General features: G+C 43.3%; 2 protein-coding genes across 3 annotated transcripts; one reads left to right on the top strand and one right to left on the bottom strand.

Annotated features, from left to right (window-relative positions):
• Positions 1-12,822: 12,822 nt before the first annotated feature.
• LOC118789950 (inactive carboxypeptidase-like protein X2) lies at positions 12,823-48,224 on the top strand. Its single transcript, XM_036546700.1, has 14 exons — positions 12,823-13,297; positions 17,190-17,291; positions 22,281-22,390; positions 28,103-28,242; positions 31,356-31,440; positions 32,189-32,339; positions 34,106-34,194; positions 36,444-36,567; positions 37,050-37,246; positions 37,987-38,166; positions 38,748-39,045; positions 40,269-40,408; positions 44,521-44,620; positions 47,764-48,224. Exons 1-14 carry the CDS (start codon positions 12,904-12,906, stop codon positions 48,021-48,023), a joined length of 2,370 nt encoding a protein of 789 aa, XP_036402593.1. The 5' UTR covers positions 12,823-12,903; the 3' UTR covers positions 48,024-48,224.
• Positions 48,225-53,489: 5,265 nt separating this feature from the next.
• Positions 53,490-63,095, bottom strand: LOC118790160 (G-protein coupled receptor 26-like). Of its 2 annotated transcripts, XM_036547012.1 has the most exons (4): positions 62,371-63,095; positions 60,358-60,471; positions 56,317-56,498; positions 53,490-53,497 (listed from the first exon to the last, which is right to left on the bottom strand). In XM_036547012.1, the coding sequence occupies exons 1-4, from the start codon at positions 63,039-63,041 to the stop codon at positions 53,490-53,492; spliced, it is 975 nt and encodes a 324-aa protein (XP_036402905.1). In that variant the 5' UTR covers positions 63,042-63,095. The 2 variants fall into 2 exon arrangements, with proteins under 2 accessions (XP_036402905.1, XP_036402904.1); XM_036547011.1 differs by lacking the exon at positions 53,490-53,497 and having other exon boundaries at positions 56,014-56,498.
• Between the last annotated feature and the right edge of the window lie 7,297 nt (positions 63,096-70,392).

Below are 70,392 nucleotides of genomic sequence, written 5' to 3'. Positions count from 1 at the left end.
ACTCAGAAGAAGTACACCTCCTGGCAGAGAATGTCAGTCTTCCGCCTGTTACGCAAGGCCTGCTGCTCCTGTAATTTACGGAACCCGGGCCTCGAACCTCGAGCCAGTGCTTTACGAGGTTATTATAACAACTCTCTTAATAAAACTGTTCACGTCTTATGTAAAGCCAAGGATTATGAAAGTATTCCAAAGACAACTGCAGCCATTCTGAAGCATACAGCTCTGTGGCCTCACATTACTCTGAAATCTGATGAAAGCCAAGTGCTAACTTGCTTCCCTTGATGAATATTGCAAAGCAAACAAGGTTGCTTTGTGTGATTAAATCAGCAGGCACAAAAAAGGTGATGTTATTCCTTGGAGTCTGATTGGTTCTCAGTACTGGGGACATGGGATGCTGGCTTGATGAGCCAGTCATATGCTGCTGTCTTTTGGAAGCGTGTTCAGTGGTAAATGTTTTGTTATAAACTATGCCACCTTTTTGCCAGGGCCACAGCTTTGACCCCTGCTAGTTTCACTGAGTGAAACAGTCGTCTCTTTGGCCCAGTGTCACATTTGTGCGGTGCTCAGGGTGGAACAGACAGGGGCATTACAGGCCTTGTGAAACAAATAACATTCTGACACTCACTCAGTTATGTCCCAATTACATCTCAGTATGAAACATTCATCCCCAGCAGCTGAACACATGTCCTTTTCCCCAGTGGACTCTGGTGACATTCCTGCGAGTTCTTTTCTGTGAGACAGACTTGCTCTGCACCACTCTGAAGGTCCAGGGCTTTGATGCAGTGAATCAGTTCTCTGTCACCAGAGTCAGTTGGAAGCCTGACATGATGGCTTTGCGGTGGAGAGCTCCCCTAATCCTGGAATAGATTATCATCCCTGTGTTCAGCGGAGGACTGAGCTGACCCTGCAGTGCCAATGCATGTAAGCGTGATTTTTTTAGCAATAATTCACCATCGTAAATTAGCTGAGAGTCAGCGGCCCATCAGACAGAACCCAAATCTGGGGAACGGGGTGCTGTCTCACTCCTGTTAGGGGTGTGTCTGAGATTACACAGCCTCACACCACGGAGATGAGGGATAGGCTGCAGCTCCAGTGGGCGGGGCTTAAACCCTGTGTGCTTTGCATCTCCTTTGTGGGATGGCTGGTGGGTCCGTGGCTCTGTGGAGTGAAGCAGTATGGTGGGCAGCAGGGTCTCCCCCCGGTCAGTGCAGCTGAGCTGCAAGCCGGCAGGGAGGGCTCCGGCCGCAGGAAACACGCCTGCTCCCTCTCCTGGTTAACCAGGCCTCAAAGACCTGTCAAATCCAACCAATCAGGATACAGCCAACATGTCACATCAGTGGAATGCACTGTAACTTCCTTTACATCTTCCTCACAGACTTTTTTTTAGCATTACAATAATCATGTTACTTTATTTATTCACGAATGGCAATTCAATAATTATAAATATTCAAATATATAAATATTATTAGCTGTTTAAATTCTATGAAATGTGACATTTCCTTGCCGCAGTGATTGTATGGCACTCCATCTTCCATATATATAAAATATTAAAATTATATAATTTACCAGAATATGATTGTACTAGTGTCCATATTGGATTGGAAGTGCAGATGATAAGGATGATCATGATATTTTGACACATTATTTTGAAATATAATTGTGATATATAGTATATTATCACAATTATTATAAGATATCATAAATATAATTGTGATTCTGTCATTGAAACCAGTAAAGACATTAAAAAGTAAGATTGATTAAATTAATTAATTAATTAATGCACAGCTCCATAATATAGTGGGTACACCCTGACTGGCTCGGACATTATCACACCTGTATTACACCTTGACCTGGCCTTTAGCATGGACTGGGTGCTCTTTATTAAAGACGCAATGAAAATTCAATACTCAGAAATCACAGTCATGCTCATCACATCCATAGTACTCACTGCTGAATTGTTATGAATATGAAAATGAAGGTGTTTGTATGCACACACTGCCATGCTTGGAGCCAGATTTTGTGTCTTTAATGTAAAGTGCAGACAGGAAATCAGCAGATAATTACAAACGCAGGCCTTTTCTGCAGCCTCTGCCCCAGATATGTCACTTATTCCTGCAGAATTGTTTCTACATTTTCTCTCGCATAAATCTATGCTGATTGTAGTACACCTCTCATCTTTTCTGACACTGACTATACATCTGCAACAAATAGACTTTTATAGTCACGCTGTTTTACATTTCAGTTTCTCACCTCACTCTCCTACAGTTCTTGTTCCTCTTAATCCCCTTTTTTATGTGTTACTCTTAACCCATATTTTATATATGGTTATACATACAGTTCAAGTACTTTTATTTATTTATTTTTATAGCGTGAGAATGCACCTCTGGTATCTTCTCTCAGTTTCAAGCTCTCTCTCTAGGGCTTTCTTCCTCAACACTCGTGTAAGTGAGACAGGCAATGGTAATCACACTGCTTTCAGATATGCCCACCCTTGTCCAGGGCCAGTGATGTGGTGCACTGGAAATTTCCTGAATCCCACTGGAGACTTGAACTCATGACACCAGAAGCAAGAGCAGCCCTCCAACCAGCTCCTCACACTGTTGAGGGAATAACAAAAATTTCCTAAAAATATGGAAGTCGAGCCATTTTCTCTGCCCATCTTTAGCATCTTCCTGACTGCAGCTGCAGCTACCCCTGTCTGTTAGACTTGCTCATCCTCAGGTGTGGTGCTCCTCCTTTTCAGGTTCTTCTCAGAGGGATGAGGCCTAACTCACAGGCCCACTGCAGGCCTAGCTCACTGCCTCACTGTAGGCCTAACTCACTGCCCCACTGCAGGCCTAACTCACAGCCTCAGGCCTAACTCACAGCCTCATTACAGGCCCAATTTACACCTGCTTACACTTTTAAAGCTCCCACTAACAAGGTAAAATTACACTTGCGAGCTTGTTTTAAATTTGTTGGCACGTTATTTGCCACACTTCATTATTTGACCATTATGACCACCTATGAGTCATGCTGAGTTCTGGGCATAGAGCTAGCCAATCACAGTTCGCATTTACCCAGCGGTATTTCCCCGGGGGGGGGGGGGGGGGGGGGGGGGGCTTGACAGCCATGTCGTTTCAACAAGGTCTTCCCTTGTACAGATGTATTTCTGCTGTCTGTGCGTGCTGCTGTTTTTGTCATTTCTTTTGTGCCTGTAGCCTTGCATGCATGTTAAGCTCTCATGTTAAGAATAGAATAGAATAGACTTTATTGTCATTGCACGGTGGGGGTGGTCTGCAACAGCAGCGCACTGAGGAACATTTATGTACACACAGTACAAATAAGGCACGCAACATAGGAGAAAAAAAAAATACAAAATATACAATAAAATACAATAAATACAGTAAAATACAAATTTACAAATTTAAAAAAAGAAGACACATTGTAAATGAAAAGAAATATAAAGAAAAACTTGTGCGTTAATATGGCCTTTTTTTAAAAACTACTTAAAGAAAAAAAAAAAAAAGGCCATATTAAGGCATCATATGTTAGGTACTATGTCTGAACACAGAACACTGAACACTATCCTACTGAATGGCAGCACTTGGATTTCTGGATTCTGAGGTACTGCATGGCCATGCACTGAGCTCTTCCAGCTCCTTCTACAGGTCCCCACAAGTCCTTTTATCAAGCTGTACTTGCCTTGTAGTCTGCTGCCCAAAGACATTGTCATAAGACTTTGCACATCCGAGTGCTCCAGAATCAATAAAAGCCAATTTCCAGCTGACCTACATTAAGATTGCATTTTTGATATTGAGCATTTTTGTCATAACAGTTGGATTAGTCAGGACAAAAAAAGTTCCAAAGGTGCAAGCAGCTCTCAGCTTTCAGCATTTAAATGGCATATGGCAATTCTGTAAAAGGCTTGACATTTATATCTTGAGGAATGTCAGAAATCATTTTGATGACTGTCATTTCCTCCTTTCTGGGTAACATCACTGAAGAACAGCAGTAACCAATTAAATCTTTACATCTTTATCTCAGACGGCCTGGTGGAAAGTATGGGATACCTCAGATCAGTGGTCATAGACTCTACCTCACCTCAGTCATGGCTACACTGACTCCCTTATATTCATATTATCATGAGTTTTGTTTTTCTGCATACCTGTAAGTGGTACCATTACCATGGTTTTGCTGGAGAAGTTGTTGCAAGGTGTTCTTAGGTCCCAGGTGGAAAACCAGGATGTTGACATGGACTAGTTCAAGTAGCATAGGAAAATGGTGAACAAGCAGGTGACTTTCTTTTTTTTTTTTTTAGTTTTGTTGTCAATTCGATACCTTTGCATTCTGTGAGACATGTTTTTCCCTGAGCTCCATCTCCAAGAAGACACCCTTCGGTTTTTCATGCACCCCTGCAGGTAGGGATCGTCATACTGCTCAAAGTTGTGCACCTGTGGGGAGGTACAGGACAGGGGGGGAGTCCGTGGCACGGCAGGCATGCAGGGGGAAACGCAGCACATTTCACTGGGTAGCAGCAGTGCTCCTCTCTTGGGCCTCCATCAGCGCCAGATTTGAGCACTGAATTCAGAGCAACAGTCACATCATTTCTTTTTGAATGAAGGGAAGTGGCCGCCCGCACATAGAGAGGACAGCTCCGCCCTGAGGGGAGGGGCTGTAACATTAGGCCATCGATCCAATCTGAGCAACGGGCTGACATGCAGCAGCTGTGTGTCTCTTCAGCGAGCGGACAGCTCCCGTGGTCTCCTCTCCTGGCTGCTTGGACATAGACTAGCAGCCTGTCTAGATTCCTCTGAAACTGCCTGCTGTTAAATCACAGCGCCGTAAGCACTGATCATTTCTCATGCGGGCAGGCTCCCTCTGAATTTCACATTCAGAGGGAGCCTGCTCACACTGCGGCTACGTTAAACACCCGGGGCCACGGCTGCACTGGCGGCTGTAACACAGCCAGCGCCTGCAGAGCACGGGCGGGGAGGGAGAGCGGTCCGTCCTCACGGCAAACCCGAGCGGTTTCTCCCGGTAATCCTGAGAAAATCCCTGCCAGCAGACGCTCTGATTGCACCACACCGGGCCCGTGATCACCGCAGTAACTCCACCGGAGGGCCGACATTCCTTTATGTAATGCAAGTGCAAACAAGGAGGCTCAAGTGGCCTTTCGATGTCATTTCTGCTCAATCCCCCAGCCGGCCGAGCCATTTAATCAACACTGAAGAGCACTAACTTACACCAAACTCTCATCTCCAGGCAGTTCATAAAGTCGATTCGGTCTGTCTTTGGTGTTCATCATCTCTATGCTCTCTGCAATTGTAATTTAAGAGTGATGGAAAACAATTTAAGCCCGAGGCCTACATACAGCCTGATGACTGCAAAAGCAGCCCATAATGAATCATAATCAGTATTTTCGGCAAAGTCTGCCACAGATACGAGGCTTAAATTAGCCTGGCAGGGCACACTCAGAGGGGTGTGAGCAGATTAGATCAAATCGCATTAAATATGTGTCACCGTACCAGGTGAGAGATCGATCATCTGGCTGTGATTGCAGTCTGAAACACAGTCAAGCACTCGTCTTAGTCTTAATACTTAACTCTGGTTTTGTGGTCAACCGAAACACAGCTGAGGATAATGCTGCAAATTTAGAAACCATAAATAAGAATTACATAAATACACCAAACTTTCTTCTTCCTGGCTTTATCCTGTCTTATTCCCTCACCCTATAGTCTGTTTTTAAACAAACACTTGAAACAGCTTTTTGTTGTGATGCCTGGCAACTCGGGATAGAAGATCATTACAGTGTATTATTACAGCAACATTAGCGCTACAATATTGCGTGATTTGCATCAGAGTTGAGATCCACTTCAGGTTATGCTACTTTCTGCCATATCATTTTAAGCCATGTTTCAAAAGCTATTTACCAAAAAACACGATAATAATAAATAGCTATACAACTAACTGTATAGAATATACTGAATACTTAAAAGATTCACATGTTCATACCACCTGACATGTGAATGTTGATATTATAACTGAATATGAACTGAGAGTTTACAGCCGTGATGGTGGCTGCTGACTGGGCGTGGCTCCTCTGCCAGGGCGTGACCGGCGCGCCTGGGGCGGAGCCCCCGAAAACACCGCCGCACGGGTGGAGCTGCCCCCTCTGTGGCACCGATGTTCCCTGCCCGCATGCAAAGCTCAGGCAGGCATATACACGCAGCGACGCTCTTCCAGCGCGGTGCAGGAATGCCATCCAGCCTCCAGCTCCACGCCGCAGCCAATCCGTTACACACAGAGAGAAACAGATGCAGAAAAATGCGGCTCTGTTCCCCCACCTGCCCCGCGTGAGGCTGCTACCCCCACCTGCCCCGCGCGAGGCTGCTACCCCCACCTGCCCCGCGCGAGGCTGCTACCCCCACCTGCCCCGCGCGAGGCTGCTACCCCCACCTGCCCCGCGTGAGGCTGCTAATCAGCGCTTACTGCTGCTCTCTGCTCCAGGGTGAAGACAACAGAAGTTATTTATTTGCTTACATTGTATTGGGGAAGATGTCCTTATATTAACTGATAACACAGAACACCTATATCACGGTCTATCACTTGTTCTGGGCAAACAATTCCTAATTATGAGTACACAAAATGTCTCCAAAATCCACATTGTTTTCCTTCTTTTGAATCTGTAAGTTTCCTTGATCTCCTAAATGGTTTTTCTGAGTCTGTTTCAGTAATTCCTGTTGCTGTAATCTAATCAAATAGTGTATCATATATTTGCATTTAAATGTCATGCTGTTAAATATTCTCATAAGAATTATTCAGCTGTTTTCAGCCTTCATGCTCTGGGGTGTTTGAAATTGCAGACAACTCGAATAATTTGACGTTTGCCTTGCTCATGCATCACCGGCTTTGTACAATTTAATTTGCTACATTACTGTGCGGTATAAGGGAGAGGAAAATAAGCAGCACACAGCAATTAATGCACACACTCGTAGGCAATTCATTACAGACAGAGAGAAAACATTAAATATTTTCCAAAGGACATAAAAACATTGATTAAAGTCACTGCAGTGTTCTGGAGGTGCTAATTACTGTGCCAGTGTGAGAGGAGCAATCAGCCGGGCCCAACACCTCACAGCCAGTGCACAAACAGCAGGATGCAGAACCCCCATAATCTCCAAGCCACAGCTGCAGAGCCAAACCCAGAGAACAGAGCTTTCCTTACATTCACATCACAGGCCATCAAACATGCACACCTCCTCTTAACTTTACTAAACATCACTTTGATCCTCCTCAGAGCTGATGATTACTGATATGCCTTTCTAAAGGAGGGGGAGGAATAAGAAGAAGAAGAAAAAGAAGTAGAAGAAGAAGATTCCCATTAATTCACCGGAACCACCTGAATGAGGAAATGACATCTTGAAGAAGGATTCTTTCCTGATATCATCATATTTGAATCAGCACACCTTTCAGTGTTTCATAAAATGAATCTTACCTTCCTACCATTTTCTGTTTCTTGTTCAAAGCGCTACCAGCCACTAAGAAGTTGATGGAAAGCCTGTTCGTTTTCATGAAGAAGGCTTACTCATGATTGGCTGTCAGTTCGCTTACTCATGATTGGCTGTCAGCTGAGTGGCTGCTTTATGGTTCATTAACTTTTGATCTTGGAAAGCATTACACTTTGCAGTGTTGTATGTAATTGATGATAAGAAATGTCACCAAAGATGACAACAAGTGATGTAAAGCTACTGACGTGAGACAAAATGTCTCCCGGTGTAACATAAAACACCTTAGTGTCAGGTTAGAATTATAGGACAGCATGGAGCATAACTCTCTGAAACTGTAACAGGTGAATCGCTGTGTCATTCCCTGTAAAGAATTTAACATTAATGTGACTTGCTGTTGTATTATCATGTGACACAGATATCGAATACAGATATCACATGAAAGCTGCAGTTTATTTAAATTCGCAACTTGTATTTTTTATGATAATTTCACCACACACACTCATTGGCCCTTGTATTTCCTTTGGTCAGAATGAAATATTCAAATATCAACATAATTAGCACCTAAAACGAAGCATGTGTTGTAATATCCCCCACAACCCTGCACTGAAGCGCACACCATTTCTCTGTTCCCATCTCATAATTGACCCCTGTCCGTCTCTTTGACTGGCAGAAGAGGCTCCAGAAAGTGACGATGTTCCTCAAAACCTGAGTCACGGCCCTACTCCTACAGTAATAGGATCCAATCAACAGAGGGCGCCAGAGGGTAAAGAGTCCAGGAGAGTAGTCTGAGCCCGCGAGCAGCTGTGTGGCGGGTGTTTCCCTCATGAGCCACACAGCTGTCACGCTCGCAGTGGGAAGGGTGTCAGTGGGAGCCTTCATTCTCTGACCTTGTCTCTTCCCTCGGTGACACCCAATTACTACAGTGCTAAAGTAATTATACAGGGAGGTAGGAGCATCTTTCATTTCCATAAAGGGCTGCTGTCAGGAGATTGAGTCATAATGGCAGCCCAGACTCCTTTTAATGTCCCGGAGATATGTTTTAGGGTAATCTTTTAAATGCTACTGTACGCAACCTCCCTTTGATGATAGGATTACAGTCAGAGGAGAACAGAGAGAGGAGTTAACAGCTCTCTCGTATGAAAGGACACCCGCCATGAAAAGATGTGATTTGCTATAATAATGGTACATTAAAGTGTGCAGCGGTCTTTTTAACTAAGTGCAACTGCCAAACATCCAAAGATTTCTCATTATTTAGGATTTGCGTGTATATTCCAGAGTGGGAAACGCACATTAGCCCTGAATGACAGAGATCCCTGAAGGCTGAGTTCGTGTCTGCGCTGTGATGGGGTGCTGCTGAGTGGCAGCTATCCTTCGTCCAAACCCCCGCACCCACACCCCCCCTCCTGGCTCCTCCTGCTGACACAGCTCTGCTGTCCTCAGATGACCTCACGCCAGCCTGGCCTACGTGTGCAGGGCAGGGCTCTCCCACGGTCACGGCGCATGCCCCGAGCAAATCCCCACCAAAGACTCAGTCAGGCAGCGACCTCTAATTCCTACAACAACGACCAACCCTCTTCCAGCGTTCTGCTCTGCTGGCTGGCCCAATACTACCGTTTCACTCTGACCGGATAATGAGTCAGGAGCCGGTAAAATTGGTGCATGATGGTTGTGTGGTTGACTTTTTCTGTTCTTTTTTCTCTCCTCTACCTCCTCTCACCTCCTTCCCTTCCCCTGCCACAGATATCAGTGTTTGTCATCCGTCTCCCAGCATGAAGCTGAAAGAGATGTTCTTCTCTTACAAGTCCCTCTTTGTCATGGTGCAATAACCATTACAGAAAAAAATACAATATAAAGCATAAATAATATCACATTTAAAATGTTTATTGCATTTATATTTCAATTTCACATTAAAATTAATTTTCAGTTTGAATCACATTTGGAATTTATTGAATGATTTTGATCATGCTGTACATCAACCATGCTGAGAGACAAGCTTTATGTTTGTACGTAGGATTATGTATAAGTGCATGCAGGCTTAAAACAGCATCCTCTCAGCTGAGTCCTGGCACTTTAACAATAAGCTCTTCTTCACAGTACTGCATTGTTATACGGGCAGTGGTACAATCATCAGCTTTCCAGACATTTCCTCTTCTCTAGGACGCGTCCCAGCTGATTACGCTGGGGGGCCGATGGAAACATCTGCTATCCATGTCTGCCATATTTATCAACTTGTAGACTTTCTGTAAAGTCTTTTTCAACCCAGAATCATAACTATCTTGAACTCACATACAAATTTCTGCTTTGGTTCTATTTATTCTAATACAATTTATTCTGTTTTAGAAGGCTTTGTCTATCACCATGCATTTATGTATTCTTATATTTGTATGTGAAATGATTAATTTCTGCATTTACTGCTGTCCAATGCCACTAGATATTTCATTGGATTTTACTGTCTATTCATCACAGTACTGAATGGTGAGAGGATGATTTGTGGAGGCTGCAAGAATGATGGATATTAATGCTCTATGCCACTAGGCTGCACTTGTCTTGGTGAAGCCAAAGACAATTTTCCAATAAAATATTCTTCTGTATTCTGTAGATAAAGCACTGGTTCAACATCTTAGATTCCCCTCAGATATTTCTGTTTAAAACAGGCCTGCTGGCTACATAGTTTTAAAAATGTGAAAAGTTCTTAACAGAAAACCCCAGTGTTCACTCAAGCAGCAGTACACTCTGACACTCATACTCATGTGGGGTAGGATACACTCTGACACTCATACTCATGTGGGGTAGGATACACTCTGACACTCATACTCATGTGGGGTAGGAAAGCAGTACACTCTGACACTCATACTCATGTGGGGTAGGATACACTCTGACACTCATACTCATGTGGGGTAGGATACACTCTGACACTCATACTCATGTGGGGTAGGATACACTCTGACACTCATACTCATGTGGGGTAGGATACACTCTGACACTCATACTCATGTGGGGTAGGAAAGCAGTACACTCTGACACTCATACTCATGTGGGGTAGGAAAGCAGTACACTCTGACACTCATACTCATGTGGGGTAGGAAAGCAGTACACTCTAACACTCATACTCATGTGGGGTAGGAATCCCGAAGGAAATTCCTTTGATATGTGTGCTTGCACCAAAACATAAGATAATGAGACATTTTGCTTAATCATTCAAGCAAAATAAGAAATGCATAACTGTCAAACATTGTTATCCAAAATTAAAACAAAAGAATTCAAATAACCTCAAGGCTCCAACTTACTGCTAATGAATGAACAGAAAGAAATTGACGTTAATATACAAAATAATGTCCAAGAAATGCTATGAAATTGCGCTGGCCGTTCAGTAGATGTACTGAATTGTAGTGTGTTAGTAATGGGCTTCCTGCCACAGCATCAATGGTGGAACACATGGTGATGTTCCCACCACACTGGCTTGGCTGACTGACTGAGATTCACTGGCCAGTGAGTTTCTGACCGCAGCGTTACTGTTTGGCCAGATTGAAGCCAGATGCATCTGTATGAAAAATTAATGTTGGGCGACACTGGCATCAGACTCTTCCTCTGCGGAAAACAACAACACATTGTTTGGGGGCCACAACTACTTTGGTGGATCTCATTGCAATTTTTCCAATCCGCTTGAATACTCATATGAAACTGTTATGTTCCTTATAAAAATAAAGCAAAAAAATTGTATTTTATTTGCGCAAAATCTATTTCAAAACTTGAAATACTTATAGAGCTATGTGCTTGACGAGGGGTAGGCCTGTTCGGTGCTCATTAATCTTTCGCTGATAACATGACCATGGCAACCAGCCTCCTTCTGTACTGTAGAGCTTGACATAACTAATATAACTACAGTATTCATCCTTCAGCTGATTCATCATACAGTAACACAAATCCATGAAGCAGTACCTTCATCTGCATCATGGCTTTGTCTGTTTGAAAAGTAATTCGAAACTGTGGACCTGCTTGATTTCAATGTGATGCTTTTTATTTAAAAAAAACAAAAAAAAAAAACATAATGCATAGATTTGACAGAGATTCTCTAATCAAATCCTCCAACAACATGAGTGGTGGTACTGCATATTCAACAGAAGATAAACTTACAGATGTATACATACAGTTGCGCGTGAATTTGGACAGGCTCATATGTGTGTATGCGTGTGTGTGTATGCGTGTGTGTGTATGTGTGTGTGTGTGTGTGTGTGTGTGTGTGTGTGTGCGCGCACGCACGTGTGTGTAGGGACTGGCTCCTGACAGATCTCACTGAAGGCGAAGCTCCTCTCTCTGTTCAAACTTGTCCCATAGTTAGAGAGCAGAGAGAGGAGGGGAGACTCAGCCTTACTCACGCAGGCGTCTGTGTGCAAATGAACTCTGCTGTCCAAACAAGCCTCAGAGCAAATGAGAGGAGGAGGCCAGGAGAGGAGGGAGAAGAGGGATCTGCTAAAAAGCAAAACAAATGCTTTCCCCTTTCTTCTCAAAATCAGGCAAGTACCAGATACGGCTGTGTGTGTATTTCACTGTACTCTGGTTTGTATAGAGCGCAATGTACGTTTACATACATGTTTTAAACATTGGGTTTTTTTTTTGTCCTGATTAATCTATGAATGAAAAAGGCAGTAACGCATATTAACATTACGGCAGCAGGCAGCCAGCACCATCTGCACGTCTTCCCAGATCCACAGCAAGAGCAGCTGTCTCAGTGTGAATGTGTGAAGCCATGGCATTAATGAGTTTATTCCAAGTTATCATGGTACACAGAGACTCCTCTCCACTCTCAGAGACGTGAGCCACAGAACTCCATGCTGGGTGGTAATTGGGTTTGGGCTGTTCAGTGTCTCTGGTTCCTCTTTCAGGCACTGATGCATAGACGGAGGGGGAGGACATGAAAGAATATCTGTAACGTCTCTGGAAAGCAGAACAGTGATGTGTGTATGTGCTCGTAAGAGATTTACATTTGATTTCTGTGTCTTTAAAGCAACTATGTTCAGCGTCTGCATTTTCCAACAAAAAAAGAAGACAAAAAAAAACTGTCTGTGCTTGCCGCAACATTGTTTTTAGCGCTCAAATCACCTGCCAACATCTCCAAGGCAAAAAAATCTGTCTCTCTCCCCCTCTCTCTGTCCCCCATCTCACCCTCTGTCTCCCTCCCTCTATTTGTCTCTCTCTCCCTTTCCCTGCCCCTCTTTCTCTCTTTCACTCTTTGCTTGTCCTGGTCCTCCTCTCTCTCCCTCCCTCCCCCTCTCTCCCTCCCTCCCTCCCTCTCCCTCTCTCTCTCCTCATGGACCCGCTGGCTCTACAGCTTTCATCAGGAGCTGGGAGCTTTTGGAGAAGTTTGTGAAGTGTGGTGTCGGAGCGGGAGAGTGAGAGGAGGGGATCGGACAGGATGTACAACAAGGCAAGGCGGCTCTGCGTGATGGGGGGTCCGTGGCCAGCCTGCAGCAGCTCCCCGCGCGTCTGGACTGCCGCCACAACGTCCCCCCCGCCCAGGAGAGGGCGTGGCTGTGCCGTCCTCGCCCTCTCCCTGCTGGGACTCCTGGGGTCAGTTCTGGAGGTGGTCCACGGGCAGGGCGCCGAGGACGAGGATTACTATATGCAGGAGCTGCTCAACAGGGAACACTACTACAGCGTCCCGGGCCACGAGGGCCACCTGCTCCCTTCTGAGGCTCCCAGACAAAGAGGCAGCGCCCTCCCCAGACCCAAAACCAACAGGAACGAGTCCCAGGGTGAAAGGGAGAAAGGGAGGAACTCTGAGAAAACTACGCCTGATCCTAAACCAGGTAGCTTCTCCTGATAAGCAGATGCTTCTACAGTGTTTGAATCTCTTCTGTTGTAGTCATTGTATTGCATGAGTGCAGAAAACTGTTTTCAAGAAATGTTTTGTTTTACAACTTTGGGAGCCGCCATCCAAAACAGTATATTAAAGCATTAGAGTGCTGTAAACATTGTGTTAACGTCCCACTAAAAAGCTCCAATATTGTCAATGGCAGGGCTTGTGGTACACATAAATGCTAATGAAAGTGATGACAACAACAGCCCGAAATATCTGCCCACATGACTGTTTTTCTCATTTGAAATTTAATTTTCTGTCACTTCTGTGGATAACTGGCCACAAGAGGGAAGCAGCATGGTCTTGCCAATTTCTGTCCTTTCCAAAAAAGTGCCTTTTTTGGGATATCATAATTAAGTACATGAGACCACAGAAGATACAAGTGGTTGCTCTTTTGGGGAAGTACATTTATAAAGCTTTCTAACGCAAGGTTTAAATGCCAAGGTGAATGCGAATGAAAGGGTTTAAACAAAAGCATGCTGCCGCCTTCAGTGAATGCTGATGTGCTGTCGGAAATGTATGGAGCCTAAACCTCACCACAGGTGTACAAGTTAATTAGAGGGAAACTGCCAGTCATTGCCTCTACTTCCAGAAAAAAGAAAACATTTCCTAACTTGGAGTACCAAATAAAAGTAAAAAAAAATAGAAATGGTTTTTTATATGTCTGTAGCAACAGAGTTGCTCAGAACACAATAACTTAAGAAATGTAATTAAAGATCTGAGCGCATGTGTTTTAAACTTCAGATAGTCTTTTTTTGAAAGGATGCTATATCTCTCTGCTGGAGGGATCCAGAATGTGGTTTTGTGTGGTGGTGGTCTGCAGTGAGCACACCACCGCTGGGGCCTATAGTTTAGTTTAGAGACAGGAAAAGGGTGTCTCAGAAAACAGGTGGCCCCTGAGGCTGGAACCACATGCACCACGGTGGGTGGGGGGATCAGGAACATATTTTCTGACGTACCTCAGGCTGATCCAGAGGGAAACTGTGAGGTCTTGGAACAGGTACTCACTGTACTTAAAATCAATCACACAGATCACACAGTAGCCGGCACTTGTGTCATGGGCTGGAGTTTTGTGCAGGGAGTAAGTGGGACTTATGAAGAGAGACTGAAAAGCAATAATTCCATGCTCGAGTCGAGGATCTGCCTCAAAGAGGGTAATTGGGAGCAGCTGTTTCCACAAAGACTGGCTTGTCCAAGTATCTTTAAACACGTGCCTTAGGCCTTAGGTTGGGATATATGATGCCAGACCAACTCCACTGCAGGTGGGTCTCGTACACAAATACGAACCAAAGCTTCATTTCATATCTCAGCTGTGCGGCTGAGCGCTTTTGTCTCTGAGAGTTAAGACGCTCCTGGTCCCACAATCGATTGGAATACGTTCCGTCTGACCTGAAATGCACTTGCAGCTTTCAAACGGACCACAAAGTTTATGACGGTGATAATCAGCATTTGCTGAACAGCATCAGTAAGAAACTGTCCATAAGGCCAGTGCAGTGATCAAATCCTCAGCGCAATGATTAACCTTCCCTTTTCCTAATTATATCCCAGTGGGGTAAGTGACTTTGGATGTCACAGTAATTATGATCTTATTAAATGAATATCTGTGCAATTGGGTGGCATCCAATGATCAGAGGCATAGAGTGCATAAGCTTGGAATAGTAGAGGCAAAAATCTGGCCTTAAAACTGATCATAAATCTCAGCCCATTCCTATTTGGTTATCAGGGCCCCTGGTTATCTGAGTGACCTGTATCTGGTGGCAGGCAATCCTGTTCTTCTCAGCTGTGTCTCATGTAGTGTTTTTATTCCCAGCATGTTAGAGTATTTAAACCGCAAGACAGAGTTCAACTTAGTAAAATCAATTAAATCATTACAAAAACAAAACTTTCACTGTTAAACAGCGAATCCCCCAGTAGTTGCATTTTGAACAACATTTCAGGGCAAAGAAAGCAAATCCATGTCAACAAACTCAGCGGAGAAAAGCATGGAAATTTCCCGAGAATTTAAGACGTGCTGCATCTGCAAAGATTACCCGATCGTTACATCCTCAGCACCCTCTTCCTGCTGCAGTTGAGAAGAATAAATCTATCTACACTCTCAAGTAATCAGTGAATATGCGAAAATGCCACCCGCCTCTGTGAGAGAAAGAACAGGAATGCTCGACACAGTTAAGGGAAATTGGATTATCCACTGAGTGACATGGATTAATCTTTAATGACATGACTGTTAATCAAGCAGAAGCAACAGCAAACGTGTTAAGGGGAAGACTGAGGTAAAGATGTGATTTCTGCCTCCTCTGGCTCTAACGTCCTCTCCAGCAGGCCGGCGCTGGTTATACAGGCGGCTGCTCTCACCTGGTACCTGATGAGCTCAGTATGAGAGGTGTGCAAGTGGCCAGGGGAAGGATATGGGTATCTCCATTACATTACATTGCATTATTGTTATTTAGCAGATGCTCTTACCCAGGGTGACTTACACAGGTTGCAATTTTCACATTATCCACTTATACAACTGGATATTTACTGAGGCAATCCTGAGTTAAATAGCTTGCTCGAGGGTACAGCAGCAGTGTCCCAGTGGGGAATCGAACCAGCAACCTTTTGGTTACGAGCCCTGCTCCTTACCATTACGCTAGACTGCCGCCTCCTATATAAGCACCCGAGTCTGTGAAAGAGCCTGAGAGGACAGGTGTAAATGCCAGCATACCTGCCACAGGGCTCTGAGTGACATACACCTGCAGGTGTAGAACCTGGCCTCCGTGCGGTGCCCTCCCAGTGTAAGCTTCACATAACAGGGCTCCTCTGCGTGAGGAGCTGCCCACACAAGCTCATACGTTACTCTTAATTTACTGGAAATGGTACCTGCAGTATAAAATGCCTCTAAAGCAGGTCACATACACATCAATGCTTGTTTTCATCTTTTGGGGAAGTGTTTTTTAACTCTGTAGTCTGACCTGCACTCAGGAGTGAGGCCTGTATCAGAGCCCCATTATGGCCGAGTCACTGCCAGAGATAACGGCAACAGAGTGCTTTTAAATGGATCCCAAACGCTTTAGAGAGGCAGGCGATTCGTTGAAATTAGCGGAAATTTCCAAGAGTGCACTCCCGCTTCGCTCCAGAGTTTTATGATGTAGAAGTTTTTAATGCTGATGGCAGATTACGAAGACCAATGGCATTTATGTGCTGATGTCATGCCCCGGTCCTTCCTGGACCTTCCTGGCACAGTCTCTGCATGCGGAAAAGAGGAGAAACTGAACACTAAAAAACTCCAAATCCAATCCAATCCAACACAAATCTCTTTCGTGTTTCTACCGCACGGCTTCCTCAGGGTGCAGTGAGGCATCTGACACAGCTTTACCTCAGGAAGAGACATTTAATCTGCACACCTGTACTGAGGCTGATCACCTGCAGCATGCAGCAGCAGCTGGTTCTGCCGAGGGGAAGGAAAATAGGATGAAGCATATGAGCAATAGAGCTGGACTGATACGTTAGGACTATAAATACTGTATGTGAGTATAAAGTATATAACTATATATACTCAGGGGCAGAAGTCCTACCTGTGCACAGTATGTGAAATCCTCTGCATTTGTGTGTGTGTGTGTGTGTGTGTGTGTGTGTGTGTGTGTGTGTGTGTGTGTGTGTGTGTGCGTGTGTGTGTGTGTGCGTGCGTGTGTGTGTGTGTGTGTGTGTGTGTGTGTGTGTGTGCGCGAATAACTCACAGTGAATATTTCCAGTAATAGTCCTGGAGGAGCACTGTCTGGTGTTACTGGCCTCTATCAATGTTAAACCCTTTTATGGAATAACTATTTGATAAGCTAACCCTTTTACTTCAAACTTTTTTTCAGCAAAAAATGGAAACAAGAAAGCGGAGAAGATCAAAAAGGCTGGTGTGAAGGCTCCGAATAGCAGCAGTGAGGCAGAGAGTCATTACGAGCCGGCCAGAGAGGGTAAGAGAGATGTGAACCTCTGTGTGACTGCATCTCATACACCTTCCACCCTGAACTGCCTCCCAGAATGCACCTGTACCTTCCCATCAGCATGTGCAGGCAGCGTCACTGGCAAACGGCCCTGACCGCTGCAGGAAAGAGCAGAATCTCAGGCCAAAGGTTCAGGCCAAAAAAGGCACCAGCTAAGAGGTGTGACATGATGTCATAACACTTATCGCAGGCAAACTTTGGCTGAGGACACGTGGTAATCATTTGTTGTTTGAAAGTACCAATAAGAATCAACGCACCAGTAGTGATAATAAAATTTCATTTGCAGAGATTAAACCAATTTTGTAACCAATTTCAGAAAGGTTTGGCACTTTCTTTTAAACTACACCAGGTTGCCGTTAGTAGCGGTACTGTAGACTGGCCCGCCAATGCACCACCCTGTGTGGTGGCTTGGTCACACATGACCATTCTGCGGGTCAGACATTCAGTGTGTTTGTGTGTTTGTGCTGAAGCTGGCAGCATGCCAGCGCTGGCAACATGGGGACAGCTCCAGCAAGGGGGCTGCAGGCAGCATCAGCCCCCCGTCCCAGTTAGAGGCACGTAGGAGGGCATTTCACACGCTTAAGTCCTGCATTGGGAGGGTCTGGAGTGCAAATGGAGACCGGTGAGAACACCACGCCGTGCTCCCACCACGGCTTTCCGAATCACTCTCCGTGATCAAGGAGAACACATGAAAGGGAGGAATTAGTATGAGTTTCGTGTAGGAGCCGGGCGCATCGCTCTCTGGCCAGCTTTGGAGGCAAATAAATCTGAGCTGTGCGGTGGAGCGGAGCTCGACAGCCGTGTCTTACACAGTGGAAAACGAGAAACACAGAGCCCTTGTCTGGCTGAGAGTGTGAGCAGTGTACAGGAGTGAGTGGGGTTCCAAACCACTGCTCTGAGATCAGCGCTGTCTCAGACGGCAGGCCGACAGACATGTGTAACACAAAGCAAAAGTTACAGGTCACTGATTTCTGTAAACATCTCCTTTCTGAAGTCAGCTGTCTGGAGGTGGATATTGGACACATTTATTTCTGGAACAGTGAATCGGAGTGGAGTCAGACTAACCGAGTCAGTGGTGAGGAAAACCGCGCTGACTCATGATATCACCTTTTGTTTTTTAGATCAAACACACAAACACAATTAACATTTTAATCACTGCAGTGTTACTCTGGATGAGAGAAGGGATTGGCTGTCTTGGACTGTAAGTCTTGTAAGGTATCCAAAGGCTTGTCTCCACAGCATTTTAAAACTCTCTGACACTGCCTGTACATGCTGCATGTGGTATGCTTTGAACTGTGCTGATTATTCTGTGATTTTCATAATTATGGCATTTATAATATGCCGACATGTTTGCCAGTTTGATTTTCAGATTAACCCTGGCCTGTACTATTCTGCCTTGCTCGTTAGAGGGCTGGTCAATGGAGATCTTTTACTTTCAAGTCTCAGAGAATGATGTTGAGAGAATTATGTTGTCGCAAACTCATGACCACACTTTTGGTCCATCATGTGTCTGCAAATCCAGTCTAAACCAGTTCTTCTTGTCTGTTCAGCACTATATTTATTACATAGAAGACTCCCAGTTTAACAGGAATCCTTGCTGATAGCTTGCCTGTTGTTCCCTGGCTATTTTGTGGTTGTTGTTTATTGGCTATTGTGTCATGGGTGAGGGTCTTGGCACCTTCACGATGGCTGCTGTCAGAGACACTCTCACTTTCTTCATCTGATGGAAATATCCTGGGATCCTGAGTGATCCTCTGACAGAGACCCTGGAGTATATATTGCGAAGAGCACGCACCAGTCCTCAGCCAATGACTGCTCTTATGAAAGGTATAGCAAGTGCCGGTAGCAAATTGGTTATTGTGCTTTATTGGCTGTTGTCAGTTATTTCCATCGTGAGATCCTCCATTGGATTATTATATTTATTGTTTATTGTATTTGTATTACAACAGAGCTGTACCCTGGGAACACAATAACTCATCATCTACCACATGAAAGATGTGTTAACAAGCACTAAATACACACAGATTGCAAGAGTATTACGGGAACATGATTACAGAGTAATGTATGAAACAGGTCTCGTGTTCCTCTCTGAGGAATGTGGAAAGGGTTGTGTGAGATACATGGCTTTCTGCAGAGTATAACAGCTGCGTATGTAATTGGAAATACAATAAAAGAGGCTGTATGAGGTACTGCAGCCTCCTGGAAGTGTTTATCGCACAGCCACATCTTGTCATTAGCCTGGTTACGTTCACGACCTCTTAGGTCTGTTGAGAACCGGCCTGTTTTACTTTTCCCATGTAATTAAAAATGTCACAATGTGGCAAAGACACCAGTACGGTCCCCTGCTGCTGAGAGGCTGAATATTACTGAAGTATTCAATTAGATTTAATTAATTGGCTTTGTTGTTTTAAACAGTTTATGAGGGCTTTGCTTCATCCACACATATTCTGCTTGCTTTAATTAGAGAAAAGCACAATGTGAATTTATCATTCAAACTGCTGTTTTTTTTAAATCTTTGTTCTAAATTATGATTAATGTACTGTGAATTCCCAGCTTACAGTGCTGTAAACAAGCTTAACACTACATAAAAAATACAGAATTAAATGAAAAATGCTGAACACATTCATTTGTTAAGGTTGTCACATTATACTAGAATGTCATGGTAATGTCCCATATAACAAGAACAATGACAGCAGATACAACACCTGTCATCAGCTGGCATAAGTGTTTCTAGAGGTTTTATGGGATACTTCTGAAGGTGCTGCCTGTGATAGATTTAACATGGCTAATTCATTGAAGGGGATTGCCTTTTGGTGTTTGAGGATTTTTGCTTTATGACAGCTCGCAGAAAAGCCAATTTGCTTTTTATCTTTTTGTCTTACTCTTTTGAGTGACAAAACCTGGATTGAAAAGGCCTAATTATTCAGTCAAATAGGAATAATGAACACCTATTTGTAAATTCACAATTTATATTTGAAATCATTGTGATCAGGATTTGAAGATATTGATCTGATAATATGCAAACAAACTAAGTGAAAGAAATTTTTTTTCCTATATTAGCATTCATTTCTTAGTGTTGGTGAAATGGCTCTGAATTTCATCATAATGAATTTCATCTGTCCTTTCATCTCAGTAATCTGAAATGCCTTTTGCACAGTGATAAGAGAGAATGACATCGATCCGGCCGGATGAATGGCATATTTATCTGGGTGGAATCGCGCTTCCAGAAGACTGGCCTGACGGTAGTTTGAAGGTGTCAGAATTGTGAGACAGAGAGAAATGATTCATAGATCAGAGTGTTGTTTACGTCTGTCAGCAGAGGTATCTGAAAGTAACCTACCCCACCTCCAGAGTGACAGCATCCACAGCTATGCAAACTGCACACTCCCAACCATGGACTTCACAGACAGCATATGCGTAGCCCCATCTTACAAAGAAGAGGGAATTACGATGTTGTGCTGTGTCTTATCATTATGACTTACTGGTGCAGCTACTGTATAGTATTGTAATCCTAGCACACAAATAGGGAGTGTTTGCAGAGATCCACACCAGCCGACTGCTTTTGGAATGGTTGCTTGCCAATTCCTATCCATTTTAAGAGCCTTGCAGGCTAACCCACTGATCTGCCCTCAGACCACTGTCAAAATGCCCAATGACCATAATCACTTGTTGTTTGAAAGTAACAGTAAGTGAGCATTAGTAGTAATAACACCATTTTGTTCATTTGCAGAGTTTAAAGCTGACAGAGGCAGAAGAGGATAGCCCTCATTCCTCATTCACCAGTGCTTCCCCTCTGCCTCCTATAAATGCCAAACTTAATAAAGAGTTCCTGCTAATGTTGGTGCATGACTTCACGTTGTTATGTAACATGCCGGCCTAATCAAGTGCATCCCCTGGTACTTTGACAAAACTGTCCGCATCTGGTGCACCAACGGTACCACTGCTGTATCCTCAGACAGCAGAGAGGACAGAGTAGGGACACCACTCTGAGCAGTGGACATGTTTTTCTTCATAGAGTGTCAGGCCACTTAAATCGATCGACCCTTAAACTGATACTTCATCTGAAACTGATGGCATTTTGTTTGCCATGTTTGCTGTGTCTCTTTTTGTTTTGTGGCTCTATTCTACCAAATTGCTGGCCTCAGGAAACAGACTTTTATGCTGTTTGCCTTTGTCCAATGAAAAAGGAAGAACTGGCTGTACAAAAATCTGCTAAACGTTCGTCATACCACATCCTACAGTATAGAAACACAAATACCACTTCATCCGCTGTATGTAGTCCTGTACACTTTGTCAAATGTGCCAGAGCTGTCTTACTTTTATATAGCTCTGACACATGACACATGTTTATGTATATCAGGGGTATGAACATAATTCGCCACGCTCTCTGCACAGCTCCACATCCATGCTTCATAACTCAGGTGAACATGGGGTTGTCACGGTAACCCAATAAGAAATCCCATCATGTCCAACCTGACAGTGAGCCAGTCAGTGTGGTGAGCTCCGCTGGCTTAGAGAGGAGGTGATCTGTTATTGCTGAGCTGATGCATGGCTCCTCCCTCACCCTGCTGTCCATCTGGACACAGTCAGAGAGCTCAGCTCACAGACCCTGTGATGGCAGGCTGAGCCCACAGTGACACAGACAGAAATCAGGAGCTGTTGGACTTTTCAGAAACATCAGTGCAGTAGCAGGCTGTCTCCATCCTCTGGCGGTCTATCCAGGCTAAACTCTCACTTTACGGTCTCAGACACACGTAGGTCAGGAGCTTTCTCGTCTCGCCTGTTTCCTTTCACACTTCAGCACCCACACAAGCACTCCAACACTCTTATTTTACTGGCTGACTTACAGTCAGGATGTGCTGAAAGCAGAAGCTTGGTGAGACCAGAGAGGCAGGCCTGTAGCTGCTGCTCTTTATCAGCACAGCTGCAGTGACACTGTGCTTCACTCTGCCCTGTCAGAATGCCCTCCAATGGGACTGGAAACCCTGAAAATCGATGACTTTCAGCTCCATGCCTCCACGATTAAACGCTATGGCCTGGGAGCACACAGAGGACGGCTCAACATCCAGGTGTGTACCAAACCTGCGCTGTATCACCAAACCTGCACTGTAACACCAAACCTGCACTGTAACACCAAACCTGCGCTGTAACACCAAACCTGCGCTGTATCACCAAACCTGCGCTGTATCACCAAACCTGCACTGTAACACCAAACCTGCGCTGTATCACCAAACCTGCGCTGTATCACCAAACCTGCACTGTAACACCAAACCTGCGCTGTAACACCAAACCTGCGCTGTATCACCAAACCTGCACTGTAACACCAAACCTGCGCTGTAACACCAAACCTGCGCTGTAACACCAAACCTGCGCTGTATCACCAAACCTGAGCTGTAACACCAAACCTGCACTGTAACACCAAACCTGCTCTGTATCACCAAACCTGCGCTGTATCACCAAACCTACGCTGTATCACCAAACCTGCGCTGTATCACCAAACCTGAACTGTAACACCAAACCTGCGCTGTAACACCAAACCTACGCTGTATCACCAAACCTGCGCTAAACCTGCTCTGTATCACCAAACCTGCGCTGTATCACCAAACCTGCACTGTAACACCAAACCTGCGCTGTAACACCAAACCTGCGCTGTAACACCAAACCTGCGCTGTAACACCAAACCTGCGCTGTATCACCAAACCTGAGCTGTAACACCAAACCTGCACTGTAACACCAAACCTGCTCTGTATCACCAAACCTGCGCTGTATCACCAAACCTACGCTGTATCACCAAACCTGCGCTGTATCACCAAACCTGAACTGTAACACCAAACCTGCGCTGTAACACCAAACCTACGCTGTATCACCAAACCTGCGCTAAACCTGCTCTGTATCACCAAACCTGCGCTGTATCACCAAACCTACACTGTATCACCAAACCTGCGCTGTATCACCAAACCTGAACTGTAACACCAAACCTGCGCTGTATCACCAAACCTACGCTGTATCACCAAACCTGCGCTGTATCACCAAACCTGCGTTGTATCACCAAACCTATGCTGTAACACTAAACCTACGCTGTAACACCAAACCTGCTCTGTATCACCAAATCTGCTCTGTATCACCAAACCTACGCTGTATCACACACCAGCACCTGCTGCATGCATCCACGCCTACTAAATTACAGCTGCCCTCTCCCTTATGCAAATGCAACCTGCCGATAATTATAACCCGCGCTGAAATGAACATGTGTAAATCAGGGCGGGCTTTAGTGGTGCCTCCGCCTGAATCATCCAACACAAACGGATTTAGTGTGAAATATTGGTGTCACCACAGTAGAACACGATGAGTGTTTGCTAATCTCTGATGATTTAACTTGTCATGTTTTTTGATGACGGGATTAAAATACCATATCCTATGTTTTTTTCAAAAAGGGGAGAATGGCTTTACAGATTTATGAATTTTCATCAGTTTGGAATTGATAAAACACATGTCCCAGGGAAGCAGACCTTTTCACTTTCAAAGAGTACAGAAGAGACCTGCAAAAATCATCTTTTGAGACTAATAACTTTCAAGGCTGTATTGCCATAGAGACCGACAGGACTGCATAATTGTGTTCTAAAGGTCTTACCCAAAGGGTGTACTTTAATGTTGAAAGTTATATTTTAATGTTAAGTGGAAACGCATGTTTATTTTGTAAACTGTCTGTGCATACATACAAGTATGTCTTAATCTAAATGTTTCTTGATATTTTAAACTTAGCTCAGATGTATGCACTTAGGATTTGCATTTGAGGTCAATTGCATTCAAGTTTTTTGACCAGGGGGTTGTGTGCCATGTAGAAGTTGAGTATCCTTTTGTTTCAGGGCTCAAGCCTTCTGAAACCTCTCTGCTCACAATCATTTATGCTGCCATCTTGTTGGGGGGCTGGAATGTTCAGTAGATACAATGCTTACAGCAATAAGTGCAAGAGCAAATGTTTCTCCATGAAAAAACAATACTACCAGAGTTTTTATAACATACTACCGCTGCTCACGATCCAGGGAAAACAACCACTATTTCAGATACCAAAATGATGTAATTTCTACATGGTAACACTGGGAGTGTAGCCAGGACAGCAGCAAAAGCAGACAGATATCTCACTGTAGCTTGCTGGGGTGCTGAGGAACAAAAGCGCTATGCAAGTAATGTAAACTTACAACTTAAATTTACGTCATAAAATACACATTAAATTGAATGACTACTATATCAGATGCTGTATGAATTTAAATCGGTGCCAAGACAATAATTATTCTTTAGTAATGGAGGGCTAACATGGTAGTTATAACTCCCCATGAGCACTTACTAGTATCTATTAGTATTAGATAAACAAAAAGTGTCATTTGGTTATCCATGAAGTTCCTAATTCATCTTAATTCTGATATAGCTTTGCACATGCATAAGGAGTGAGTACAGAGCTGGCATTTTCAAAACGGAGTGCACATATGAGCTCCTTTTGGCCATCAGACATATCCACTATTTCTTAAGCTTTCATCTGGCACCCTGAATACAAAACAATTATACCCCCCCCCCCCCCCCCCCCTCCAAAAAAAAAAAACTTCTGCATGCGCACATTGTATTGTTCACTTCAAGAGAGAAAATATGCAGACTGAAAATGTTTTCTGTCTGTTTTTTATTATGTTCCAGCAGTCTGAACCATGTAATGAATTTGACAACTGTTTTATTTATAAACCTTTTATTTTCCTTTTAATGACAAATACAGTCTTAAAAGAGAAATAAACCTGTATTTTTCATGCAGTCTATGCAATAGCATATGACACAGGTAAGAAATAGAACAGAATGTGTTTCAGTGAGATTATTATAATTATGATTAAGTATTATAAAGCTACTCAAAGCTGGCTACATTTAAAGTAACCAAATACCGCAGATTTGCACAGGGAAAGTGTATGCTCAGTGAACAACACAAATACTGTTTGCTTGAAAATTTTTGAGAAAAGCAAAATCATTTTCAACCAACCAATAAATCTTAGAAGTAACAATCAAGTGTAGTCAATAGAAGTAACAAAACTCTAACCCGTAATCCTAACCCTTCCCTAATCCCATCCCCTACCCCCTTATCCCAAACCCTAATATTTACCCTAACCCTAATCCCAACCCCTAACCCCTAACCCGTAGCCTAACCCTAATCCCAACCCCTAACCAAGGATGTAGTGAAAACCAAACTCAGAATGTCTCCATTTTTATCTTAAAATACAGCTATACAGCCATGTGACTGAGGAATGGTAGTGAAATATGATCTGAATATATATTTGTACTTTATGTCTGAGGCAGATGTATAAAACGAAAAAGAACACAAATGTTATGAAATTACAGTTTGGGAGGGCACCCTTACATAATAAAATGGATTACTATCTGCTGTGGGAAGTATTTCCTGTGAGAGGCCACTGAGTGATGTTATGAAAGTGCATTTTTGTCTCAGGGCATGGGACTGTACTATTCTGCAAAACTAATGACTTCCACACAGTGTCGTGCCCAGAGAGGTGCGTTTGCCTCTCTCCTTTAGCGCTTTACACCTGAGGTACGTTAGCGAAACACAGAGCCTTGGCTAAAGCTGCTAACGTGATACTTCTTAATGGGACTCCTGCCTTAGGCAATGTGGTCACCAGCATAAATGAAAACCGTCCAGACGACTCGACTTCCAGCAGAGCTTTTCCTTTCTGCAGCTCATATGTTATGTTACAAAGCATTTGTTGCACGGCATAAATAAGGATGGAAGTAATTAAGATTCTTAATTAAATTGAATGTGATGTATGCCATGTGCCTATGTCTTTAGCAGCGCCATTCCAACATTTGTTGATTTAACTGTGATACAATTAGAAATGATCAAACTGTCATTTTAACTGAGAAATATAAACACATTTCAGCTGTGTGCAAATTGCAATCATAAATCAACAAAAATGATTCATAGGCAGATATGGGATTATTGCCATCTGTATTACAGGTTACTTACAGCTTGTTTCTCTCTTATTTGTAAAAGTGGAAACGTGTTTCTGCTCTTGTCCCTTAACAGTCTGGAAGAGTAATTTAATTAATTACTCAATTAATTACTTTCATATGAGTAAAAGAAAATAAAGAATAATTTTACGGTGAGACTGTTGCTCAAAGTCAGATGAACTTTTGTTATGCATGATAACTTCATGTTCACATGAACTGGTCATATCAGTGCTTACCTGATTTGCTGAAAATAAACAAAAGAAAAACATGTCCATATTTTTCCCTTGGCCATGCCATCACACTTTGTAAACAAAAAATGTTTTATGGATATTTATTTGACCAGGAGTGACATGAATTAGTAATGAAATTAAATCTGCTTCCTGTGACAGAAGAAAATGAATTGCATTTCCCTCGAGAACAACTACAACAAAGCAGGATAGTGCTGTCACAGCTGTTTATCAAGAGTAATTTTAGCAAAATAGCAGAGCTATTTATGAAGGCTTTAGCTTTAGTTATTTTCTTTGGATGTTCCAGTTTTGTATTTTTGTACTGATATTACAGCACAGACTTGTCAGTCAGTGGCAGCTGGTGGACTGTAAACCTGAGGAACCCAGAGGGATTCTGGAAAATCCTTAGCCTTGGTGACTTTTTTTTTGGGGGGGGGGGGGGGGGGGGGGGGTTGGGGCTCCTAATTTTACAGTTAATTAGGCAACAAATGAAACATAATAGAAGCTCATTTCTTACAGTTCAAATGGAATTTGATGTATGTGTGTAAATATTTTCCCATACATCCTAAAATGAGACCAGGGTGACAGTGCAAGGAAAAACCCCCTTCCGTCAGGGCTGAAAGAGGCAGCTTTCGTAAGTTCCTTATGCCCTGCTGTGGATATGGAGGGACTGTCTGTCTGAGGATCCTGTGCCTTGTGTCTCTACAGAACCGAACGCCAGCCATCTCAGTGCGAACTGCCTGCTGCCAATGAAAACAAATAAGGCAAATAATGCATGTATCGAAGTACTGACTAAGCATCACGACCACCTGAAACATCTAAAAACCAATGAAGGGTTCTTGAGATATTCCTGTAACATCTATTTACTAACCCTTGTAATCGCCCTTATTGCCAGAATCTTTTTCCTAGCCATACCCTCTCATTTGTCTTCACTGTTTTCTGATGCACTGCTGTTTGGAGATGAACGTCTTCATCTACCTTAGGGTTTCTCAGTGGGTGCGGTAGGGTGGCCCTCAGGGGATTCTGAGGTAAAAGGGGTCAGCTAGAGTCAGCTAGACATCATCAAGTCAAAGCCGATGCCGCCCACATCATGCTAAAAAGCTTACAGAGCTGCTGCTGTCTAACCCTAACAGTTGGATTAAGTGCCAAACCCTTGCAATCAGAGTAAAAGCAGACCTCTATAACAGCAGACCTCTATAATGTCACATGCTATCTTCCTGCTCCTGATTTAAATTTGAGTGCTGATGAACGTTTTTTTTTTTCGTTCAACAATTATAGCGCTGCCAGGCTTTGCAGCAATGTGGAGCCAGCAGTTACATTAGCTCAACTAATGTACTTTTTGAACATAAAAAAAAATCAAACCCTAGACAACACACACTAATTTGTCAATCTTCCAATTAAACTTGGATAAAATAATAAACACCACTCTCCAGATACCATAGACACACAGACATATAACCGAGGACACAAAAAAATTATTTCAGAATGTAATTCTCGAGGTGTGTGGCCTGTTGCAGTCTCATTGCCTCAGCCAATCATGCTTCTCTTCTCCTCGGGGAGGCGGGGCTGTATGAGGATGACTTCTATGATGGTGGGTGGTGTGCCGGGAGGAACGACCCCCTGCAGTGGTTTGAGGTGGATGCCAGGAGGTTAACCAAGTTCACCGGGGTCATCACACAAGGCAGGAACTCCCTCTGGTCGTGAGTACCACCTGGTCTTCAGCTCGACCACCATTAACCTACAAGACTGAGAGGCATCACTAACCTTATACATCGTGTTCCCGGCCTTGACTAACCAAGGCCGGGAACTAACTTGACTTGTATGTATGACTAACTTGACTTGTACTCCCCTATTCAAGACATGTATTTTACTAGAAACTTTTCAATTTAATAATGATGGAGATCAAAGACTGGGACACAGACCAGATTAATTTGATTTATGGCTGTGAAGTAGCACAGTTATATCCAGAAGAATCTGTGTGGTAGCTTGGAATTAAATGGTCTGCAGGCTATGAGACTGGTTCTATGACCCTGATTCTTTTCTCTTACTTAAAATCACACAGTGATTGGCATGTCAAGCTTAACAGTTATAATTAGCTTGCCATTTATTTTCATATCAGATTCAAATGTTTTTACACAGAAGAGGATGCTGGGTACTTTTGTGATCTCAGAGTTTCACTGTAAGGGTAAGAACAGGTATTAGTCACAGAGGAATCTAAATCAGTGAGTCTGAAAACTTAAAGATATACTTTTCTTTGCTGAGTTGATGTTGTAAATACATCAGCAGCTTATCTTTGCTTAACGCATTTAGTGAAATGAAGCTGTACTGTATGCTGATTAGAAAGACAGCGTGACATATTCCTTTTCAAACCTATAGTTATATGGTGTAGCGTGGCAAGTGAGAAAAGAGCTTATATCTGAAAATTAGCTACCATAAAAGTGTACAATTATGTAATGATTAATGGAAATGTCTGTGCAGATATCTTTCCAATGCCGTGGGGCAGCTGTGAACACAGGTGTATTTATTTTACCCTCTGTCTTATTCTTCAAACGCCTGTGAAGGACAAACATACAGAGCCTGAGGGACATGTGGTGCAGAATCATTTTTCACTTGCTGCCCCTCCCATTTCACCTGCTGCCCCTCCCATTTCACCTGCTGCCCCTCCCATTTCACCTGCTGCCCATCCCATTTCACCTGCTGCCCCTCCCATTTCACCTGCTGCCCCTCTCGTTTTACCTGCTGCCCCTACAGTCAGATTATCTCTCAGCTCCAGTACCTACAATCCCAGTTCCAACACAGACACCTTCTCACATTCAGACAGGCCAGGCGCCAGGAGAAAATACAGACGGGTGCAATTGCAATCCATGGGGTGGGGGGGTAGCACAAAGATCCATCTGGGGGGGCAAGCACCCCCATAGCTCTGGATCTGCGTCCCGCACATACATCTCAGCAAAGACGCACAACCTCAGAAACATGCTCTGGATCCAGGTCCAAGCATGCTGCCCTGAAGTACCCCCCAAAGCCCTCCATTGGCTGCCTGGCTCTGAAACAGACATCATTAGTCACAGTCAGCCTGGATTAGTCACAAGCTTCGTGCCCGATTTCAAGCCACCCTCCAAAGTTAAGAAGTCCCCATCAGCTTGGCGCAGTCTCTGTGGAGTTATCTGCTGTGTGTGCCTCACAATAACGGCCTGATTTATAGCATAATGCTAATGGCACCGAACAGCTGTTACACCATGCCTTTCACAGCAGTTTGAGTCAAAAGCCTCTCACATCCCAATGTCTTAAAATAACATTCATTTAATAAACTTTATGCCAAGGAATGACAGTATTTATATCAACATATATATCTATTTTTTTTCTAGCAGAAATCCTGTGGTTCTGTTTTGTGCATGGTGTTCTTTTTCCCACTTCTTTTTTTGTGAATATTTTTTACTGATACTGAACCAACCTCCAGCACACACACACACACACACACACACACACACACACACACAAACACACATTAGCGACTAGGTCTACCTCTCAATCTCAGTCTCAGTGAGGTTTTAGAAGTTGTGTCTATCTGTTCATTCCAGTGGGATCATTAGGAATGCAGTGTTAGGGCTTGACATTGGGAAACATCCCAAAATGCCTCCTTTATCAAAAGCGGGTCTGACCCATATGGAGACTTCAGTCCTGCTTGACTCAAACCACTGCAGTCAGAGCAAATAAGGAACAGTGTGACACGTGACATCTTTTTGATACGCTCCTTTTCTCTCTATTTCTCTAGTTCCCTATCACTCTCTGATTCATTTCTCCTGCCAAAACCTTTTGAAAATGGAGACACAGCCTCAGGCTGTGAGGAAAACAAAACAAAACAGAACTGAGGAGCAGAATTCACTGTGAACACTGCTGCCTTATTCCTCCAAAATAATGTATCACAGTAAAATGTGTGGTGGTCTGGATACGCTTATTTCCCCTCACTCCGGCTAGATCTGTGTGAGCACTCATTGGGCTGCAGTGTCTCTCCTCATCCTTGTATCCTAAAATGATATATTCCTGCTTCTCCCACGAACGCCGGGTTGGCCGTGCTGTTGCTGTGATGCGTATCTGTAAATTTAAATCTGCCTGCTGCAGTTTGGGCAGAAGAAAGCAAACAACAGGGGAAGACACGAGACAACGAGGTAGCGGTTGGGATGTAGGTGGTTAGATAACTGTGTAATAAGTGAGAGGATAAAAAAGTGCTTTCCTTTTATTTTTCTCAAGCAATTTGGGAGCATTCAAAATGAAATATTCTGCTTAACTTATGCCAAGTACCAATAAGCTGGATGCTTATCTTACACAGCCTACCATGAAGGAATACAGTACATAACTTTGAGTCTCAATAGAGAGTGCTTGTACATTCTAAGTGCAAAACTGGCATGTCACAGACACGCATACTATTGCTCCCAAAGCCCGTTTACCCCCTCCTGCCAGCCCTGTGGAATTGCTCTTTAATGTGTTTTGTATGATTTTTCTAAAGTAAAACCATGTGGATGCCTGAGTTCCACAGTGGAGCCTGGCCCTGGGAAGCCTGAATCGTGCTGGTCTGTGTTGTACAGCAGCACTGCAAACAGTCCAACTCCTCTTTAGGCTAGGATTCCCAACGAGAACCAGTGTTATGGTGCTATGTTTGTAGAATTCCTTATTAATACAGATGCCCACAGATTAATATGCTGGGGTATTTCCTTATGGGTTGAATGTGTTTCATACTAAGAGTTTAATTGCAGAAGGGTGTGTCGAATTTTTGTGCACAGTATGGCTGATGTTGTCCTTGTTGCTGTAATTTCAGAAGCGACTGGGTGACATCGTACCGTGTACTCGTCAGCAATGACAGCCACACGTGGGTCACCATTAAGAACGGAACCGATGACTTGGTGAGCATCCAGTGCTGCTGATCCTGTCTGTAACCCGAGGCCACACAGACGGGGACTCAGAGTTTCATCTCAGTCTTTAATCAGTAGTTTGTCTTCAAGTCTGAATAACTAAAGAGTTTCCCTTTCAATGTTCATACATTGCCATGATTTCATCTGTCACTGAAATTAATGGAAAATGTCAACTAAGAATTAAAAATAATGTAAAACTTCAATTTCATTTTTTTTTGTTTTTACTACACCTTTACTACTTCATACAGTATGGTACATACTACAGTACAGTATGGCTGTAAATTCCTTGTTTTTTTCCAGAGAAACTCTATTTTTACCGATTCTGGCTTCACGGGACATTATCAGTAATACAGAGAAGCACAGTAATTTATAAACATTGTGGCAGGGTAATGGCCAGACTATTGATTATTCACAGGCTGGAGGGAACAGCACAGCTAGGCTTCAGGTCAGGGCAGCCATCAAAGCTGGGGTCATTACAGAGGTGTCTGAGGAGCACTCTTACTTATTTAGCATTGTACTGTATTTTTTCATTCAGATCACTAAATTCTCACACCATGAGATGTTGACCCAGGTGTCGTAACACCAGGGTCTGCATTGATCAAAATGACACTAAACTTCAGCCTCAGTCCTTCCTCTTTTACATTGTTATTTCAGGTATACGGACATTAAACAGCTGAATTGTGAGAGAGAGCTGAGTCACAGTGTACAGCGGTGTGCCGTCTCCTCTGTAAACCTGCAGGTGTTTCCTGGGAACAGTGAGAAGGAGATCCCGGTGCTGAACCGCCTGCCGGTGCCTGTGGTGGCCCGCTACATCAGGGTGAACCCGCTGTCCTGGTACGTCAGCGGCAGCATCTGCATGCGGGTGGAGATCCTGGGCTGCCCGATGCCAGGTGAGCACAGCCCAGGTGCCTGCAGCTGCACCCACCTCACCTCTCACGGTGACCAGCAGCCACCCTCGATCCAGGGGCCTGATTGGTTGAATGGACATGCATTGTCATAAAAACCGAGGAAGCGTGTTTGGTTGGATGTATCAGTCAACCTCGCGAGAGGCCATGTTTCCATCTGCACACTTCCACACTTGGAAGTGGTCACCATCATAAGCGGTTTCCCTAAAGACATGCTACTTAAGCATACAGATATGCAAATATGCATCGCCATACCCAAATATATACTCTGATACCAAAGCAGTAGAGTATGTATGGATGCTTTCTGTTACTACACACCAACAACATACCCGGTGAGCTCATCAGGGAGCATTCGGCTTTGTTGAAATCATTTTGAAGGTGAAACAGCTAAACAGTGCAGCGAAGAGGGTGGAAGAATATAAATTGCATCCTAGCCACAGGCGTTTTCCAATACTTTTAGTCTGTCAGTTTCAGTCTCATTCTTGCAAGTCACAGCAGTAGACAGAGCCTTGATCCAGGGTATCATACAGTAGATCTATTTTGTATTAAAATAAATGATTTATTAGAAAGGTAGAGATCATCTGCTTCGTTCCTCACAGCATGGAACATTAGAATTGGCCCGGTTTCCATCCACTGTGTTTTCCAGAGAAGCGTACAGAGGTGAGCTGGGCGATAAGCATCTCGATCCATTCTGACAGGCCTGTGTTTGATGGTGCTGTCACAGGCAGGATTACGTAAGCAGTCACATTCTTTGAGAGATATGTAATCAGCCCGTAGTTAAGAAAGAGTTTGCTCACTTTTTGCTATGCATAAAACAATGTTGCCATCGAATGTAGCTCCTCCGCCACAAAAAAAAATTAATAAAATATTTGTCTCAAGACATCACAGACAAAAGCCTCCTTAAATGAAAATAGTTTTGTAGAGCCCATTACTGTAACCACTATGCAAACCATCCATCCATCGGAAGAGCTACTATCTTTCTTTGCTGAATATAAACACAATGCATGTACTGTATATACAGACAGACAAACAGACACACACACACACTCACAGACAAAGTTGTTCTAGAGTGGAATTATTCCTTGTCTTAGGCTTGTCTTATGTGTCTTTAGCAAAATCTTAGTTATACTCTTAAGAGCCTCAGTCACCTTGAATCAAAGCAGAACAGGTAAAAGAAACATAAAAGCACGTTTTGACTTTAATGAGGACATTTTGTGCTAAGAGCAATTTTTGTGCTCTCCTCTGGCTCTCCTTTTCTGCTCTGTAGAAATAACAATAACATGAACCATACTGCTACTACTACTACTGCTATTAATACTACTAACACCCCTACTACTACTGCGACCACTGATGCTAACACTACTACTACTACTACTGCTACTACTACTGCTACTACTACTACTACTACTACTACTACTACTACTACTACTAATAACAATAATAATAATAATAATATGACTAATATTGCTACTACTACTAATACTTGTAATACTAGTAATACTAGTACTAATACTCATACTAATACTAATACTAATAAGCTTTGTGTCGAAAAAAGCAGGACACAAAACTGCAAATGTGTCCAAAAGCCAAATGTATTCATTTGTTGATCAGTTCATTTATTAGGTTACTAATCACTTAAAGTATTTCCAAAAGTGCATTCTAAAAGCAGCTTACAAAAATAAAAATGAAAACACAACACATTCGTTTTGTTCTCTGAATTCACTGAATGCTTTTCACCTCTTTCTTGGCAGACCCCAATAATTATTACCACAGAAGGAATGAGATCACAACCACAGACAATCTGGACTTCAAACATCACACCTACAAAGAAATGAGGCAGGTGAGAGGAGTGGGTTGTGTGTTTGCTCGGATACCCACAGATCAAAGTCCAGACGCAGAAAACCCTTGACCGCGTAGGTCTCAGAGACCAAAAACCCCAAACTGCGAGTGTTCATGAGTGACTCTGCTTATATGCAGTCGGAAAGTCTCAGTGTCAGGGGAAAGAATGCTGAATGTCTGTTCATGCAGGTCTGTATTTTCATCAGCAAAAGCTTGCATTTCAAATGGACCCGCTGAAGTCAGCCCTTATCAGTCACACACTTTAGTTTAACTGTGAGAAACAGACACGTCGACTTGTTACTGAATGTTCTACTGGTGGCAACAATCAAACAGCAACGGCTATGCAGTACTGAACAAGCTTTTCATCAGGCAGACTTAACTGTTGTCATTTAGACATCAATGTGGTGGCTGATTCCCAAGCGAAGAGTTGTGATTTTGACAGCTTCACACATCGATCAGTTTTTCACTTCTACTTTACTGTCACAAACACTTTCTACTGTCTGCATGTGAGGTGATCATTAGCAGGCTTCATCCCTCAGGATACAGTTTATCTCCAAAGTGAAATACATGACTAAAAGCTAAAAATAAAACCCAAACACATCTTCAGAGCTGACCATAAATAAATCATTTTGACAATGTTTTGGCATTCATTTTGCTGGTTCAGTGCCAAGTCTGGAACCTCACTGATGATATTCAGACATGCAGAATTAAAAAAAAAAAACTCAAAATGATACACAGAGATACGATAGCCATTTATGAGCTTTACCCTTTGGAATAAAATGGTGATTAAATGTCAATAAAGTCAGACAGTGGTGTCACAGCCTGGTTTCTTTGTTGTTTTAGCAGAGTACACGAGTGCCAGTGCGTTCAGTAGCACCTTAATGATCCTCGCTGTGGCAGCCAAGCTTTGAACTCGGCACAAATGATATGGCATGAATGATAAAAACCAATATCTCTGTGACAGTCTGAATGTTTTAGAAAATAAATACAGAGAAAACTTTCACTCTTTGACTGCTGCCTAATATACACACTGATGGATTGCAGAAAAAGTCATATACAAACCTTATCTCTCTCTCCTTGTTTTTATTGTGCGTAAAGGCAGATGTGTTGGGTAATGATTTGGTAAGTTAAATCAGGGATTTCAAAGGAATACATTAAAATCCCATCTCTCATTATTGAGTAATGGTTTCAGCAGCAGCTGGTGCTGTAAGTAAACTACATGCAGAAGCTCATGAAAAATTACCTTGCTGTTGAGGAAATGGGATCTCATTCTTATGCAGATGTCACAATCCAGCTGCAATATTTCAGAATTTATTAATATGCTTCCTGTTTAGAAAGAGGGAGGATCCAGGCTCTGTTCAGACAGCCTGTAAACACCGTGGTCAGATGTCATAGACAGTAATGGCACAGTGAAGCTTCATGAAGCAGAAAGCCTGACCTGGCTAAATGGCCTGTCCTCCTTATTAGGCATCTCATGTTTTTTATGTTCTTATGAACCCAATAATGAGTGAAGCTACTGTCTGTTGTCAATCACTGACTTGGTTGAACCAATCAGAAGACTTTGCTCTCCGTACCAAAATAATGTGATTGGTTCAGGTCAGCAAATCACTGATAGCTCACATTCATGAAGCCTCCTATCACAGATGCAAATGCTCACGGAAAATACAGGTCAGCTGTAACTGCAGAAACAAATCCAAAAGCACAGTGCCTACGGTACGCATGTGTCAGAAGTCGATCAGCATAGAGATTGTGTGGTCACAGCATTAACAGAGAGGGAAAGGGGACATTCTGTGGTGTTTGAGTCTGCCGAGCTTCAGATATTTTTTTGTTATAAGCTTACATAGTTGAGGTTATCCAACAGTTATGTTGGACGGTTAAATCGCATTCCATGGGGTGGATTTCATTTCAGATCGTTTGGTTATGGTTTTTTATAATAGCAAGAATATGTCCATGGGCAAACAAAAAAGGATCATAAGGCTGAAACAGAAATAAGTCACTAAAGGTTGCTATTCTGCATTTTTCAAAGATGAGGTTTAGCAGTGGCTTTGTATAGAAATATGGCAAAAGACATTGTGATGGAGACAATACACTATACTATCAGAGAAGAGCGGTACTCCTAAAGCTTTTAATACAAGGCTGGCCATCATTGCAATGATTGTCCTGCATTTTGTGGATTGTTTAATAGCTACTGAACAGTCACTAACTGCTGCTGCCCCCCGATGGGACCCTCTTTGCTCCTGTCTCCACCAGCTGATGAAGGTGGTGAATGATATGTGCCCGAACATTACCCGAATATACAACATCGGCAAGAGCCACAGCGGCCTGAAGCTCTATGCCATCGAGATCTCAGACAACCCCGGAGAGCATGAACTGGGTGAGACACTCAAAATAAATTAATATGCCTCAAAGAAAACATTACAGTTGCAATAATCTCTCATTGAGTCTGCGGCTGGAATTATTTCTGATGGCGTTTTGGATGCCTTTTAAACTGAGTATCATATTTAAGCAGACAGCACTTTTTCCTTTACTTACATAACTTACCATTAATTTCAGCCACCACTGAACTCCCACTGCTGTTTAAGGAAGGAAAAAATAACACTTTAATTAGTCTTCAAATTAAGGACAGTCAGGAGGATTGAAGATGAAGTTAATAGATGCTGAAGCTGTCAACAGAAAAAGTACATCTTTGTAAGCTGCTGTGGACACAGAGACGTGTGTGAGTTGATTATAGTGGTAGGAAGTGACTGCGCTGTCAGAGTGGTTATTCAGCTGCTGTGGAAGGGCTATGCTAGCCCAACGCATGCGTTTTCTGGAGGTGCACCTATCCTTCTGGAAGATTCAGATCTTCTCACCCAGGTGAGCCAGAATTCCGCTACACTGCTGGTTCCCATGGCAACGAGGTGCTGGGCAGAGAGCTGCTGCTGCTGCTGATGCAGTTCATGTGCCAGGAGTACCTGTCTGGTAACCCGCGGATACGGCACCTGGTGGACCAGACCCGGATCCACCTGTTGCCGTCGGTCAACCCAGACGGCTACGAGAAAGCATTTGAAGTGGTAGGTCTGCCGATCTGCCCTCATAAACTGCCTGCCTCACACCCACCACTAACATTCAAACAGGACCTGTTCCTTCCAATCAGCTTCATCAGCTGCTGTCTACGTCTTCCCAGGGTTACACAGAGCTGGGAATTTTCCCCCTGTTCTTAATCTTATTTGCATACTTTGCTGATTGAAAAATATTAGTACATGGTATATTCTAAAACACTGCTGTCACTTGGATTATCTTTCTAAAAACAAAAGCCTTTTTCAAGTAAGCATGCGTGTCAGATACGCATCACTCTCAGATTCAAAAGAATCGCCACAAAGAGAGGGAGTCATCTTACTGTGGCAGTAAAATAACCGACTAAAAGGATGTTTATGAATTCATTCAGAATGTATTCAACTTGGCTGCCATTTTTTGCACAGTTTCTCACAGTGTCACTGGTGTTGGATTATTGACCTTTTATGGAAACTTTGTAAAAGGGTCTTTTTTTGTTTTAGCCAACATGGAAGACTATCAAATGACATCACAGATGGTTGATGTGTGAAAAGTTAAAATTAGTCATGGCCCTAAACCATGAAAGCTGGATTGGCAACTTGTATTGTTTTCATCTCTATTTGTTTTGTAACTGAATCTCTTAGTTTGGTACAATGTGATGCAATGCTCACAATCTGATTGCAGGGAGAGATTGTCTCTGCTATGTTCTGGCTGCGTTTTTCTCCGGTCTAATGGCCTGTGCTTTGGTCCTGTCCCTCAGGGCTCAGAGCTGGGAGGCTGGTCTGTGGGCCGCTGGAGTCAGGACGGCCTGGACATCCATCACAACTTCCCCGACCTCAACTCCATCCTCTGGGAGGCCGAGGCCAGGAAGTGGGTTCCCCGAAAAGTGCTCAACCACCACGTGCCCATCCCAGAGTGGTACCAGTCAAAAAACGCCACGGTCAGTCAGAGGTGGAAGGAGAGGACAGAAAGGCCGTTGCAGAGAGACTTATTCGATATTTGAAAATCCATGTTCCAAACATTTTCTCACAGTTAGATCATCTCACAATATTGTTTAACATCAGTTTTTAAAATGTATACATGAAGTTCTCCCATACAATAGCAGCACAATTTGCAGTTTGTGGCCAGTATAAATCCTTTGTAATGTGTTTAGCCTCAGCAGGCTCTTTCTTATAATCTTACAGTTTTATTCCAATCTAGAAAATGTGAAAAGCGTCAGAGATATGGTCTCCTTTTGCGCCTCTGTCTACAGCAGGTAATCTAAACACTTAAACACACTACAAGGACTGTAAAAGATTAGAACAACTAAATTTAAATATTGTGTGATTTTAGGAATGCACATTCGTGGGTAAATGTGGTTACGAAAAGCAAGTTTGTTGCTTTGCTGTTCTATTCTCTGGCAGAGTTCAGGGGCTGGGATCGATGATCTTATTGTTTCGTGGCTGATGCATTTGGTGGATCTGGATCACAGAGGAGCGGAGAAGCAAACAGTTTTCTGTTTTTTTTTCTCTCTCTGAGCAGGTTGCTGTGGAGACGCGAGCTCTGACCGCCTGGATGGAGAAGATTCCCTTCGTGCTGGGGGGGAACCTGCAGGGTGGGGAGCTGGTGGTGACCTTCCCCTACGACATGGCGCGCTCTCAGTGGAAGACCCAGGAGCAGAACCCCACCCCTGACGACCACGTCTTCCGCTGGCTGGCCTTCTCCTATGCCTCCACGCACCGCCTGATGACTGATGCCAGCCGCCGTGTCTGCCACACCGAGGACTTCGCCAAGGAGGACGGCACCATCAACGGGGCGTCCTGGCACACGGCCGCGGGAAGTCAGTCCTCACCCTGGCATCGATCGGCCTCCGCTACACATCTCTCTCTCTGCCTCTCTCCCTCCCTCTGTCTCTGTCTCCATCTGTCTGTCTCACCCTCTCTCTCTCTCTGAGATTCTCTCTTTCCCTCTGTGGGTCTCTGCAGTTCAAGCTTCAAATTTTGCTTAATTTGCATGACGTTACACTACGGTGTCTTCCCTCAGCAGACTGATAAATAGGAGGGATGAATGGTATGATGCAATAATAAAAATACACACTGATTTAACTGTAGATGAAACACACGGAGATAAGTGCAATGTTAAAGAATAAATAAGAATAACGGCAGGATATGCATTAGTATAGGATAAGGCACACAGAGATTGTGCTGTTGCTGGGGGGTCCTTGTGCACTGTCCCCACAGATGAGGCAGGGGGACACAGGTGCAGGAACAGTTTGAATTGTACTCTTCCTCCTTTAGAGGAATGGGGAATGCACTACAGTCTCAGAGTTTAAGAGGACTCTCTTTCCATGCCTTCATGCCTTTCTAGCTGTGTTTGCCTGTCTCTCTCTGTCTTCTACTTTCTCTCTGTCTCTCTCTGTCTTTCACTTTCTCTCCGGCTGTCTTCCTTTTCCACTTTCTCTCTCTGTCTCTTATTTTTCTCTCTTCCTCTCAGTCTCAGTCTCTGCCCCCCCCCACCCCCCACCCCCTCACTGTCTTTCTCAGTTATATGACAGTCTGTTTGTCTCAGTCTTTCTCCCTGTGTCTGTTATGTATTGTGCAGATTTTGTTACAGTTTATTTTAGGTTTGTCTGGAGGTCCTGGCTTTTGTGCAGCCGTATTGTAATGATCTCTCTCAGGCCTTTCTAACGGTGGCCTCACAGATTCCACGGCGCCCTTCACTCAGGGCTGAAGGTCGCTCTCTGTTGTATCCCTGTGTGAAAGGGATTACTCTGACCTCAGCAGAGATTTAAAAAATGAGAAGGACCACAAATAATGGGGATTTAATTCTAATTAAATCTGCTGCGCTTCAAGAGCAGAAGTTCTTGTCGACATGAGGACAGGAACAGAGTATGCTGCAAGGAGATATACATAATCTCATTATCTTAGGACCTATAGACAGAAGCCTGCCTCATGTTATCAGGATAGTCTATTTTTGCAAATACTTGTCTCAGAAGAAAGTCAATCAGGGAGAATTGAAACACTGCTAACACGAGTGACCCGCAGATCCGCTGTGTTTTGGCAGGTATGAACGACTTCAGTTACTTGCACACCAACTGCTTTGAGCTGTCCATGTATGTGGGCTGTGATAAATTCCCCCATGAGAGCGAGCTGCCGGAGGAGTGGGAGAATAACCGGGAGTCCCTGCTCGTCTTCATGGAGCAGGTGTGTGAGGCACACGCTAACGTACGGAGAGACACACACGCACACACGCACGCGCACACACACACGCGCGCACGCGCAAATACACATAAATACACACACGCACACACATGCACGCGCACACGCACACGCACATGCGTGCACACATACACACACAAATACACATAAATACACACACAGGTGTGTGTGGGTATTCACACAATCGGGCACACAAGCACACCTGCACAAACTAAAACACAGGTAAAAACCTGTTGCATAGTGAGGGTGGCAGTATGCCTAAAGTGTATCCCCCAAAAACATGTACATGATGCAAAACAAGAAGACAATACAGCAATATCTGGGCAGAAAAATAAATATTTATCTATCTCATTTACCTCCACTACTACTGCGGACCTGTACATGTTAATAAATTTAGGATTACTGTTCTTCCAGATCACAGATTCTGTTCAGATTCAGTGAGATGAGAAAAACGAGCGTTGTGCTCCTCGTTACCAACACGAATCCGTCTGAACGGAGCGGGACAGTAATGTGCGTGAGCAGCTCAGGGTCACTGTGGGGCCGAATGCAGCAGAATCTCTCTCCACAGACGGCTGCTGAGACAGTCTGATCTCATGACTTATCTGCACCGGAGAGCGCTGGCCAGGGCAGAGGCTCAGATCTTATGATACTGGGGCAAACAAGGCTGGATAAACCGTGAGGGAGAGCGTTTGGGTTTGTGTTTGAGCCTCCGTGGGGGCTGAGCTCAGGTTGTCCCGGGGGCTGATTTCTGCTCCGTTGCTTCAGCCTGTAGCCTTGGGGGTTCGGTGTATGGCTGTGCCCACATGGGCCTCAGGCCTGGGCTCTATCACAGGAAAACCCTTCAATCACAGCCTCTGCTAAGCCCCTTCCAGCAAGGAGACTGACCTTGTGTGACGGCTTTCCTGGAGTTACTGACAATCACCCCCATATCTGCAGCAGGGGAAATGAGCTGTCAGCTGGCCTAGCACTGACAGATTATAGTCCTTGATAATAATGAATTAATATTAATATTTAATAAATAAGTTGAATAAATAAGTACATTGTTCAGCATTATTATAGACATTATTAGCATGTCTGTGATGTTTTACTTCACAGAATGTCTGAGTGAGACATACTCAAGTATCGTCTTTGCTGGTTGGGCTCTGAATACATTTTTCTACTGGCCTTTTGCCGTTTGTCCAATCTGCCATTGCAGTGATGACGCAGGGAAGAGCCACAGATGCTAGCGCTGGCAGAGACCTCACAGAGACAGCATGAGCGTGTGACTCACAGCGGGAGAGAACGCTAGGCTCTGTGCTACACACTGATGGGAAACATGCTGGATCAGTCAGGGCTAACAGACTGAAGAGGAGCCGAGGGGTGAAAGAGGGTCATCTCTCCATACACAGGGCTGCTGAAGAGCAGAACCACTGGGCTGTTTTAGGGAAAAGGTCCTAAATCCCATCCAGCGGAAGATGGGAGACCCCGTCTGAAAGACCAGTGACCCCTAAAAGTCCAGATTTACCGAGCGCTTATTTCTCTCGGTGTGCGCCTGCAAGGATCCTTTCCGAAAGTAATAAATTGCTCTCTTGAGCACAGAGGCAGAAAATGTTGCTTTGCTCATTTATTTACTTTGCCTCGCCATGATTCCATGATTTTTGCTTATTTATTTTTCCTTGTTTGTGTATTTTAGCTCTGCATACATAAATACTGAGTAAATGGCTGATTTCATTTCTCAGCTTATTGTTTATGTCATGTTCTTGGCTAATATGGTTGCAAATTTACTTTAAGCGACTGTTTGTACCGCATTTATTAATTATGCATGACTATTTTTTAAATAGTAATGTTAGTAACAGTAAAAAGATCATTTGCTCTTTGGACTGTATTCCACACTGTTCAGAATATGCATATTTTTGCAAACACATTTTTCCTTTTTTCCATTTTTAGTACAGCCACAAGGACACAAAAAGAAGACAAAACCAAATGATTATACTGTATTTAACTGGACACATCACCTTTAAAATCTCAAATTAAAACAAAACAGCAAAACTTAAAACACCACAAGGTCACTTTTAAATTGATTTCTACATTCTTTTACACTCTGTAATTCTAAGTTTACCAGCCTTTTACTGCACGCTCAATATCGGGTTGCTATTTATAAACATTTTTAACAGTATAAGTAGGCTCTTAAAGACTGACCAAGGTGGTCGTCAATAAACCCATTAGGCTGAAGTGTGTTGTTAAGCCCTTTTCACAATGGGCTCCGGTCACAAAGACCCAGGCAGCTGGGCTTATTTCATCTGTGGGCCTGAGCACCAAATCAATGGCACTCACAAAATGCCATGGAGGCACTGACAGATAACACGTAAGAGTTACACAGAGTAATTGGCTTGTACTCTGCGCATTTCCTGGTCTGACATTTTGAGACCTCTAATGGCTATGGCATGCCTTTCATCACCCCAGTGGTAGTATTTCCTAAATAAAAGCCTGGCAGATTTAAACAGCCGAACAATGCCAGCCTGTGGGAGCTTATTTCTGCTGGCTCTTTGAGTAAGTTATCTGCCAGTCAGTGCTCATATAGCGCTGTGTCAGACATCATTACGCCAGGTCTCTGCCGGCGGAATTGGGTTCAGTTTAGGTGATCACACGCGCCGGGAAGGAGCGAGCAGATCAATTTGGAGCGTCAGCGCGGCTGTGTATTTCTCAGGATGAAATGAAACGCTGCTCCACTTTACTCTGTTTACCCACTCCTTCACATGGCTTTGTCTAATCTGACAAAACGGAAGCACTGACCAGAACAGAGCAGAGCCAGGGGCACAAAAGATGCCCCCACCCCCCTCACCCCCCCACAGCGTGGCTCACAGAGGAACTGAGCGGGAACATGCGGCTTCCTTCTTCCTGACCGCACACACAGAGGCACAGTGAACTGGCATGACTTGCGGGTGTATTGCTGTATGAATCATAACAATCACGACTAGCATTCATGTCAGGTTGTCCGACTGCAGCTAAAACGGGGGAAATTCTGCCCAATAGGGGCAGCTCTTATCTGCTGCTGACGCCCCTGTGGAGTGAGTCACGATAAACACACACTCACGAATACGGGACAAATATATCTCATATTTTTTGCTGATAGAAGAACATCCTGCCAGTCTTCATTGTCTCCATACGGCTTTGTTAGAATGACAGATAATGACAGTGTGCTTAAGCTGCTGACGCCATCCACATCACCCAGTGCTAACTATAGATAGGAGCATGTTATTTTATATCATGCAGACTGAACAGGCAAAAGGTTGTGACCTCGTAAAGTATGACTTCAGATGTACTTATTAAACCAACTCCACATGCATACTGTGAAAGTTGATCTTTGTGCTGGAAGTCGCTCTGGTTAGGAGCATCTGCAAAATGAATGAAATATAATCTTTAAAACATTACTATGCAACAAATTGCCAGCATGTGATTGTGACTGGGGAACTTGTTCTCTCAATGTCCTCTTATATGGACACACTTGATCAGATTTTGGGGTGTATCAAAAACACTCAATCACAATGACAATTTTCACACATTTTAAACAGGAAATAACCTACTGAATGCGATTACACTAATTAAATAGGTAAGTATTAAACATCTGAAAACAAGCATGGTGCAAACGGAAACCACATATTGCATATAAACAGGTTGTTTCTGAATGTTTTAGAGTTAAGGGTAGAGGTATGGTTATCCAGATATCCTGTGGGATTACATAAAGTGGTAACCATGTAATTTCAGTAAATTGGCTGGTTAAAATAAAATATTGCTAAGGTACCTCTCAAATTAAGAAAGGAATTGCTCAGTCATTATCTTTACTGCTTGTAGTGTGATACTGAGAAACTAAATCTGCATAAAATACAATGTTAAGCTCTCTACACAGACAAGTGCACTGAAACATAATCATGAATTACAACTGTGAATTATAATTTTTCCACCACAAAAAGATGATCTGAAAAATGTCATGCTTTATCTTTGCAGTATATAAAATGTTACATTAATCTGCAAACAAATTGTTTTTTATTTAAATTAAAACTGACCAGAATAATTGGACATTAAACAACCAATGGAAATTTGACCCCTCTCCTGTGCAGGTTCAGCGTGGCATCAAAGGCATGGTGAGAGACACGCAGGGGCGTGGCATCGCCAACGCCGTCGTCTCCGTGGAGGGCATCAGCCATGACGTCCGCACAGGTCAGCCAAACAGCACAGCGCTCCACCACAGCAAGCAGACAAATACAGGGCTGACACAAGTCACAGATACGGCCTCCCAGAATGCTCTGCTTGTACGACCACTTTGGGGTAAAGCTTATGGGAGTCCTCTGTATGGTACACAATGAACACACATGCAGGTTACCATTAGTCAGAAAATAAATCTGATACCTACAACTAAAGTCTAATTGTAGCACAGAAACAGCTTTCGCTGACTGTTTCCTCAAAGAAACGTGGGTGGACTGGTACCCAACATCAGCAGTCAAAGTTCAGGCATCACTCTTTAATTTGCTGATGCTCATGTTCTTGGAAATTGTGCAGAAATGGTGCGTTACACTTTGCAATGAAAACAGCAAATCCACCGCAGTGCTGCGTAGAGCGCTGTGGCATTTCAGTGTAATCCCAGCAGCATGAGTCATCTGTGCATCTCCAGCCTCCAAACAAGGCAACCAGGCTACGTACAATACTGCACCACTAGCCAAGCGGGATGGGGGAGAGGGAGAGCCTTCACCTGCTCACTGCACTCACATCACGGTTTATCTCCCGCTCCAGGACTCCAGCTGGAGCGCTGAGGTCATCGAGTACCTGGCCCTGTTTTTCCTCGCGTTTTAGAGACTTTCACTATGTCCCTGGCACAGCCATAAAATCAATTACTAAATAATTCAGAAGCACAAAATTATTCTCCCTCTTATGAATTTAGCACATTTCTGACATTAGTTTGACAAATTCAGCCCATAGACCCCATGGCAGTAACATGAATAGCATGAATATTAGGTACTGTAATTATTTATGAACCTGAGAAGTTATGGTCATGTAAAAAAAAGGTTTAAACTACCCAACTAGATTGTTACAGCAGCAGAGATGGTGGAGTGGTTAGAGAAGAATGTTCATTTTAGAATGTTAGAAAACTGGTGGCGTGTTTATACCTGTAAGCAAAGCTTCAGGTAAAATATGCAATATATGTTGCCATGGATATGATGGATATAGTGTCTACTAAGCATACAAACAATGATTTGCACTAGTTAGCAAAGACAGGACTGGCAGTCCTCTTACAAGGACAAACGATAATAAGTGTTACAATGTTACATAAGTGCTGCAGTGTTACGGTAATAAGTGTTACAGTGTTACAATAATAAGTGTTGCCTCAGCCTGTCAGTATGAGATGTGTCTCCAAAACAATCAGTGTTCCAGCAACTTCTGAGAAGTGATTCTGTGCCCTTGGCAGCCATCAGTCTAAAGAGAAGTGAGGCCTGTCGTCTTATGCAGAAGTTTTAGGCTTCCCTGTAGGGGTGCGGGGTAAAGTGGCAGTTCCATTCTGCGCACTGTCTCCTCTCAGACTCTGCTCACACAGAGCCACCTGCCAGCCCGCCTCTTACTGCAGGCCGGGCTGTGCCTCGCCTTAGGAGATGAAACAGGTCATTTTCAGAATGACAATGTTCCGTGATATTTTTAGCGTATGTGGGCGAGCCAATCCAATCGAAGCCTTAACTCACTGTGACAAACCAGAGTGAGTGTTGCAAGCTGTTAAAGGTCAATTTACATGCCCATTGGAAGGGGCTGACCCCTCTTCTCTGCCTGTCTACAGAGAAATTATTTAGATTGTCCCATATGGTAAGGTACACTCTTTATTATTGCTATCTCACTTACACAAACAGGAGAGGGAAGCCATCTTTGAACAATTACAAATGTGTGCTTAAAATGAATTGTGCACCTAAGTACACCATATTACATAATCAATAAATGTAAACTTCGAAATAATGACGGTCTTCCTACATTGAGTCAGCTTTATGCTGTGTGATTACACTCTTCTTGGGCTGTAGACAGTGATAGTGTAACTTGCGTCTCACTCAGCGGCAGTGCAGAAATCACGCAGTATGCCTCCACACATCACACGTTTTGAATTAAAATATTTGAACGTCACATCAGCTCACAGATGTGAGGTTTTATCTGCCAAATGGTAAAATCAGAATCCGCTATGCTAAAAAACCCCTCCTGCCATATGGCCCTGCTAAATACTGTACTCGCAGATATTTCTAATACTGGTTTGTCTCTTGTGGTAAAAACATTTATATGAAAAAGGTCCTTTGCTTCTGTTTTAAATATGCAATGCTATGCTTTTCAGCATATTAATTTAAATTAAAACCAGGAGAGGAAAATATACCCATGAAGGAAGAAAGAATTGCTTCAATGTGAGATTAGGAGGAGAATTTATGGACAATCCCCATGCAATTAACCAAACCTAGACAAACCGGTCCCATCCGTGACTATAAAATCCCACTCACCACTTTCTCTCTGTGTCAGCGACTCACAGCACCCCTCCTCCACCCCATCTCCCCCCTTTCTTTTCCACAACTTTGACTCACAGCCAGGTGCAATCCCTTCACCCCTTTGGACCTCAAGCCAAACACAGTACTGCTATAACCACAGCAAATGCAACCTTCATGCTCTGATTGTGTGAAAATTCATATCTACTGAACTATAATTTCCAATGGAAATGTGCATTTATAACTGAACTACTGTCCTTTAGCTAGCAGCTAAATTAGCTAATAACCACAGTAGCAAAGCATTAGATGGATAAAGTAGCCTAAGCAGCTCCTGTGCTCATCTGATGACTGGTCTGAATGCCCCCTAAATGCCTTTAGTTTGAAAATATTATATATAATACGATTTCATGCCTTTGTGTGAAACCTTGAGGCAACCTCTTCCTTTTGAAACCACTTCATCAGGCTGTTGTCACTCTGTAAAGAACACCATTCCTGTAAATGCTGATGCTAACAAGCTGATGCTAACAGGTTGGCTTCTTCTTATGTATGAAAATAATGAAGAGATCAATTTAATAACTATCCAACTATCTAACTGAAAAGGGAATGACCTGCAGAAGCTGTGAGTCATGGACCTCATGCACTGAGGGGGGGTGCGTACACACACACGCACGCACACACGCACACGTACGCGCACGCGCACACGCACACACACACACACACACACTCACACACTCACACACACATGCACGCACGCACACACAAACGCACACACACAAACGCACACACACACATGCACACACACACACACACACACACACATACGCTAACGCACACACTCATGACTCATGCCTGTCTCTGCAGCGGCAGATGGAGATTACTGGAGGCTGCTGAACCCTGGGGAGTACAAGGTGATGGTGCGGGCGGAGGGGTACAGCCCCTCCAGCAAGGTGTGCGAGGTGGGGTACGACATGGGCGCCACACGCTGCGATTTCCTGCTCGGCCGAACCAACCTGTCCCGCATCAAGGAGATCATGGCGCGCTTCGGCAAACAGCCAATCAGCCTGCAGCACCGGCCGCTCCGCCAGCGGCTCCGCCCCGGCGTGCGGCGGCGAGGAGCGTAGGGACGCTCGGACAGCGGGGGGGCGGGGGTGGGGACACACACACACACCGCCAGCGGCTCACAGTACAGCCCATCCGCTGTAAACTGGGGGCCACTGTGCTGTGATTGGATGACCACAATGGAAGTTTATTGTATGAGTGACAATCCCATGTCCTCTTCACAGACTGTTGCTCACAGCCTGAACAGGAGCTATCTTCAGTGGTCTGGGTGTCTTTTTACAGGTTTTGAAGCTAGATAGCTTTATTGATGTTAATGTAACAAAGCAGGAAGTGTTGATTGTGTATGCATTCACACACATCTCACAATAAAGTCACATTAAAATAAAAAAAAAATATATAGCAAGCAAATTAATGTATCATAAATCATATATTTTGCTTCTGAAATCAACATTAGAATTTTCAGCATGTTTCTTGTTTATTTTAAAAGGACCTGCTGTATTGTGTATAACCCTCCTTGAGTGAAGAATGTTTCTAAAGAGTGGTGGATCAATTTAAAATATAATCAGAATTTTTCTGTCAATTCCAATTTCAAGGGTACAGAATTGAAGGTGGATTGAACTTTACAGGAAATGCAATTTCTCAAGACCGTTTTGGTTGTTTTTTTATCCTTCTCATGTCTGGATTGGAACAGATCCATGGATTTTTAAAATACAGTGTATCAATATCCTGTGTGCTTTTTGAAAAAAAAAATACCATAGAGAGACATCATTTATATCAATAAACTGTTGCTATTCAGCAACTTAATATAAAGTGTTAGCGTTGACATTTATAGTGTCATTACATTTTGATTTATTGCGAAAGAGATTGCATGAATTCATAATCAGCTTCAAGAGTACAATGTTTGCCTACAATGCCAGAGCCTTTTTTATTTTAAGTGGTGGAGCAAAATTATATCAAGGGTTCCATTTTTTGTTATGGGCGATCGCTGTCACGGTTTATAGCTTTGTAGCCTGGACAACACTAAAGTCCGTGACATGTGCCTTAAAGGCTGTACCTTCAGTGTACCACTGACATGTTTACTGAGTGCTTCATAGTCAGCTCCATCCATGATTAAACCTTTTTTGGAAAAGACCGATAACAAGGTGTAGTAGGTCTGAGGTCATCTTAAATGCGTGAACAGTTGTACAGTGTCATGTTTTCTTGAATGTTTCCACTTAATCTGATTGCATCACATGAATAATGTGTTTTTGATTGGGTTCTCCTCCGTGTTTTAAGTACAGGTGTGTCAGGCATGAACTGAGATAATTTAGCAGCTACTCTGTGTGGACCAGCTCTTTCATAGATGCCATGATACACCAGTAAATTAACCACTTGAAGTGTTATATTTCATTTACATCTCCCTTATGATTATGCATATGACTGAACTTGTGTTACATTTAGACATGTTTATGAGTGTCGACTTCCATATCTCCATTAAAACTCTTAAAAGTTATGATGATGTAGCACATTTTACAAACATTTGTATGATTGTTCTCTCAGTGTCTAGAATCCTATCTTGCCAAAGACATTTTCACCACACGCTCACTGTCAGCATGGCAGTGATACAGTGTTAGTTGCATGGCAGTTTATCTCTTCGGCTCCTCTTTGAAACAAAGAAACAGAAGAGCATCAACACCTTGAAGACAGGCAATTATAGTATCACCAAAAATGACAAGGAAAAAGAAAAGGAGTGGGAAAACAAGGCAACAAGCAAGACGATTCAAAAGTCTTTCTGCTAATCAGGATGTGTGGGCTGCCACTCTGCTATGACTGTGATGTGCTATTAAAAGATATTTTTCAGTGTATCATTCCTATACATATTTTTTAGACCTTAAAATGTTTTACATGTTGGTTACGCTATACAATGCGTTTTATTCTAAGACAGAACTTGCCGTGATTACCCAGCATGCTTTGGTGCTGTCACAGCTGCCTCCTCTCTTGCCGCCTCTTTGTTCTGCGGCTCGCAAACCCACAATTACTCTCGTGCTAACTCCCATCAGCCCTTGCAGGAGCCCTCCCAGGGTTACAGAGAGGCTCTCTCCGCTGTCATCATTTCACCGCAGCAGCACTGTACCGGATACGTCTTTAAATGGCTCCCCAGAAAACCACCGCTTCCTGCCTCTTACCATTCACATTGCTGCAGCCCTTTCCCTCAGCGAAGCATAAAAAAGGTAAAATAGTTACAGTATAAAAGAAAGACCTGAAAATTGGGCACAGTTATCTGAGTTTTAAATACCAAACACACTTAAAAAAATCCAGTGTAGTATAACTTTTGTCTGCATTACAGAGTAATGAAATGTCATAAAATTCTTGGCTTGGAGGTGACTATATATTATCATAAGGGCAAGTTGAAATTCCTTTTCAGGGTTCATATGAGAGGCCCGATAGATCAAACAGAGACATTAAATCCACTGCAATACTGACCCAAAAGCAGCAAATCACCCACTTTTATCCTCTACAGTCTGTCCAAGACGTTTTTTCTGAATCACTGAAAGCCCTGCTGGTGTGCTTTCTGCCTGAGCTTCTGTGGAAGTGAAGACTGTAGATGAAGCCCGTGGAAGATTCATTACATTACTGTCATTTAGCAGACACTCTGATCCAGAGCAACTTATACAGGTTACAGTTTTACATGTTACCAATTTATATAGCTGGATATTTATGGAGGAAATTCTAGGTTAAGTACCTTGCCCAAGGGTACAGCAGCAGTGCCTCAGCGGGTAATCGAACCAGCAACCTTTCATTTATGAGCCCTGCTCCTTACCACTATGCTATACTGCCACTACACATATTGCTCTTCCTTAACCGTAAGAGGTTCGATCCATGTCTGCACATTTAGCAATTCACAAATTAAAAGCACATAACTATGTACTGCGTGCCTGCTGTTCTGCCAGGGGCTGGGAGCTGCCCAGCGTGGGAAATCTGGCTCAGGCATGTTGCTCTGAACCCCGTATGCACATCAGAGAACCCTGCGTGGGGGGGGGGGGGGGGGGGGGGGCTCCAGAGCAGGTCAAAGGTCACAGTTGCCTCTGAAGTCATGCCAGTCTTTCAAATGCATGTGTGTCTGCCTGGGTATCACCTCTGTGGCTGGCATTACTGATCTATGAGTGTTACACTCCACAGCTTCAGCTTGTGATAACGAGCTGGCAGTGAGCAGGTTATGGTACGTATACAGAGATGGATCCAGTCTTATGAAGATGCAATAATATTTCTGGTAAACTACTTCTTATGCCAAAACAGAGAGTTCTGAAAGTTGATGAATGCATTTTAACACGACCTCCTAATGATTCATTGTTAACTGATCTGCACTGATATGCCTTGTTGATTCATGAAGAAAAAAAAAAAAAAAAAAACTTTGTTCTGACATGTCAGCAGAAAAAAGACTCACTGTTCAACAGTTACTCTGAGTTTGTGACTGTGGAGTTCATGGATCATTACTGATCAATCGATTGTGCGGCAGGACACACCAAGATCAATCACTTTCTGAATGATAAAGGACCTGTGACAGTGATTAGCCCCTGCCAATACCGAGTCACCGCTGAGTCACCACTGAGCTCCAAGGATGAGCATCAGTGTTTGGAATAACAGACGTTTCCAGCTGAGTGTCTCAGCCTCAGTTTTGTCATTACTAATAAGGGCACAGCACAAACAATGCGGGTGGCTGACAGTCCAAATTACTATGACTTTTCAACCACGCTGACATTTCCAAAGAGCAAACCTCGCCTTTCAAACTTCTTGTGTATAAATGTGTTACATTTCCTCCTCTAGAGCTGAGCCCTCTAGATCCTTACATCTTAAATATGATTCCCAAGTCCTCTCTCCTTCACAAACTGGGACTATTAACAGTGTCTGAAGTATTAGTGTGTCGGTCACACTGTGGACACTTTGGTTGCTGGGTCATTGCATCCTTCCCGTTGTCTTTAAACTTTAGGTTTGAGCATCATCACAAATGTATTTTCAGTGTTAGTGCAGGAGCACACTGTGTGATAATTGTGCAAATTGTGTAGATTTTACCTTTACAGGAACCCTCCTATGAGGCACCACAAACAGGAGTCTGAAAGACAAATAAATAAAAGGAATGGACAGCAGTGTGGAGATCTGCATAACTTTGTCTGTCTGTCTGTCTGTCTGTCTGTCTGTCTCTCTCTCTCTCTCTCACACACACACACACACACACACACACACACGTTCTAAAGCTAATATCCTTAGCTGAATTACAGTATACTCACATCTTCAGTAACTCTGGAACAGTGGTAACACAAAAGGATGGTTTACCTAAAAAGGTCAGAATAGCTACCGACAATTACATTCAGCGATCGGAAGCATCTGTATCTGCATCCAGCATACATCAGACATTAATACAGTATCCACACTAAAATCTTTCCTTTTTATTTCAGTTTGTAAAATATACATAATAAAATGCTCCACAAATATCTCTGGACATACAGTGCAGTAAGAACCGTGTTTCAGCTTAAACACTCAGAAAACACATACAGTATGGAGCCATCATATGGTCATCTATCCAAAATGATCAAATACTAGTATTAAAAATCTTCAAAACTCTTTTAAGACACTATTCAGCTTAAATTATATTTAAACACATACTATTAATATTAAGCATATACTTCATAGAGTATCTCTTTGTACTTTGTCTACACATAATTGTGAAAATACAATTCTGACAGTGCAACAAAGAATCTTAAGTTTTCACGGCTGGCTATTTTACAATAAAAAACAAACATGTAATTCACTTTATAACATGTCAACATGTTCACCATTTCAATTTTCACAAGTGCAAAACACTTATTCCTAACAATTTTTTTTTTCAGTACAAAATGTCAGCATGGAACCACCAGTATTGCACAGATGAGTAGATATTTTAACACATGGGCACAGGGTCTGAAAAAAAGAGGAGGATAGGAATGATATTTTCTACTTATACATCATTTCATTTTCTGATTTTCAAATATTTGGCTCTGAAATATTTTAATTAATGAGAGAACAGAAAACTGAAAAATGGTATGGTAGAATGGTATCATTATTGTCATATGTGATCCATTCTGCACCTTTTCCTGTGAATCAGTGACATGATAACCTGGAGGGGACCTGTGACTGCTCTCCCAGGTGTTATGTGAGGGAGGAAAAACCCACCTGTTGTTATATAAAGGTGTACACTTCTTTACTCTTACTCATGTACCTAAAGTATGCACACTACCTCATTCCAGCCAAATGGGGCATTTGGGGCATATTATGCCTGTTGCATCATGGAATATATCTATGGCTCTCGAGATATTGGATTAGAAAATCAGGTGCTAATCATACAGTAGTCATTTCATTAATTAAACCAAGTGTTTAAATAGTCTTTTAAATCAGAGGACAGCTCCACATCGATTTGGAAATGAATCCTGGGGAATTGGTCAGGAGGTGGGTTACCTGTTTATCATACTGAAATTGTAAACACAGAGCTCTACAGTATTATCATTATCATGGTGTTACTGCCCTGAATAATAAATAAAAGAAATGGCATTAATGAACAGTCTCAAACTGTGTGGAAAAAGTAAAAGTAAGTATAATATCTCTATATCCACTGTGAAGGTGCTATGCTGAATGTCTTTAGAATCCTTTCCAGCTCACGATTCCTTTTTTTTGCTTTCCTTCAAACGCAACACAGCCGTTTGCACTCATCGTGCATTCAGTCCATCTCCTGCTGAGTGAATATTTTAACAGCAGCGCCTCTGATCACACCCAGAGCTCAGAGATGATGCTGTGTTCCTCTGAACAGCCATTCTCTGTATGTCTTATGGCTAAAAACTTTCATTATACACTCAACGCATAGCTCTCTGTTGCCTGGGTGGAAGCCTGCCTGTCATCTTACAGACTGGATCAGACTGATATGAGTTAAAACACCTGAGTGAGATGAATAAAGATGTATTTTAACTACACTGGAAAACCTGGCCAAATGCATCGATTTTATTTCATAACACACACATTTTTTAAATATATTTTATTTAGTCAGCAGTCTGAATAAATATATAGAGAGGTGTATGTATGTGTATGAGTGTTTGTGTATGTGTGTGTGTGTGTGTGTGTGTGTGTGTGTGTGTGTGTGTGTGTGTGTGTGTGTATATGTGTGTGTGTGTATGTGTGTGTGTGTGTGTGTGCACACGTTGCAGACAGAACAAAACACATCCAATGGAGTGTTCCGTGGATAATTCTGTCAGCACTGACAACCAATCCCAAGCTACCACCCTCCGTCTTGCTAGATCACAATCACACAAGCCTACCTGATGCTCACAGGTGCATACCTATTGGGAAAGCAGTTCCAGGTTAGAAGGGCATGTGATTATATTGCTCTTTGCTGCATCTTTACTGCAGAATGTCTGTTAATACAAACGATAGCAGTGTAGTACCCTGCTGTTACTGTGTATCCTGTAGAACATCGCACACACGAGGTGGTGAAGCAGAACTGGAAAAGGGAATCGGTCTGGCTCAGAGCATCACAGCCGCACGTCAGCGCTGAACATGAGTGACTCCGTTACTGCCCACTTTAACAAAATTCAGCTCAGCTAACAGATTCAGATTCAACCCGACAGATCTAGTAAGTCTGCAGTGAATCTTTCTACAGCCGATTCCAAATTCAAATAATAACCCACACACACACACACACACACACACACACACACACACACACGTATTCACAGACAGCAATACCACTGAGCAGCATAGCAGCATTTTGGACACAAAAAAAAAAATTTGACAAAACCGTTATAAAATATATTCTGTGCAGACACTATGCTGAGATGGTGATGTAATTTAAAACATGAAAAGATTTCTGAGGGAGAATTATGATAAATGGCATTAGCTCAGACACGCAACCAGCCCCGCCCCCAACCTCCACATCCCGCCCCCTTTGGCAAAACACTTCTCGAGAGCATGAGAAGTTCCAGCTCTGTGGCACTGCGCAATTTATGTGTTCACAGAACGGGAGTCATCTAACTCACGAGCAGCTCACTTCAGCCTGAGGGGGTGCAATAAATTAACAACAAAAGTACAAATTAATCTTTTTCGAAGCTTTTGAGGATGATAAATCAAGTCTGTGAAGTTAAGGAAATCTAGGGAAGAAGGCACTGGACGTGTGGGATGATCTCTGAGGGGTGCAGGCGAGCCAGGGCAGGCCCGGTCGAACACACCATACCTCCCCAAACCAGCGAGGGGTGCGGACTTAAGCTGTGGTGTCAGGACGGCCCGCAGAACACGCCTCTCCACCCTGCTGTTTTCCTCTGAGGATGAACCGCTCTGGGGGGTTTGCACATGCACAGGCTTTGAAAAAGCATGAAGTTTCCATTGAGTTGCGCGTTACAAGAAAAGGTCAGACAGCGTCTCGGGTTACACCCTGCAAGATGAGCGCTTCGGTGGTGCTGAAAACGACATGTTGGTAATGTAAGTGCACCAACACGCACTGAAACTAAACACTTTTCAGCAGCGTTTTGATTGAGCTGATTTTTTTGTGTTTTTTTTACTGCTACATTGCAACATCAATGCACCAAAATCTTTCAACTGGAAACAACAAATTATACTTTCTTTGTGACTGTGGTCCTATACCAGCATTTAAAAGAATAAACAATGTATAAAAGCCAAAAGGACAGAGCACTAAGTGTGATGTGTGAAGAAGAAGAATCTCTAACCGCGTGAGTAATCACACATCTAGGGCTCAGCACTGTCCTTCAAAACAGTGGTTTGATCACCACCCATCAACTAAGCTTATAACCCTGATACTCCTGCCAGGGTGAACAGCAGAAAGTCACTGTCCTCACAAGGACAAAAGACAAAGGTTCACAATGATGCTTCTTATCACTCTGTTGATGCTAAAAGTTAAGGTCCAGTATTAGCAAAGGATGCTATCAGAGGCTTTACCACACATTCTGTTGGAAAAAATAAAGAGAGAAAGAGCTACATTTAGCAATATCCATACTGAGATGAATCACTGAACGTGTGGCACTTCACTGGTGGCTCAACGCAGCAGCATTCCAGCGGACGCTGTGACACGGCATGGGCATGACAACGGTTTGGTGTCTCTGTGCCGTTTGGCGTCCCTGACAGCGGGCGCGTGAGGCTGTCTCTGTGCCGTTTGGCGTCCCTGACAGCGGGCGCATGAGGCTGTCTCTGTGCCGTTTGGCGTCCCTGACAGCAGGCGCGTGAGGCTGTCTCTGTGCCGCTTGGCGTCCCTGACATCGGGCGCGTGAGGCTGTCTCTGTGCCGTTTGGCGTCACTGTGCCGTTTGTGGCGGGTGGTTCCTGTCGTTCCCGCCGCCGCGGTGGCCGGACGCGTTCAGCGAGCTCCTCTTCAGCAGCCTGTTGATGATGTCACTGCAGGTCTTCCTGTACTGGAGCCGCAGCAGCGAGTACACAAACGGGTCGCAGGCCGCCTTGCTGTAGGCCAAGCACTTGGAGACCACGCCCCAGTGGTGGCTGATAGGCACTGCCGGAAACAGCTCCACCATCCTGCCAGGACATGGAGACAGAGCAGGATTCAGGCAGGAGCAGCGGAGACAGAGAGCAGGATTCAGACAGGAGCAACGGAGACAGAGAGCAGGATTCAGGCAGGAGCAGTGGAGACAGGGAGCAGGATTCAGACAGGAGCAGCGGAGACAGAGAGCAGGATTCAGAAAGGAGCAGCGGAGACAGAAAGCAGGATTCAGACAGGAGCAGCAGAGACAGGGAGCAAAATTCAGACAGGAGCAGCGGAGACAGAGAGCAGGATTCAGGCAGGAGCAGCGGAGTCAGAGCGCAGGATTCAGGCAGGAGCAGCGGAGACAGAGAGCAGGATTCAGGCAGGAGCAGCGGAGACAGAAAGCAGATTCAGACAGTAGCACTGCATACAGCAGGCAGAGAGTACAGCCACTTTCTAGCATCCGCTGTCAGACAGGAGCCTCAATGGTTATTATTCCTAAAATATGGGGTGATGGTACAGAGGCGAATGCGCTGGACTTTAAGCAGCTGTGGAACTGACTCCTAGCTGGGGCGCTGTTAGTGTCCTGGGTAAGGAACTTAACCTGTTTCAGTCATATATCCAGCTGTTTAAATGGATAATGCTCTCTGCTCAGCAAATACTGAAAACCATGTAATGTACAGTGTAGCAACAATTGCTTACTATGGTTGAGACTTTCAGAAAAGTTCTTAATTTCTCACAGAATGTTATGCATCTGCTCAGTTGTTGCACTTATAATTACAATAACTAACTGTAACTGTAACTTGTACTTATCTTAATTGCTCATTATAATAAAGGAGGCATGGCCTACACTGAAGACATATCCTTGCTACAGAGCAGCACATATTGGTATCTCAGACCAATCAAACAGCAGAGCTTGACATGATTTTTTAATCCTGGAAGTGTTCGCTCTTTATGAGACCCTGTTCTGGAACTGCTACCTGTACACTTGGTGTGTCCTATGTTCACAACCTCTGCGCTCACAAAGGACCTCTGTGGCAAGATGAATGACACACTTGGACACAGTCAGTGGCTACTTTTCACACTACAGGTCACACAGCACTCTACCACCCCAGCTGAAGAGCTCATCTTAGACTCACGGTGAGCACCTTAACCACTGAGATACTCGGGATCCCCACATCCTGGGAGTTCTGGCACCATGGCATGAGATAATGGTTCAGTCAGCGTAAGATGAGCCATGTTTGATTCAGAACAACGCAAACGCCACAGGTCAGCATTTTTCAATTAATTGCATAACTCTTTAATATTAATCCTAAACTCAAATCCTATAAGCAGATTCCATGCCTTGGCAATGAAGGAAAAAAGCTACTAAAGCTACTAGGCCTCCTTTTATGAAAGTTAATTAATTGTGACCCTGCACAGCAAGGATTTTGTGTTTGATTACTGTCTGTTATTGTCTTTCCTATTAATCTCAGCAGGCATTTTGAATATTGTATTATCCACTTCCTCTTCAGTTTTTACACATTCCTGCACACTGAATGTACACACCATAGGCTCTCTCTCTGTATAACAATAAATGGTCCCTTTACATTAGAGCATAATGTTAAAAAATGTAATTGACAGATGGTAGATATTTCATAATTAGATTTAGATGAATGTGTAGACTGGGAGATTGGAGCAGTAAAAAAAAAAAAAAAACATCAGAGAGTCAAATAGATTTTATTTTAGGATTATTCTATGAAGGGTTTTCTAAGCAAACAGTTGTTACACAGCAGGATTTTATAATCGCATTTTAGTAGCATTTTGGTAGAATAAACGTTAAAGATATTAGTGCTTTTAAGAGTACTGGTTAAACAATGTGTGCCCATAGTTCTTCCCTGTGATTGAGGACTCTCTCTTTTTGCGAGGTATCACTTTTTGGGAGCTTCTGATATTAACAGAAAATTAAAACTGAATCAGAGGTGTGGGGATGTTTTACTATCAGCAAAACAAAACAAGTATCAAGAATATTCGCCTGATGGATATGAGCACATGCATATGCATAAGTAATATCATATAGTATATATCATATCCATTTTTTATGCTTATAAACATATTTTATTTATTTCTAAATGGATGACTCTCCAGCATGCTTTGCGCTGCAGCATTGATTGTTGCTCTCAGGTGAAACTCTTAATGACCTTAATGGGCATAATGAAGTGCAGAGACTGTGAGCCAGGAGTGACCTCAGTGCTGGCTCTGCTGCAGCCGTTTGGCACAGCTCCCCCTGCAGGCTGGGGGAGGGGCTGGAGTTTCCCCTCAGTCTGATTACTCTCATTCCTGATCACATGTTCCTCCAGAGGCTGCCTTGTTTTAGCACTTGCAAAAAGCTCTGGTGTTCAGAAGGTGAAAGCCGTCCATGAGACTTCACTAATATACTGGGAAATGCACCTAAACCAGACAAAACTGAAACTACAGCTGTATACAAAGCTATTTGAATGACAATATGGCAATGTTAAACACAGATATTGATTGTCAGCTAAGAGTGTCACAGACTTGTTCTTTTGGCAATGTGTGTATTTTAACACAATGTGACATTATGTGTTATGCACTACTTTCACTGGGTTCTCACTGGGACTTAAGACCACCTCATTTTCTATGGCAAACACAAATGTGGCAGCCCTGACCGCTGATCTCATACCATCCACCACACAGAGCTGCGTGCGCTGCATGAACAAGCAGCAAAATCAAACCTGACCCTCTGATGTGAAAAGCTCTCCGAGCGCAGAACGAAAATATGTAGGGATTTATGACAAATCTTGAAGCTGCAAATTGAAACTATATCAGCTACATAAATAGGTATAGGTCTAATCATAGACAGAATGTGCTGACTCATAAATATATATTACAGCATGAAAGAGCATAATCACTACTGGATTCTCACACAAAGCACATTTTGCTGTTCCCTGCATGGAATTACCTACAGCAACACAAACCTGAATCATAAACTTTCAAATATTTTAAAGTATTACTGGTCTCTACATTACAGCTGAGAAATATCTGAGCATGGAGTTCCTAACCCTTTATTTAGATCAGCGTTCAAACAATTATTAACAATAAAAAACAGATCTTATACTACTTTCTCATGAATATCCATGAAAGCCCACCTCACTGATAAGTGTTTGCAGTGAGTCATTATTCACACGGGACTATATAGGAACAAAAAGCCCAGTGTGCCTTTTTTAATATAGAATCTGGAAAGCCATAGTATAATACAATATCACATTAATTTGGAGTGCATGTCCCTAATCCTTGTCTGATATAGCTGCTGCAGTTTGATTTTCTGAAAGAGCCATACAGCTTCTATTGATTTCCTTTCACAGCAGAAAGAACGAAAGTGGCCTCATAAGCACCTGGGTATCCATTACATCACGGCTAGGTGCTGCAGTGCTCCCGCCTGGGATCAGGGCGGTACAACAGGGCAGGGGTTAGCATAGCGCAGGGCAGGGGTTAGCATAGTGCAGGGCAGGGGTTAGCATAGCGCAGGGCAGGGGTTAGCATAGTGAGGGGCTGGGGGTAGTGCAGTGCAGGGCTGGGGTTTAGCCTATGGCTGGGGTTAGCATAGCATAGGGCAGGGGTTAGCATAGCAGGGCAGGGGTTAGCATAGCGCAGGGCAGGGGTTAGCATAGCGCAAGGCAGGGGTTAGCGTAGCATAGGGCTGGGGCTAGCGTAGCATAGGGCTGGGGCTAGCGTAGGGGTGGGGTTAGCATAGCATGGGGGTGGGGTTAGCGTAACATAGGGCTGGGGTTAGCGTAGCATAGGGCTGGGGTTAGCACAAGGCTGGGGTTAGCAAAGGGTCGGCCCCAGGCTCATGGTACTCTGCACTGCGCGGGACCATCCTGCCCAGGAAGTCACCTGATTCTCGCTGCTCACCTGGTTATCACGTAGGGGGCGAAGCAGACCACGAAGGTGCCGATGAAGGTGCTGATTTTCCGGGTGGCCCTCTGCCTGCGCCTCTTCTGCTCCTCCAAACACCGCTGCCGAACGCTGCCAAAGCAGGAACGTGAGGACCGGCTGACTCAGGGGTGATCATAACCGAAACCGCGCACAGGGCACTGAGACTCCACCAACTCTGCTGTTTGTGTAGCTACCCGAGGCTGTCAATCACTGACCCACATGAACCAATCAAAAGACTCTGCTCTCCACAGCAGACCACTCTGTTTGGTTCAGGTCAGTGAGTCAATGGTAACTGTTGAGAGCTTCACCGACTCTGGGGTTCATGAAGCCTCACTCTTCCACCACTAAAGCAGACCTGTGTGTGACTGGCTGAAAAACTGCGAGGGAGAGGGTGGGGAGGGAGGGGTTGGTGCTGTCATGTCACTGAACATAATGTTCTCTACTTCACCCCGAAAGCAAGAGCCAAGCTGGTCTGCGACTGTGTTCCTGTGTGTCTAACATGCTTGTACACAGAGGAATACCAGCACACACAGTATATATGCAAAATTATTTTTCAGCAGGTATACTAATGGGTTTAAGTCCCACATGGGAAGCATTTAAAATCACTTTCACCTTGAATAAATAACCCTACTTTTAACATATTTTAGTAGTTCTTAAAATAAATCCTGTTACCTCAGCAAATAATTATGCTCTTTTTCTTCAAATCTACAACTGCTGTTATCAGACTAAGGGAAATGAATTAGAACAGTACAATATTATAATGATAATAATAAGCAGAAGAATAAGTTGTAGTACTATCATGTAAGGTCGTTGCAAGAATAGTCTAAATACATAATTATCTTAGATGCAGCAACATATTCATCTTCCTTGCCAAGGCTAATATCAGAAAGCCTCTTCAGCAATGTTTCGGACAGCACAGCTCAATCCTTTTCTCAAAGGGACGAAAAGTTAAAAATGTATAAATCTGTAAACACGAATACGTTTATCGTAGAAATAATTTGCAAGAATCTGCGCAATTGCTTCAATACGAATATCCTGCAGTTCAACGAAAAACTGATCAGATAAACTGGAACATCAGAATCTCACCGGCTTAAAAGGCGGTTCGTTAAGTCGTATTTTTTTTCTTTTTTGTGTGCCTATGAAACTTAGGAATTCCGTAGTGTATATATTTCATCATATCTGGATAAGGGGGAAACATAATTCAGGCTTTCAGGCATTACTAGAAGTTTTAGGGGGTCGTTAGAAATCCTCAACCCTTGGATCTCGAGATCACGATTTTGAATACCTCAGAATTTGGAATTTATCTCCTGATCTGAAACAATTTTTTGGTTATACAGAAATCTTGCAACAATTATTTCGGAAATACCACGTCTGATAGACATCGACAAGTCACCGTAGTTTAAAGTTACCGCGTATAGAGTTAGCTGCATTAAATATGAAAGACGCCCAAGTGTATATGTGCGTAAAAATGGTGCGTAATGAGATTCCTTCAACTTTTAAAGTTGCATAGCTTTGCTGTTTACAAAATACATAATATCTATAGTTTTTAACAAGCAAAATGCCTTTATACATGTACAGATATCGCATTAAAGATGACGCGCTAACAAGGAAATAAATAATGTAATCTCAAAATAATGTGGAATATCATTACACAAATAGAGATCGGGCCAATAAAGATGATTACAGACGTACCATATAAATCGTTAATGACTAAACTGCGAAAAATGTTCATTCACACATGTCACACATGAAAAATGTTAATAATTTAGCCAGGCCTGTTGTTGCAGAGAAGTCAAAAGTGGGACTGGCAGAGCAGTTGGTTATCCCAACTCAAATTAACCTTTGAATGAATGAATGCCGCTTAATAAAAACGAAGGTGGAAAATAATGCATTCATTACTCAAATAATGCATGCATTTACACTGAAAACTCAAGCAGATTCATCAGGACGATTCGCTCTACGGGATGATGTCTGTGGGAGATTCCTTACCTTGGGTGAATGTCCACAAGAAGCATTAAGGTCTGCATTGTAATAATGTCAATCCGTTTACAGTGAAACCGCGCCACTTTGAGCACTTTAAGGTAAGTAACACACAGCACTACTAAAGACAAAAAGAACGTGAGGGAGTGGAAAACCACAGTAAAGATACCGAACTGGGTCCGGATGCTGTTCGCCCTGGTATTACAGAGTGTGCAGGAGGCGTAAAGATGATGGTACCCCACCCAGGAGAAACAAGCCGCTACTGTTGAGAAGGATATGGAATGCACCCACGAGTAGCCCAGTACGAGCGCAGCATCTCTGTGCCGCATTTTTGAGCTGTAACTCAGCGGAAAAACTACGGCAATCCATCTGTCGATGCTAAGGGCTGCCATGCTCAGCATTGAATTTGTCGTCAGGAAGGTGTCCAAAAAGCCAACGGCGTGACAGAACCCCTCTCCGCCTGGGTTGCCCTTGTTGATGAGACCAACCAAAGTCAGCGGCATGTTGGACACGGTGAGCAACAAGTTGCAGAAGGTCAAGTTGAGGATAAACAGCCCCGGCGCTTGCTTTCGGATTTCGGGACTGTACAAAAAGCAGATCAGCACCAGCACGTTGGACAGCAACGACACAATTATGATCACTACCACCAGGAGAGAGGCAACCACCTCCACTGTGTCCATGGTGCGTCCCGCTTAAATATCCGGACTTTCCACAGTTGTATCCAGCCATCAACTACTGCAGCAGAATGGCTTGGTGTTAGCAACGATATTCGCCGACCACCGTGACCCGATACCCCCGTTATTGTCCGAGGAGATGCGCAGATCTGCCTCCTCCACGTCACTGCCCTCAGCCTTGTGCAGGAGTCAGTGGGGAAGCCCTTCAATCCACGAGGGACCGAAATCATCACGATCGAAGCACAGTCTCTCGAGACGCGAGATTAGAGCACGGACGCTCCACCTCTCCGCGGAGGAGCATAAAGCTCCTCAAACCTCCTCCCGCACCGCGTCCGCAGCCGCTGCCTTTCACGCTCCGCATTCCTGAGGACACTGCCTTGCGCTTTCACATGCGAGCCGTTCCGTTATTTCATCATGAATAAACTATGGTTGCACCTTGTCCGAAATGCAAGCAGTTTTCTCATGAGAAATGGTTTCGCCCCTTAATACTTAGTTTCTTTAGTTCCACACCAATTTCAATCTACCATCCAACCGTAACTCCTGGCTTCCTGAAAAACACAAGTGCGAAACATGAATCAGCTTTGCTAGGGGACAAGGTGCAGCCACAATATTGCAAAGATAAAAAAAATCTCTTACCACCTCCCCCTGCTCATACCAGTTAACAGTAACCAATAGGTACCGATCTAGGACCAGTTTTGTCGTTTAGCTAATAATGGTTAAGGTTAGAACCGTGGTTGGGGAGCCTGGTCCTAGATCAGCACTTAAGGGCAACTTTTGCAATCCGATCAAACTGCACCCTGTGGCGTTTTAGAGTAAAGTGGTGTGTAATCTAGGTGATAGGCAGTTAATGATTGGTACTTCGAATTTGGGAGCATTTTATTACTAAATTCAAAATAATTTATTGGCAGATTGTGTTCAAAATAATCAGGCTGGATGTTTTTTTTTTTTTTATTTCTGTGTTATTACTGCATTTATGCAGTTATATATGGAATATAAATGTCATAATGCTGAGTAACACAAACGGTATCCTGCCCATCTTTAATCTCTACCAGGCTGTTTAATTGTAAGCCATTTTCCTTGTTCTTAGGCAGTATAATTTTGTGCTTAGGACTGTCATTCTTTAGAGAGCATGGCTTTTCAATTATTGATGCCTAGCTTGTCTCTGCCTATTAGTCTGCTTCATCAAGTCAATGCAGCTCAGGATTTAGAGGCACAAAGACATGGCTTGCGGCACTCAGAACTGATGTGAAGATTAGCAGAAGGGTGAACATATTAGGCAGCATGTCCTTAAAGCACAGATATTGATCTAAAAGCATTACACATGAGACAGTAGCATGCCAATGTGTGTGTGTGTATACAATGCACGTATCTGAGGATGCGTGTGTTTGCATGTGTGTGTGTGTGTGAGCAAGATGGGGCAGGTGTTTGTTGAAACATATTGTAAAATTAGTCACTGCTAAATTCTGAAATGTGCTTTAGACAGTATGAACATATTTGGTGGGGTAGAACCACAACATTACCCTGACAACAATGAAAGCAGTGAAATTTTTAGTGAAAAGCATTTGCTTTGAAAGTGGGCAAGTGGGAACCTTGGCGTGTGCTCAACCCTCACCAACCAACAGAAAGATAATGACTGGATGTAGCCTTTAAACACACGGCTGATGAGGAGGCAGGGAATATGAGCAGCAGCTACAGCGGCACTTTCAGGGTGTAGGGTGACATGCAGTGAATAAACCTGCAGATTAGGGTTTCTGAAATGCCCTTGCATACCCTTGCAGGCTGAGAGGTGGCGTACTGAGATTACAGGCAGCTCATGGAGCAGGAATCTGTGTGCTTCACAGATGGAGTTTTCCTGTAGAACTGGCCTCAGGATGCGGGAGTTTGGATAAGAGTGTCCAAAGGTCTGCTGCCTGCGGGTGCTCTCCCACATTTCATAAATGAGTTCAGACCAAATGCACAGGACATATTTTGTTTACAGACCAGTGTAGCTCAATCACAGTGCCAATACTAGACCTTTTGATACCATCAATTTACATTACCGGAGTTGCTTCAGTTCAAGTAACATTCACGTCCAGGCTGGAAGCAATCAGAGGCATTTTTTAAGAACACTATATTAAGTAAAACTGGACTGAACGAGTGATTGGTTGATTGTGTGGTTGATTTGGTTTGTTTGATTAACTGAAACAGCACCAGTCCCAGAAAGAGGTGTTATATGGACTACACCCTGTGAGGCTGGAGTCACCTTCACTGTGTGAATTATTATCATAAGATGTTTAACCCTTTCAGATCAGCAACTGGGAAACAATCTATTGATCAATATTGGTAATGTGCTATATGGGCAACCAAAATTGCAAATGGTGCTGCACAAACACATTTTCATCTAAAATAGCTGCTTTTTCCAGGGCATGAATGCATGTAACTTACAGTACACCAACACATGGCTAGTTTGAAGGTTCATTTGAAGGTTTGCTTGGGATGACAACATGACATGAGATAGATGTTAGATAAAACCAGAATGTTACAGGTTCAAATTCTATGCAACAATGTTATTGTATGCTTTAGCCAGGTAATTAACCTTCATAGCATCAGAAAGTATCCAATGATGTGGATGGTAAAATGCAAGCCTTGCTTCTGTGATTGCTGCCTGTATTTCTTACCTTAAATTATGCATCCAAAATTCATTTCAATTCAGAGTATGTTTAAAATGATAGGAAACTGTTTTAGAGAGAACAAGTTTACGTAGATATTTCAGGGTCTGTATCTCCTGTTTTAACATATATATTCATCATTGCATTTTACCAACATCATTTTAGAATTACACAGTGTGCAAAAATTGTTTTTTTTTTGGCCATCTGTATGTCATCACCTGCCCATATTTTCTTCCAATGTTACAACTACTGAAATTATTATTAACACCAGATTTTATTTTAAATCTTGTTTTCTTTAGTGGCATCATTAATGTGTGTGCATCTTTGAATTATTCAGTTTTCTATAATGTCATTTATGTGTAGCTGTTTGCGGTTCTCATTAGGGTCACAGTTGTAATGGAAGTCAAAATCCATAATGAAAGATTGATTCTCTTTTTGAGTCCAATACCTGCTGTACTCTACTCTGAAGGCTGTTGTGTCTCAGGTGGCTGAATGATAAAGACTCCATCAAGCAGAGAGAGACACACTGACCTCCAGGTTCACTCTATCCTTTCAGAGAGGGAGAGTAATCTTTAGGAACAACTGCACATTTGTCAGTTTTGAGTAAATTTGTGTTTACTTGACACCAATGACTTCAGAACAATTTCTCCTCATATCTACAGCTCCTAACACAGAGGGAGGGAAGCCTGTGTGCTCTCTGTGGCAGGCAATTTATTAATCTCATATTTTACCCAGATGACAATGACAGCAAATTGATAGCCTGCAGTGTGACTCATGAAGTATTACATGGGCAGGCAAAGAGGGAGGAATCCTTTTCAAATCCTCAGTCAGACAGTCCAGGACCTGCATCAGACTCCCTTTTCCTTTATTGCTGTATGGAAAGGAATATAACAGCTTTCAAATTTTCTGAGCCCCAGTGAAGAATCGATTTCAATTCAGATCCTTGTTGAAAAAAAAGGATTGGATAAGTGTGAGCTCAAAAGGATGAGAAAAGGGAATCTGAATTAACATGGATCAACACAGAAAAAGATTGTGAGAGAAAAGTTTTTAAATGACAAAGTTATGCAGAATCATTAATATCACTGGAGTGTCAACCAGGATTAAATGCATCCATTTAATCTCAAAACTGGCATTGCAAAGTAATTTGGATAAAATAGCTCCAGCTGTTTGGAATTAAAAGGGAGACCAGCATCTGTAAGTCAGGATCTAAAATCACTGCATTGAGCTGGGGGCTTACAGCAGGTAATGATATGGCATGGATGGCTACTGTGGAGGTAAAATGGACAGTTTGTAATAAATATCAGAGTGAGTTCTCATGGGCTTGTTTACTGATATCCTTGCTGATTATGAGTATGGAGTAATCACAATAGTATAGTATAATCAACTGTTGGCAATGATGGCAGACCAAATTAGAGTTATGGTACTCAATGCAAATATACAGGTCAGGGACTGGCGGTCACCTGTTTGATGCAGATGCTGCACAGATCAACTAATCCCTATATTATATGGATGTGTCACTATTTGTGTATGTTTCTAGCCATCAAGATTAGTTTAAGATCAGTGGATCTGTGCAGCATGTGTCATGAACAGATGCCCTTGCAGAAGCACAGCAGTCAGCAGAGAAGGACATTGCCCTGAGAACAGGCATGTGGGCCTGCATGCAGCCACGGGTTTGGCAAACGGGAATCACAGAGTCATGGCACCGCAGGACATTCCGAACTCCAGCTAGTGCAGTGGTGCATTTGTGCTCGGCAATTTATGTTGATTTTAGATCTTGCAATGTCTCAGGTAACGTCATTATGGATATTCCCCCCAAATTCACCTTAGATCTCATCTCTGGCCACACAATAATATTGTAGTGATCATGCCATGGGACAGGGAGGTTGTAGGAGGACGTTTCTGCCTTGTTACGAGGCCGAGCCGGTCGGCACTCTGGTAACGGTGTTGCGCTGTAGAGCAGCAGGACAGGGGGATTGGTCCCCAACTCATCGTTTCACCTGAAAGATCCCACTCACCACAGTATTTTCATTTTAGTAAGAGATTTGAATTCATACTGCATGACATCAACATGCTTTAATGAGACAGGCCTTTGGCCTTCCTTACGCCACCGCAATGAGTGATGCACGATGACTGTAGACTGCATCGTAGCTGTGGAACAGGAACTATACTTGCTTACTCAGTTTCTGCGGCAAACCTCCAGCTGTTTAAATTCTCGTATGTAATCTAGATATTAATGGAAATCTGGAAACATTCCATTAATTTGTATCCCCCAATGACAACGCACCGACTGTCATTAGCATAATATGCATAAAGTAACAGGCACACCATCATCTGTCAAATTTTAGCATTACATTATTGTGATTTAGCAGACACTCTTATCCAGAGTGACTTACACAGGTTACAGTTTCATCCATTTATACAGCTGGCAATCGTGGGTTAAGTACCTTGCCCGATGGTACAGCAGCAGTGCCCCAGCAGGGAATCGAACCACCACTATGCTACATTGCCAACCTGAGCATCAGGAAATAATTACTAGATATCTTCTTGTGTGATATAAGAGCAAAGAAAACCTGTTAAACAGTAAATTATAGAGAGAACAGATTTAATTGATGTCTAATGTCTAATTTATGTCTTGTTTTGGTGTAAAAGTACACAATAAGTAAAGAACACAGATTCACTGATGATAGCTTATCACACTTTCTGCCTTGTACTCAGAGAATGCTGAGAGAGTTTTGTCAGATGGGCTAACACACAGTAATCTCCTGCACTGAAAGTCACTATTAAAAAGTGCTTTCAGTGGTTAAATGGCCATTCCAGCTCTGTGTTTACCACAGCTTTAATCGTCCAAATGGCAGGACAGAGAGACCGATGCGGAGATTGAAAGGACATCCCTGTCAGACAGGAATGGGAATTATAAAGTTTAGTTTCTCAGGTGAAAAGAGCACCAACAACCAGCAGTACATAAACGTCCTTCACTGCTGCCTGACTGGCCCACAGCCACTGAACCTACTGTGGAACCATTTCACAAATCGAATTTTCCCAAATGGATAAAAAAACAATAGCATAATAAGGATAACATGGACATTCAGTAGAAAGAACCACACTTTACAGTCTCTGGTAAAAAAAACAAAACACAGGCTAAAGAACTGGGGAACTGAATTATGGCCCGTAGAGGCAGATCGTTGGTCATGTGATGTGATCCACAGGCTTTTGCCAGGAATTCCAGCTGGGAGGCTCAGATCAGCTATCATACCTGTGGCATGCTAACTTAGGTAATTTGGTGCAAAATAGTGATGCTTAAGCAAAAATTTTACAATCTTGCCATAAAGGAGAGAACCTTAACAGAGCACCCTGGCAGCCTGCAGATGCTCTTTGGCATAGAAAACAGTGTTCCATAGTTACACAAACAATAACAATGGTGTAATATTTAGATGCTTGTGCTAGGTCCTGCACAGGACACTCCTACAGCACTCTAATGCACTCTATATAAAAACATCCAAATTAGTTTCTATTCACACTGTGATACTTGCTTAGCTTGTTTTGGACAACATAATTACCCTGTAAACACATACAGCATTGTATTTATCTAGGATACAGTACATCACATTAACACTTCTATTGCAAGATATTACTGATTTTTTAAGATGGGACAAGCATTGTGTTTTAAACAGAGGATGGTGTCCTGGCCATCTGACGCATGATTTTTGTCCTGTGTTGTGTTTTAATCAGAATGTCCCTGTTCACAGCGTCCCCAATACCAGCTGCTCGACAGGGGCCAGCAGGCACAGAGAACCGCTCCCTACAACAGGCTGCCTGTACAGGCCCGAAATTAGGGAGCGTCTGTAAACAAACGTCTTCTCACCGCATGGTGAATATGCCTGAGAGAGGGAGAGGGAGGGCACCATGGCCCGGGACAGTGCTCCTCTCTCTGGGATAGCCTCTCACAGCTCCCCTCCTGTGGCTGTTTCCTGTGGGCCAGCTGTACCCTTGGAGAGACAAGCTGCAGTTTTTGAGTCCGGTGCAGCAATATATATATTTTCCTATAACAAGCTGTCATTCACATAGCCATATGAGAGCTGTTTTCAGCATCAAATACTTTGTGCATCTGCCAGGATATTTTTTGGCTTTACAGCTCTGAGTCCCAGTGTTAATGTTATTAAGTGATTTGGGGAAGGAGAGGTGGGAGGCTCTGCTACCGGCTTGGCTCACCCAGCTCTGTTTCCATGGAGAACATCTGCTTATTACTGGCCCGCTCTGTCTTGGCTTCCTGGGGTTGGCTCACTAATACAGGAACACCATGGAGCTCTTTTTCCTTTCAAATAGCATGTCTGAGTTAGAGTTCAGTCTATTCATCAGAGGTTACTGTACGCCTTTTTTCCGAGAAAATGATAAATGTTTACTACCTACAGGAAATCTGTTACAGAACTGAGTGATGTCTCTTGTGTTTTTATATATCAGCACATCACTAATCTGACTTCATTTGAAAGAAAATAAAAGTTTAAAATGAAAATGTCCATTTGCTTCATTGGAAAATTAGGAGAGGTTAGCTGAGAGGTTAGCTATGCATTAGTCTTTTTATACAAAAGGATTGTAATAGTAATTGTGAATGTAAAAGTAATGATTTACAGTACATACAGTGTGGTGCTGTATGAGGGGGTCTGCATTAAGCCACTTTCATTCCCACCTCCCTCTCCCTTGCTGTAGAGACG

Source organism: Megalops cyprinoides, chromosome 15 (genome assembly GCF_013368585.1).
Source record: "Megalops cyprinoides isolate fMegCyp1 chromosome 15, fMegCyp1.pri, whole genome shotgun sequence".
NCBI classification, from domain to species: Eukaryota; Metazoa; Chordata; class Actinopteri; order Elopiformes; family Megalopidae; genus Megalops; species Megalops cyprinoides.
This window is presented reverse-complemented; position numbering and strand designations above follow the sequence as displayed.

Excerpts from the sequence above, each read along its gene's own strand:
- LOC118789950 (XM_036546700.1), top strand. The coding sequence starts at position 12,904 with ATGTACAACAAGGCAAGGCGGCTCTGCGTGATGGGGGGTCCGTGGCCA. Across the intron at positions 32,340-34,105 it reads CCTGGGCTGCCCGATGCCAG|ACCCCAATAATTATTACCAC; the intron begins GTGAGCACAGCC and ends CTTTCTTGGCAG. Across the intron at positions 39,046-40,268 it reads CTGGCACACGGCCGCGGGAA|GTATGAACGACTTCAGTTAC; the intron begins GTCAGTCCTCAC and ends GTGTTTTGGCAG.
- LOC118790160 (XM_036547011.1), bottom strand. The coding sequence starts at position 63,041 with ATGGACACAGTGGAGGTGGTTGCCTCTCTCCTGGTGGTAGTGATCATA. Across the intron at positions 60,472-62,370 it reads CTTGTGGACATTCACCCAAG|CGTTCGGCAGCGGTGTTTGG; the intron begins GTAAGGAATCTC and ends CTGCTTTGGCAG. Across the intron at positions 56,499-60,357 it reads GCCCCCTACGTGATAACCAG|GATGGTGGAGCTGTTTCCGG; the intron begins GTGAGCAGCGAG and ends ATGTCCTGGCAG.